This window comes from Beta vulgaris, chromosome 8 (genome assembly GCF_026745355.1).
Source record: "Beta vulgaris subsp. vulgaris cultivar EL10 chromosome 8, EL10.2, whole genome shotgun sequence".
Taxonomy (NCBI): domain Eukaryota; kingdom Viridiplantae; phylum Streptophyta; class Magnoliopsida; order Caryophyllales; family Amaranthaceae; genus Beta; species Beta vulgaris.
Window position 1 is genome coordinate 46,179,740 of NC_079209.1, and position 71,401 is coordinate 46,251,140.

Below are 71,401 nucleotides of genomic sequence, written 5' to 3' on the forward strand. Positions count from 1 at the left end.
CACTAAAAAGTAGTAGATGATAGAATATTCCTCCCCCAAGCTAAAATTTGCAGTGTCCTCACTGCAAGAAATGAAATTAGAAAAGGAACATAATCAAACCACATCGACCACCAAATCAACAAACATACCCACAGACACACCAAACCACCACTATTGTCGCACACAAATGCAAACAACCAAAAAAAAAAAAGAGAAATCAATGGCGTCATAAAAACGCAACAAGTATAGCGATACAAATAGGATCCAAGCAGAAACTGAACGAAAAATTCAGAATATCAACAAGATAGACTAAAGAAGCTTACTACCCAGTTTAATGGGAAAACGGTCGTATAAGCTCAAAAGTGATGTCACAATGCTTCTTGAAAACCAACTTGAACCAAGTTGTAGCCGACTTGCACGAATCCTAAAACAACCATCAATATAAAAAAAAGGAAAAAGAAACTAGGTGAAAGAAAAAAGTGAAAAAAAAAAAAAAAAAAAAAACTAACTAAAAAGGAAAAGAAAAAGAAAAAGAAAGAATAGAAAAAAAAAAAAAAATAGAAAGAAAACAAGGAAAACGGAGAGGAAAGAACAGGGGAGGGGGGATGGCGTTGTTGGTGTGTGCGGAATGGTGGACGTCAGAGCGAATCAATGCAGGGGCGGCGGAAGTCGGCGGCGGTGCGCCGGAGTTGGATGTGATGGTGATGGGGATAGTGCAGCATGCAGTGGAACGCCACAAACTCGCTGCGGATGAGGACGGTGGTGTCGCGCTGGTGGTTTGCTGACGTGGCGTGGTCGTCGGTGGTCGGCAGGTCAGGGGGTGGAGGAAAGGGATGCGGTAATGGAGGTGCGAAACTGATGGTGGAAAGAAAAAAAAACGTAGAAACAGGGGAGGGGGTTGGCATTGGTGGTTTGGTACGTCAGCGCGGTCGTCTGTCGGTGGGGTGGTGTGAAACTGAGATGGAAGCGGAATCCGGTGAGGGTGGCGCAGGTGGGAGGTGGGGAAGGGAGCGCGGCGTCATGAGCAGGACTGTAGCTGCGTCCCAATATATGGGGATGATGATGCAGTGATGATGATGAGGCAGGATGATGATGTTTAAATCCTTCTATCTCCAAAAACGCGGGTCGCGTTTCATGCCGCGAGTCGCGGTATTTGCCATGTGTCGCGGTATTTGCCACGATTCGCGGTAAGCTCTCGACGTTTTTACCGCGAGACGAGTCATTTTTCCGCGACTCGTCTTTTTGGAGATCTTCTAACAACTTCTTTTCTACGTTTTTTTTCTTTCATAAACCTATAAACACACCAAAGACACACAAAAATATCAATGTAAATAACATCACACAAAAAGGAAAAATCAAAGAAAATGAAAATGAAAAAAAAAATGTGTAAACGCGGGTTGCCTCCGAAAAGCGCTCGTTTAAAGTCAATGAGCTCGACTCCTTTAAGATCATGTGGCATTTGGTGGAAGAGATATCGCATCACCCTTGAGACTCCAGTGAGGTGAGTCAACATCTCTACCCTTCATAGGTGACACATTTACCCATTTGTCAACAACATGGATGCGATAACAAGTATCTCCCAAAGAAGGAATATGCATAGCTTTATGGAGTTCAAATTCCGTCTTGTTTTCACCCACGTTGAGGGACAACTTACCATGCTTCACATCAATCAAAGCTCCAGTAGTAGCAAGACATGGTCTACCTAGTATAATAAGAGTGTGCACATCTTCCAGCATCTCCATAATAAAGAAATCGCATGGGATAGTTAACTTGCCAACTTGGAGGGGTACATTCTCTAAAACACCCAAAGGATATCGTATAGATCGATCTGCTAGTTACAGGGAGACACGAGTAGGGCGAAGATCACCAAAATTGAGCTTTTTGAAGATAGCATTAGGCATGAGACTTACGCTGGCTCCAAGATCACAAAGTGTCCTTTGAATAGTTACATCCCCAATAGAACATGGAATAGTGAAGCTTCCAGGATCATTAAGCTTTGGAGGGAGTGTATTCAGAAGAATGGCACTACACTCTTGAGAGAGCTCCACCGTAGTAGCTTCACAAATCTTCTTCTTCTTAGACATAAGTTGCTTTAAGGATTTAGCATAGGCAGGGATTTAGCAAATGGCCTCAAGAAACGGGATTTTAAGATGAACATCTTTCAATAACTCAAGAAACTTCCCGTACTTCTTCTCTATTCTAGCCTTTGCCAATCAATAAAGGAAAGGAGCCGGCTCTACATAAACTCTAGCAGGCTTTGATGGAGCTTTCTCAACCTCTTCAATAATGTCATCTTTATCAACCTTCGATGATGTCACAATAGGCTTCATTGGTTCCTCTAAAGTCTTTCCACACCTCAAAGTGATTGCACTTACATTGTGATGATTCTTAGGATTTTGTTCTGGTTGCCCTGGAAATTGGGGAGGTGCCTTCTGAAGCTGGGTTACCTGTTGAGTCACATGTGACATTTGTTGGGCTAGCTGTGCAATCTGGGTGTCAACTATCTTGTTGTGAGCATCAAGTTTATCAAACTTCTTATTCGTTTCCTCGGAGATTGCTAAGAGTCTTTCTAGCAAGAATCAGTATATGACTTTTGAGGGGGTTGTTGAGAGGGTGGACCTTGTTGTCTCTACTGAAACCCAGGGGGGTTAGAGTTGCGTGGTGCTTGATGTTGAGTGTTGTTCCAAGAGAAGTTCCCATGATTCCTCCAACCAGGATTGAAAGTATTCGAGTAAGGATCATTTCTAGGTCTAACATCACCATACACAGCATTGACTTGCTCTTGTTCCACAATACTCATATCTGGAGACATGGAATTTGCTTTATTTCCTTGGAAAGCATTCATCTCGGCATTAGCACCAACTGATATACTCTTGATTTGTTGAGACAAAGCATCAACCTTACTAGAGAGTGAAGTTATTGCATCGACCTCATACACGCGCCTTCTTAGATGTAGATCGTTCACTAGACCAATGGTAGCTATTGGCGGCCATCTTCTCGAGCAATGCCTTGGCTTGAGCAGCTGTCTTACCCATGAGAGCACCCCCGTTTGCAGCATCAATAGAAATTCGAACATCATGAGCCAACCCATTATAGAATGTCTGGATAAGGAGCCATGTTGGAATCTCATGATGAGGACACTGCCTTTGTAAATCCTTGTACCTTTCCCAAGCTTCATAGAGTGATTCACCATCCAGTTGAGTAAAGGATGTGATGGCATTACACAGCTTGGCAGTCTTTCCTAGAGGAAAGTACTTCTGACAGAAAGTAGTGGCTAAATTATTCCAATTTGTGAACTTGTTCGCTTCATGACTCTTCAACCATTCTTTTGCTCTGTCCCGCAAGGAGTAGGGGAATAGGCAGAGGCAAAGAGCTTCATCAGAAGCCCCATTTATCTTCACAGTGTCACATTTCTCAAGAAAAGAATTGATATGTTCATTGGGGTTCTCCATAGGGCTGTCACTAAACTGATCTTGTTGAATGAAGTGGATCAGTTGGATTTTGATCTCAAAGTTGTTGGCCTCTACAGCAGGCCGGGCAATGCTAGATGTAGATGTGACATCTGGCATGTTATACTCTCGAAGAGGACGAGCCATTGGTTCTCTCCGTAAATTTTCCTGCTCCTTTCTTCTTCTCTCAGCATTGAGTCTCCTAGCTGTGGCTTCTATCTCGGGATCAAAGACCACGTGATCTACAGATCGCGATCGCCTGCGCATTCGAAAACAACAACTAGTGAAGAAATTAACAAGAAACAAAGTAAAAAGTGTAATCTATTAAATCTATAATCAAAATAATTCTAATCCGTAGCCTCCCTGGCAACGACGCCAAAAACTTGTTAGTGTTTTATTTTAATTAAGTGTACGGTGTCCTAGCACATATGGGCGAACTCAGGGAGGTGCAAGATTAATCACTACTTGATTTTGGATTATAAAATAGTTACACAATTCAGAAATGAGGAATAATCTATAAATTAAAAGCTAAACTAATGATAAAATATGACAAACTATATGAATATGATGATTAAAGCACTAAGATTAAGCATCACCAATAGTATGAGTTGATCAAACCATAACTCACATCCCAGTTAATTAATTATAGCTTAGGCGAGATTGACATTCCCTTATGACTCAGTAATAAAGCACAGCTGTGAACCGAAACTAAATACTCGGTCATTCCTCAATACCTAGAGCTCACTTTCGTGATAGCAAAAGGCCTAACTAACATGCATGTCTCCTATTTTCATGGCTTACACACATAATTAGAAGCATTAAGAACCAATATCAAATAATTCCCAATTCTAATTTTCACCTATTTTCATGGGAGAATTCAAATCAATAACAAGATTATCTAAATTAAGACCCAACTTTCGTTGATGAACTCAATTAATAAAATAACAATTAGCATCGAACAAATATTCCTAATTCCAACTCCAACTTTCGTTGATAATATAAAACTAGGGCTAAATCAAGATGCACAATTGACAATAACAACAATCTTGTCAAACCCTAAACATATAATTCAATAACATGGGAATTAGAGAAGAATTTACATGATCAATCCATACTAGGGCTCAACTCAATCTTAGATAAAAAAGACTACTCACTAATCATGGCAAAAAGAGCAATAAACATAATGAAAAACATAAATAAAATAATAATAAGAAGAGATGAGAGAATAAAACTTGATTGAATTGAAGAAGAATATGAAAGCTTGAATCTTGAATCTTCAAAGTAGCAATAGGAAATAAACTACGGCATAAAACTAGAGAGAAAACTAGAGAGGAAAATAACGTGATATTGAAAAGTGAGTAATTAGATGTCCTGTTCTAATTAGAAAACCTCTAATATATTGTTCTAACTTCTAAAACTAGTGGGGAACCAAATTACAAGATAAGGAAGCCAAATAAATCATTAAATGGCCGAAATCATTAAAATCGCGTGCGCGTAAGAAGTTTCTAGCAGACTGGGCCAACTATCGAAGCCCATATCTCTCAAAATACAACTCGCCTTGGGTCGTGCGACCTATCGTTGGAAAACTCTTCAACCCTACTTTCCAACGCCACTGGAATCAGACCAATATCAGCATCAAGTCAGAAGTTATAGATAAAAGAGTGAGCATGACTCGATTTCCACAATTCTATCAATGAATCTCAACTCCAACTTAGCTCCAATTTGCATTCAAATCATCCAAAATGATCCTTATCAATGTAGCTTGCTTCCAATTGCTCCTAAGTGCTCAAGCTTCTCCAATAATACTCCAATTATGTTCTCGATACCTGAAATTCATCAAAGAATACCAAAAACGCACAAGAGGAGTAATATTTCGCATATTAAGTAAAAGCACGCAATTATGAACTACAATGCACCTAAATGCTCTTAGAATGCAACCTAAATGCAACTAAAACCTATATAAAAATACGACACATCAGATATACATATCAGAATTATGGAGACATGCCAGAATTCGAGCAAGAAAATAGGACAGCAATTAGTGGATCAACGTGCACAAACTATTATGTGCAACCTGGTCGAATTAATGATATTGGAAAGGAATGATATATGGAAAGGCGGGTTGCTGCATGGGATAGAAATGTTCACAACGCCTTACAACGATACTTGGCTCAACATATTTGGCAAATTAATTACCAGTCTACCAATGACGATTGAAGATCTAAATTATTTCAATATTTTATTTAAAATTAATTGTATGGTACTTTGTTCAATTTCATCTATGTTTTTTAAATGAATTTATGGTTTTTTTGCATATTTATTGGTCGTTATTATTAACAATTAGTGTAATTGTCGAACTAAACAGCAAAGGAAAAATGGGTCAACTAGTGTAATTAAAAATAACGCTTTTTTGTTAACATAATATAATTAATGATTTAATCCGATTAATTAGAAGGTAATTATTCAATTATATTACTATGTTTTGATTTCATTAATATTATCTAAAATTAACGTGATGAATCAAACTATTTTATTGATATTGGTGGGGTATGGAAAGTAGAAGAGAGAAAAGGAGGTGGGGTATGGAAAAGTAGGAGAGAGAAGGTAAATGGCGAGGTTAATGAATGTAGGTATGGAATTGTGAAATGGAGAGGGTGGGTGATAAAGTTAGTGGAAAGTGATGTGGACGAATGAGGTGAGGAGAGAGAAATAAGGGGATGTTGATGAATGTGGATGCTCTTAAGGGCTCCTGGCAAAGAAGGCATAAGTTTGGTGGCAACCGCGTCGAAAGTAAGCTCTTCCAACACACTATTGAAGCTAGAGTACGCCATACTGTTTGACATTGTCAACGCTATACTTGACTCTGTTGAGAACTTGGAGGCCATAGACCTCGTAATATTTAATTCGGACAATGTCCCCCAACATTTACATTCCTAGATATTGGCGATCTCGCACCATTAAATAAGGGACTTAAATGTTTTATTTCTTGGATGGTAAGTCAATCGAAAAGGGCTGACATAGTTAGCAACAAGCATTTGGTGGACATTTGCTCCCCTATTGCTCTTCCTACATGCAGTCAACTCATTACGATGAAGGGGTATAACCACACCTTATTGTTGTGTAGTTTCTTGAACGAGCTAAAAATTATACGCATTCTAATTACGCTACACGAACCAAGTGTGCATGTAGTAGCAACTTGTGCACAAACAACTGAAGACATGCGAGATGGTAGATCATTGTCTATGGACATCACAATCCCACAGCGTACAATACATTGTAAAAGGAGGAAACTATCAACACAACATGCTCCATAGCAGTTTTCAACTGATGTGGTATATGCCGCAAGTCCTTTCCACAAAGGCTACATCATGTATTACAATGTTGTACGCCAAAAGTTGTTGTACTCGCGGAATGCAAAGAAACAAATGGTGATGGCTACAATTACTTTGAGGAAATTCAAATTGGGGTATTTTGTGATGGCACCACCTATTGACTATGGAGGAGCAATCGTAGTGTTGACAAGGAACAATGAAATGAAATTCCAACCTCTAAATACTTTACCCAATAGATTGGTTGGTGTAGCAATACATAATCCAAAACATTAAAGTTTTCGTATGATTTTGGGCTATGTGTTAAGTATGGTGTAGTAACGCATGTATTTTGGGATTTTTTTTTTTACTTGTTTTAGCACCTACAGGAAGTCCAAATATTGTTTTGTTGAATTTGGCAGGCCTAAATGTTGCTTTGCTGAATTGGCAGGCCCAAATGTTGTTTTGTTGAATTGGCAGGCCCAAATGTCATTTTGATTGTCATTTTTTAAATTTTCGGACCATTTATTAAAGTGTTGTCCATTTAGCATGCTTAAGCATTGTTTGCATGAATGATTTTGGTGGTAATTAGTGGGCCAACTGTTAGTCATGCATTGTGTAAGATCCAATTAACTGACACTATCCATATATCAGACTTGATTTGCTTTGCTTCTAATTTTGTTAACAAAATAACTATTTATAAGTTATTAAATTTAGCACATATTTACAAGTTGCAAAATTTTAGCCCACATACTTACATACCACTTGGGCCAATATTACATACCTCCAAAATAATTACATAACACCAAAACTTGTACATGTATTTATTATTTCAACCACTTTACTCAACTAACTTAAACCTCTATGTTTTTTCCTCTTACCTTGTAACAAAAATAAGTTTAATAATGACGTCTCGTGCTTCATGTTCTACACACATAAATCCTCACAAAGAAGACGCTCCCGCTCCTTGTGCATGGTTTCCTTGTATAGACACATAAACACCATGTCACGCTCCAAATTATGAGCAAAATAATGTCATACGTTAACATAACGTGTGTGACAATTTTCATTTTTCAAGATGTAATTGGTTTGGATTTGGTTTATTCTGGTAAAATACTTCATCCGTCTTTCTTTACTTGTTACATTTTTCATTAATGGTTATCTCTTTTACTACTTGCTATATTTTTTATATGGTAACCTTGAGCAAACCAATGGCATACGTTAACATAACGTGTGTGACTAGGAACATACCATAAATACCTCCTCGACGAAATGGCCAACACATGCCTTAATTGCAAACAACATATAGACTCTGGAACTCATTTTGATTTATTAATCCAAGTAATTAGTTTGCAATCAAAAGGTATAATTAATAAAAACCAACAAAACCAAAAGGTATATTTACATGTCTTCCAGCATATTCATATTCAATGCAACTGTTGTCCAATCATGGATTCGTCCTACTTCCCATGACGCATCCACGTACGTAAAAACTAAATCCATCACATAGGCCTGGTAGACTATTGGTGGGCATGGATGATGGATGCATAAAATAATACATTTCTTAAAAGAACGTTCATATCTCAACATTAATACTCACCAATTTCAAAAAACTCAAGTGATGAGAGTCAAAAGCTTGCTTTAAGTCCGACTCCATTGAATCTATGACTAGTACCTCATCCCTATTAGGTGAATACGATGCACACCACCAATGTTGGTGTTCAAGAACAGGCACAAACACCTTGTATTATGGAACATTTTCAATGGTAAACCGTTTTTCATTTGAGTTTCAAAAATAATCATATAATAGTAATATTATATAACTGTGACATTAATGATGGTTAAACCGTTAATTTATCCGTTAATATTATATAACCCCAACCTCCAAGCACCACCCAGCCCACTGACATCCCACCCAACCACCATTGTCCCACCCCTCCACATGAACCCCATTGCACCACCACTGTCCCACCCCTCCATCTGAACCCCACCCCACCACCAATGTCCCACCCCCTGAAACCAAATACTCATTGAAATCCCAACCTAGATAGCCTTGAAGAAACCACCCATCAATCCAAAGCCCACTCCAGCCACCAAAAACACCATTTTAACTACTTGAAACCACCATATCAACAAGATAGAGGAAAAGATAATCAGGGGCGGAGCGAAACAGGCAGAAGAGGAAGGAAAACTCGAGCAAGAGACAAAGGGGGGTAGCACCAACATCGATAAGCCACGAGCAACACAACAACAACAACAACAACAACAACAACAACGTGAAGGGGGAGAGAACAGAGTGACGGTGAAGATCTGGGGAGGCAGCAGCAGCATCAACGTGAAGGGGAGAGAACAGAGTGACGGTGAAGATTTGGGGAGGTAGCAGCGAAATAGAAAAAGAGATGAGAAGAGAAGCCACATGGAGGGAGAGAGTGACGAGGAGAAATATAAAGTCGTCGGAAAGGAGAAAGTTTCAGGAGTATAGTGTTCTCAGTGGAAGGGTGGTGGTGGGTTGGAATTTAGTGGGCTAGGTAGTAGTTTGGGGTTAACTTGGGTTAGGATAGTAACTAGGATTAACGATCCAAGTAACGGTTTAACCATCTTTAATGTCACGGTTGTATAATATTACTAAGAATAAGGTTATTTTTAAACTTAAAAGAAAAACGGTATATTATTGCAAATGTTCCACAGTACAGCATTACCAGCGGGAATTTCCCTAAGTTAAGTTCCCATTATTACTATCATATCAAAAATAATTGAATCTTTTATGAACTTTTAAAATAATACAAATACACTTAAATGGAAGATCCTTTTGCAACTATATCCACCCATGTGTTTGGAATATGCTGAGATTACATGTTCCATCGACGCAACCGCTACAACATCTTCCTATAGTAGTTGTATCTGGACAAATGAAAATATTTTTATCGCAACGAACACTAAGAAAATTTATAACAAAATAGGATAAAATTCATCACCTTGCTGCAAATGTGGGATCCATCATGGATCTCCTACTACTACCCTGGAATCGGTAACTGAAACTTCCTTCTCATGGACAAGTTCCTCTACATGGACAAATAGGAACAACTTATGGGCCTACTAGAATGCCAAAAACCCAATGTACTTGTGTCTTATTCAGAGGAAACCCATTACCAACAACACTCTGTTTTTAACATCAACTCTAATGCATAGCCAACAACTTAAGGTCGTAGGCAATCCTTTGCCTTCTAGAAACAACAATCCCTCAAAACCCATTTCCTTCACAAGCGTACGCTTCCACGCATCCAACTCAAAGTCATTACAACCTTACCAAATGTCTCCACTCGACATCATACATTAATTTCCTACATCCAATTCAAAGTCAATTACTACTTAAATAAAATAGGTTAACGTAAAGCAGATTAAATAGGTTACTGAAGGAGTTCATTACATCTTTTCTTATGCACATCCCTTAGTGTCGCAACAACTTGTTCATATTCCTTCAATCTACCCTCAGTGCTTATGTCATTTTCCAATTCACATAACCTTCATAATTATTCCATTGGCTATCTAACATAAAGTAAACATGGATTCAATATAAAAATAATGTTTTTGCTTACCCTATAAACTCTTGGATCAATTTCAGGAAACTTAGCAGACTTCACGTTTGACTTGCTCAACTATAAAATAACATATTCAACTGTTATATACTTGTTAATTGATAATTCACTTCATAATTCAACTGTTACACAACGATTTTCAACACATAATTGATAATTCAAGCTTACAAGCGCTTCATCATCGTATTCTTCATCATCACAATTACTTGTTTCTTCAAAAATATCATCAACATCCAATTCACGCACCTCCAGTTATTCAAATAACTTCATTATTAAAATATTAAGGAATAACCTTAACTACACACAATGAATAAACCATATATTTCTTACCTTCTTCGTCTTTTTTCCCTGATTACTTCCACCCCTACCACCATCCATTTTGTAACCAACTTACTGAAAAAAAAAACGAATGAATAACTATGTTATAACATTTTGTATTTAAAGTCAAATAATTACACATGCACTTACTTTCACTTAATTTTAATGGTCAATATATACTTTTTAGTGTTAACCAACATAATTCAAGATCAAATTTTTTGACATCATTCATATAAAATATAAAATATCATATACCCAACTATGATTTGAAGCGTAACCGAGTTACTTACTCAATTCATTTACAATTTAACAAACAAGTTATGCTTTCAATTCCATAAAAATTAAGATGCACTTATTGATTCCAAACTATCCAATTCTACTTCAAGATTCATGTTTTTAGAGCTGCATTGTGGATGTTCTATAGTTCTTCTACCGCACTAGAGGTTATCACCAACACCTACTACCAGAGAGAAAAATTTGAACAGCTAAAATGCAAAAAAAAATATCCAAATTGTTTATCTTTGAGTAAAAGGGATTTCGCTTTTCGCTAAGAAATTTCGCTCAAACTCCCCTCTTTTCAGTTTCACTTTACTCAAGTACACTCTTCCATTTTTACAAAAAACAAACTTCAAACTTACTTTTGTGTGACTTGGCAAGACATATGCTTTATTCATTTTCTTTATTATTCATGACCCCCCAAGTATGTGTTATATTTGCAAGATGGTCCTTGCTAGTGGCCAATTTACCTCTAGTTGTTGGTGTTTTATCACCACACATGTCTTGGTGCAGGTTAGTGTCATTATGAGTGTATTCCTGTTGTTTAGCTATCAATGATGCTTGTTGCGCACATGTGGTAGGCTGACCTGGATGAAGCCTCAGTGATTAAATATATGACTATTATTGAATCGTGATATAAGCGTTTATTCTTACTTCACAAGAATTGACTCAAAATATGGAGTAGACTTTGTTACGTAGTGCAAAACTAGTAATTAAATATCACAACTCCCAAAAATAGGTTCTAAAACTGGAGACTTGTGCAACAACGATTGGCTCGGATCCCGGTGCAAACTTCTGACCAGCAACCTGCAAAAAAGGGGCCCACCCTGGAGGTTTGGGTGGTATTTCCCCCTCCGATGCTTAAGTCAGATATCAGGGATGTGAAGGAACTTTTAGAGAGAGAAAGTAGAGAGAGAGAGAATAATTTATGGCAGAATAACAGTACTCTGCTCTGAAAAACGTACCTTTCCCCTGATTCCAAGGACTATTTATACTGTTTGAAATGACTGTTGTACCTTGATGTCACCCTAATTTGGGAGCATCTGATTGGCTAAGCAATAATATCAGGACACGTGGCAAGCGCTGATTGGTCAGTACATTTTACCCTTTAGCTGAATCAGGCTTTACTTCATTGGGCCTAAGTACAATTCTAGGGTCATAAGGGAGCTTTTCAGTATACCTTTTCCTCAGAAAAGTGTACTTTAGCCCACAGAACCTGCAGGCCTTTGTACCTTCCTTGACCTAAACAGATGCCACATGTAGGGCTGAGATAGTGCCACATGCCATAAGGGTAGCCGTTGATTTTTAGGCTACAACATTTGCCCCTTAAAAGAGGGAGTTACCTTTTAGGCGCCAAGACGGTTGCTCTTCCTCTTTTAACCGACTAGGAACTGCCATCTTCTTTTTCAAAAAACAAGCGCCATTTTGCCAGTCTCCGCAGGTCAACCCCTACTAGTGAAGGGCTGCGCTTTTTTTAAAATGCGCAGCCCTTCTTCTTAGTAGGGCTGCGCTTTTTTAAATAAGCGCAGCCCTTCACTAGTAGGGCTGCGCTTTTACGAAAAGCACAGCCCTTCCTGCGCAGCCCTTTATGTTTTTTCCCCTAGTGTCGTCATAACCTACTTCGTCTGAACCAATAGCTCTTTTCTGGACGAGTAGAAGTTAGGACGTGCAAGAACTTGTGAGTATAAAAACCCTCTAAGTTAATAACTAGCTCGGCCTGAATCTGAATAATCATTCGTCATTGGACAAAGACTTAGTCATCTTTAGATTATGCCCCTATATGCCCCCTTCTTGGACGAGGAGGTTTTTGACAACCTTCCTTTGTTCAAGAAGGAGAAAAGGTCATAATTTTAAAATAACTTGGACGTTTTCATGCGGGTGATTGCAACCCGTCCATCTTTGTGAAAATATGAATTAACTTGTTCCTTTACTAAGGTTGTTATTTCTAATTTTTTTGCCTTTTGGACGGAAGGTAGAATACCTTTACTAAGGCGTTCTACTTCCAGCCGACCTTGTTTAGGAGATGTTTAACTCTTTAAGTAAACAAACGGCCAATTCTATGTAATTATTCCTTTTAGGATGATAACATGTTCAGCCAATCTCCTAATGAACGGTGCGTTATCTTGCTGCTCTGTTATATTAGTTAGCTTTGGACAATAGTATATAACTTAAGCAAATAAATCAAACAGAGAGTCATAGAGAAGTAGAGCTGTATTATATGAATTTTGCTTGACGGATAGTCAAGGTACAATGTATACATTCTACTTTTTCATTGTAATGCATTAAGAGAAGATTACAATTTGTCAAGATGCCCTAAACAAAGTATTTCTTCAAAGTATCAGAATTCCACGTCCTAGGAATAGAACGTCCGTCCATGCCTTCCAGACGAAAGGTGCCATTCTGAACTACTTCGATTATTTTGTAGGGTCCTTCCCAGTTAGGGGTGAGCTTCCCTAGCTCTTGGCTCGGCCGACCGTTTCCATTTTTCTCAAGATGAGATCTCCAAGCTTCAATGGACGCCTTGCAACTCTTTTGTTAAACTCCCTTGCCATTCTCAACTTGTATAACTGCATTCTCAACAATGCATTTCCCCTGACTTCGGGAACTAAGTCCAAAGCCGTCCGAAGAGCTGCTCAGTTAGCATCTTCTGAGTACATCATCACCCTCAAAGTTGGTTCTTCAATCTCAATAGGAAGGACGGCCTCAGAGCCATATACCAGCATGAATGGAGTTTCTCCCGTGGAGTTCTTGGCCGTTGTCCTTATTGACCATAAGACCAGCTGCAATTCTTCTACCCAAAGTCCCTTGCATTATCTAACTTCTTTTTGATCCCAGCCGACAAAATCTTGTTAAAAGCCTCAACTTGCCCATTGGCCTGCGGATGAGCCACTGCAGCAAAGTGAGCTTTGATTCCTTGATCAGCCAACCATTGACGAAGCTTGGGTGTTTCGAACTGCGGCCCATTGTCAAAGACAATCGACTGGGGCATACTAAACCTTGTAATGCGGTTCTTCCAGATGAACCCTTTGACGTCATTGGTGGTAATGCCTCTTAATGCTTCAGCTTCAACCCACTTTGTAAAGTAGTCAACAGCTACTATTACGAACTTTTTCTGGCCGGCAGCAATAGGAAAAGGGCCAAGAATATCCATTCCCCATTTGGCAAAGGGAAGAGGGAAGAGGATTGGAGTTAAGTAGTTGGAAGGCTTCTGATAGATGTTGTCATGCTTCTGGCAACTATCACATTTCTTGGCATAGAGCAAGGCGTCCTCTTTCAAGGTCGGCCAAAAGTAGCCAGTCCTGAGAGCCTTTTCTCCTAACGCTCTCCCTCCAATGTGGGAAGCACAAGCTCCCTCATGCAGTTCCTTTAAAACGTCCAATCCCTCTTTTCTGCTAATGCACTTAAGGAGAGGCCGGTTGTAGGATTTTTTGTATAGAGTCTCATTCCACAACTCAAACCACTTGTCCCTAGCTTTCACATACTTAGCTTCTACAGGATCAAGGGTAACCGGCCAGTCTTCTTGAATTCAATGATGGGGCTCATCCACTCATTTTCTCGGCTGAGAATCAGAACTTCCTCGGCCTCAATGCTCTTGGCCGCCTTGACCTCCCAGAAGACTGTTCTAGGGACATCCCTTCAGCCGAACTGGCCAGCTTAGAAAGAGCATCAGCCTGATGATTTTCAGATCTAGGCACTTGATCTAGGACGAACCTCTTCAAAGACTTGACTCCTCTTTGACCAAGTTCATATATTTACTCATGGACGCTTCTTTGCACTCAAAGTCTCCGTTTACTTGACTGACCACCAGCAGAGAGTCAGTTTTAGCCTCAATCTCCAAGGCTCCAGCCGCTTTGCACATTTTTATGCCGGCTAAGAGAGATTCATACTCTGCCTCATTGTTTGAAGCCTGGAATTTGAACTTCATTGCATACTCAAATTTATCCCCTTCTGGTGATTGGAAAATGATCTCTGCCCCACATCCGTTCGCAATTGAGGATCCGTCCACCATTAGGGTACAATGCCGCTTTCCCTCTGCTGGGTCTTGGACGCTTTTATGTAGGCCGGGTAAGCTCTACAATGAAATCAGCAAAGCTTGCCCTTTGATTGCCTTTCGAGGCTCGAATGTTAAGTCAAACATATTGAGCTCAATGGTCCATTTCAACATCCGGCCAGATGCATCCATCTTATGCAACACTTGCCTCAGTGGCTGATCTGTATAAACAAGAATGCTATGGGCTAGAAAGTAAGGCCTTAACTTCCGGCTGGCCATCAACAGAGCCAGGCCGAACTTCTCAATGGACGAATACCTGCTCTCCGCGTCTTTCAATACATGGCTTACAAAATAGACGGGTATTTGTACTGAGTCTCTCTCAGCCAAGAGAACAGCACTTACCGCGAATGGAGACACGGCAAGGTAAACGTACAATTTTTCTCCCTCGGTCGGACTGATCAATCTAGGCAGCTGCCGAAGATGATCTTTAACTTGCTGAAGCGCCACCTCAGCCTCTTCCGTCCATTCAAACTTGGCATTCTTTTTAATAGTTGCAAAGAAATGGTGACATTTGTCCCCTGATTTCGAAAGAAACCGTCCAAGAGCAGCCAAACAGCCCGTCAGACGCTGAACTTCTTTGACTTTAGACGGCGAAGTCATATTCATGATGGCTTGAATTTTGTCGGGATTGGCCTCAATCCCTCTCTGATCAACCAAAAACCCCAGAAACTTCCCTGCTACTACGCCGAATACGCATTTCTGCGGATTGAGCTTTAACTTGTACTTCCTCAAAGTGAGAAAAGTTTCCCTTAAATCGTCCAGATGATCCTTTTCTTCTCTACTCTTGACGATCATATCGTCGATATAAGCTTCCATATTTCTCCCAAGCTGCGGCTGAAACACTGTGTTGATAAGCCTTTGAAAAGTGGCCAGCGCATTTCTCAGGCCGAAGGGCATCCGGAGCCACCCATACAGCCCTTTCTCTGTAATGAAGGAGGTTTTATCTTGGTCGTCTGGCCACATGGGAATCTGGTGGAAGCCTGAGTAAGCGTCCATGAAACTCAGCAATGCATGACCTGCTGTAGAATCAACCAGACGATCGATCTTGGGCAACGGAAAGCTGTCCTTAGGACAAGCCTTGTTTAAATCCGTGTAATCAACGCACATCCTCCATGTGCCATTCGGCTTCGGAACCATCACAACATTTGCTACCCAATCTGGATAATAAGTTTCACGGATAATAGATTTGATGAGTAGCTTTTGAACTTCTTCATCAACGGCCTGATTTTGGCCGGCCCTAGATGCCTCTTCTTCTGCCGAATAGGCTTCTGCCCGGCTCAATGCTTAGCCTATGCACCGCCACCTCAGGATCTATCCCAGGCATTTCCTCTACGGTATAGGCAAAGACATCCTCAAATTCTCTCAACAGCTTGATCAAGGCGTCCTTGACTTCAGAATTCAGGATGGACCCAATCTTTAATGTTCTCTCTAGACGATCTGGTTTTAAACAAATTTCTACCGGACTTTCTACCGGTTCCGGACGTTCTAGTCCCATGCTCATTATTGCCATCACCTCCTCAGATGAATTCTTTTCTTCTTTAATAGCCATGCACTTTCTCTTCTTGCTGGGCAAGAGCATTGACGGCTTGCTCTCATGAAGAGGTAGCATTTGAACCTTCTCTACTTCTTGCTTTAGCTCACCAATCTGACCCTTTATCTTCTCGGCCAAGTCATCCTCCCGGACCTTTGGATGTTCTGCCTTTTCCTTCCATGATGATGGTTTGAGAGTGGTAAGGTAACATTCTCTAGCAGCTTGCTGATCTCCATAGAGAGATCCAATCTTCCCCCCATCACACTCAAACTTCATTAGCATTAAGTGGGTCACAATAACAGCCTTGATGTGATTTAAGGTAGGTCGTCCGAGAATGACATTATAAGCAGTCAAGTCTCGTACTACCAAAAATTTCACAAAAAGTGTCCTGGCATCATCTTTCTCCCCAACCCTGACGGGTAGAGTGACGGTCCCCATCGGATGGATGATCCCTCCGCCAAAACCGATTATAGGGTGATTTACAGGAACCAAGTCATTTTTATCAAACTTCAGCCGAGACAAACAATCAGCACTGATTATATCAGTAGAGCTTCCGGTATCAATCAGAATTCGCCTAACCTTGAGGTTGGCAATCTTCATTTCCACAACTAGGGGATCATCATGCGGTGTTATTATCTTTCCTCGGTCCAGCTCGCTGACCACTATTTTAGGGAAAGGATCAGATTCGGTCTGGTTCGTGAGCATAACCTGACTGAGTTCCCGCAAATAGTTTTTGTGGCCACGATTTGTTGGACCTCCGACCGCAAATCCTCCTGAGATGACCATTACAACATCCTCATCCGTGCTATCACCATCCATCTTCCTTCCTTGACGGTTATCTCTTTTCTGAAATTTCCTTCTTGACGAAGGTAGATAATTGTTTGATATTATGGTTTTGTATAGAGTTTTCTCCCCTATTTATGTGCTAAAAGTTGTGGTTATGGTGCTCTTAGGAGCCATTTGGTACTAACTCTCTCCATCTAGTTGTGGTTTGCTATTTTGTATTGAATTGTAGGTTTTGGAAGCTATTACCTACTTTACATGATTGCACATTGGATTAGAGAGGTTAGATGCCGAGTTTCTAGCTCCCGAGGATGATTTCCGAGACTTTGAGCAAAGAAGAACAAGAAACGAGATAAAACTGATCGGCCCGATAGCATCGGGCGGCCCAGCCCGATCGGGCGAAGAAGCGCGTTCAATGTTTCTGTTGCGGCCCGATCGGGCGTCAGACGCCCAGTCGTATTTCGGTGTTTCGCCCGACGTCGGGCGCCCTGCCAGCTACTTTTGCCTCCCATGTCATTAGACAGCCCGACGGCATCGGGCGGGTCAGCCTATCTCATCGGGCATCTGATGGTTTTTGGGAATTTCCTTTGCTTTGGAGCCCGATGTCATCGGGCGACTTTGGCCTGATCGGGCGACTGACGAGACGCGGTTTTTTAATGATTACGGGCCCTTCTTTCGAGATTTTCTTCTATTGTTTTAGGGCTTGTATAAATAGAAAAATCAGAATTATTAGCTCCTATCTAGTTTTTATTATTAGTTTTCTCTAGAGAGTGTTTCAAGAACCTTAATTTAGTGCTTTGTGATTTCAATTCAAGATCAAACCTTTTGCTTATTCATAGTTCAATATAATTCGGTATTATCATCTTGTAACTTTTGGGCTATAGATTAATAAAGCTGTAAAAATGAAAAAGCCAAAAATTAAAAAAAATTATATATTTTTTACTTTAAACGGGTGACGAAATGGGTGGTAAACGGATGATGGGTCGGGTGATGGATGAAAAAATATCACCCGAACCCGACCCGCATCCATCACCCGATTATCCGTCACCCGACTATCATCCGTTTAAACCGGGTTTTTCACCCACTTAATAAACCGGGTGGAGCGGATGGTCGGGTGATCCACTGGATATTGCCATCTCTAGGTGGGGCTGCTGGTGGGGGAGGGGGAGGGTGGGGGCTACTGGTGGGTGGTTGTGGGTCTATGGCAATGGCGATTGTGGTGGCAGGAAGTGGATGGTGGTGGAGTGAGGTGAGTGGTGGTAGGGGTGGTGGTTTAGGGAAAAATAAAAAAAGATTATAAATGTAATTTCAATTTTTTTTTGAAGCTATCTTAAGTACTTTTGGAGCGATGAATAGAAATTCAAATTGCGAAAATATAATATTTTACTATTATCTATAAAAATTTGAGCCATTTTTCCGAACCAACAACTAGTTTCATAAACCCTTTACCCTTGCTGCATCTACATTTTACACTGAGCTGCTTCTTGCAAGTGCTAGATTCAGAGCGAGCGAGCGAGCAAGATAGAGAAAATGGCGTACATAAGCATGGGGGAAGCTCACAGAAGAATTATGGATTACCTGAATACCTTCTCCGACGCCATTGCTACACAAGACGGAGCTTTACTTCGCCGCCTACTTTCTCTCTCTTCCAACAATCCCAAACTCCTCTCTGTTGCCGACGCCCTTAATGTTTTCCAGGTCTCTCTCTTAATTCTAGGGTTTATGCCAACATCGAAATATTATCATTTCTGAACTCAATTTGAGAATTTTCTCTATTAATTCTTACAGGATGTTAGTAGATTGATCAGACAATCAAGTGAAACTTTGTCTCCTTTACTTCGATCTTTACAATGTTATAAGCTGGATCAATTGGTTGATGCTTATAATTCCTATGAGAAATTTGCCAAGTACTATTTCTATTCTGTTATTTTAATTTTGTCAAATTTAGTTCAAGATTGAATTTTTACTCTTCTTTGAAATTTTATTTTGGGGGTTATAATTTTGGAATTGGTGATTGTTTAGTGCCTTCATACAGGAATTTCGGAATTGGGAATCGGCATGGGCGTTGGAAGCTCTGTATGTTGTTGCTTATGAGATTAGGATTATTGCTGAGAGGGTAAAGTGGCATATACTTAACTGTAGATGTTAGTGTGTATTGTGGTGGGATTTGTTATTGGTTGTGACATATCTTTGAATTGTTTCATGCGTTCTGATTGTAGGCTGACCGAGAGTTGGCATCAAATGGCAAAACTCCTGACAAATTGAAGGCAGCTGGTTCGTTTCTTATGAAAGTGTTTGGGGTCCTTGCTGTATGTCTCTCTAGTTTCCTTTATCGACATTTTGCTTTTGCTTTGTTTCAATGTAAATGACGCTGATTTTCTGAATTTTAGGGTTTTTTAAAAAAAATTATGACTACACGCTTACCTATATATCTTGATTGGTGAAATGGATTTGTTTGGTAATTACGATAATGTAGTTTGAATATCTCTAAGCTGTGTTTTAAATGATATAGGCACAATACAATGGTAAGGGTCCTTCAATAATAGCAAAAAGTTTGGGGTAAACGTTTGTGGTCATACTAAAAATCCAACTTACATTACATATTATAAGTAAATTGTAATTTTTTCTTAGAAGTTTGTAATGATGATGCATCATAATACAATATACCAGTATATTTTATTTCGAGGGAATATACTATGTCATATTTTTAGATCAATGAGAAATTAGAAATAAAGAATTCTTGATTCCTTTTATTTAATTGTGTCAAATGTTACTGACGCAATTCGAGGTTTTTATGCGTGATAATGCTAGCATGTTGAGCACTTCTTGATTATACCTCAGTCAATCACCTCTCTTAGAGACATAAAGAAAATTATCCCTTGCACTGACGTATGCCTCTTAGATTGATTGATGAAGTATACTGGAAAGAAAATCATGTCCAGAATCTTGAATTGGAGACCATGACTAATTGAAAGGAATATATGATGGTAACAGCCTTTAGGCAGAGCTAGGGGTGTGATAATGAGCTGATAGCTCAAGCTTTGGGGTAGCTTGGTTCAGCTCATAACACATCCGTTCCACCTCGTTGAGCTTTACTTTTTTGAACTTGAAAATTTCAAGTTCAACTTAGTTTAATACTATAGTCATGGCGAAATGCTGCAAAAATAAATACTAAGTTAGGTCCTAGCTTTTCTGTCTAAGATTTTTTGCCAACTTTTTGAGATCTCCAATTCCCCCATAAGTCATAAGTGTAAAGTTTTCACTATTGATTGTAAGTCAAAGAGTTATAATTTGTAAAGATACAATGTTAGAGATGAGCTTGTTCGTGAGTCTCTTAGATCGAGCTTATGTAGCAGATATGCAGAATCAACTCATCAACCAAGGCCTTGGATAAGGTTTTATTTACTATAAGCGGGATAAAGTGGGCAATACATATTAATTTTATTATGAGGTCCTGAAGTGTGCGTGGTATGTATCTCAAGAGAGGGCATATTTGAGTAGGTTAGTTTTAGAGAGAGAAAGAAGTGAGATGAAATGATAAATGTATAAAACAAAGGAATGCGAAATTGAGGATCACTCAGAAAAGATATTTCTTCATTGTAATAGTGGGAGTAAGTTTGTCCACTCGAATAGCCTTACATTTTGTTACCCAGAAAGTTAATATGATACAACATTATCTCACTTAATCTTCATTTATTTTCTCTGGTTCTCTCTGTCATTTCCATATGCAGTGCTGGCTGCGCAAACCATAACAGCTTAGTATGGTTCTCTCTGTCATTTCCATATGCAGTGCTGGCTGCGCAAACCATAACAGCGTAGAAGCTCATTAGATTGTCAAGTTGTTTTCTAGTAGCTCATGAGTCAACTAGGCTCATACCCCTGTGTATATACCTGATTCGTGAGCTTTCCAGTAACTCAATCTTTGTCAGTGAATACTTTAGAGTAGACGAAAACTAGAAATGAAAGATAACTGGCGGATGGTATACCCAGAATGTGGCAAGTAGCATTAAGGTCTCAAGAATCTTACAGCAGTTATAGTTTCATGGTTCTCAGTTCCCACTTGCATTATAGTATGTCTAGAATCAAGATGATATAGTGGAAATGTGGAAGTGGAGAGAGTGGTAGTTGGGGAGAGAACGGGGGGATTCGATCTAGATATTTCTGGAAATTAATGATGAAGGGTTTTGTTTGTCTAGTTCAATCTGGAAAAAAAATATATCTGTTTGTAAAGAATTCTGTTACACAGAAAACAAACGTGATATATAGAGATGATGGAGGATCTATGACTTGCCAGAATTGAAGTACTGAGGTTATACTTGTGACCTCCTTACAGTTTGGAGTTGCAATACGTTCCATGAACAACCATAGCACTGTAGCAGTCACATGCTATATGCAATTATGCATACTATTCTGTATCAACATCATATATGGACAAATAAATGGATTTTCTTTTTTGTCCAAAGGGCAAATATGGCCTTTTATCTGGACTGCTGGTAATGCCTTTTCTTACTTTGTTTTTATTTTAAACATGTTCTGCTTCCATTCCCGGGTACGAAATATAGGTTGGATATGTCACTTTGCACTCGGATATGACTAGATCTGGGAGGAGGGCAACTATTGAAGAGTGAGAAGACTGGTTACCATATCCGGAATCCTAGATCTGATAATTGAACGAGAAATATACGATTATATCTCTTGGGGTATTGGGGCTTTTACTCGGGATGTTGAGTCGTTGGCAATAGTCGGAATTTCATTATCATAATTCATCTTCCTGGACACTTGTTCGGCAGTGGTAGAGGAGAGAGAGGTGAAAGGTGCTAGGAAACGGAAAGTCGAAATCTCTGGCTTTCTTTTTATTTTTACTTCCAATATCTTTTTTATATCAAAATCTAATAATTTAATGTGGGATGGGAAGGGGAGTGTAAAGAATCCACGTGAACCAAGTAAAGCACTACAAGTGTACAACTCTAGAATACCCCTTTTTCTCCCTCTCTCTCAGTGTATCACACAAGTGTACAATAAACCAAGTTTTTATTTATTGCTTTGTTTATTATTATTATTTTGAAGTTTTTTTTATCTACTAATAGTAGAATTTTTGAACTTAAAACTATAAATAATACTCAACCTGTTTTCAAATAGATGCTCCATTTTGACTTACAAACTTAGCATTTAGCAAGCATAACTTTGACTATTAATATATCTAATTATTTATTACTAAAAAATTATGAAAAGTTGATATCTTGAAAATATACATCGAGAAAATTTAACTACGTCTAGTTTGCTAAAATTGAGTTTTATACATATGAGAAAACTATGGTCAAAGTAGAGTCCATAAATAGTGCAAAAGTCAAGAGCATCTATTAGAAAAACAGAGTGAGTGTTTTTAATACTTAATGTGTTATCCTCGTACCCATGTCCAAATTTAGGACGGTGTCCCCGAATCCAAAAGCTTCAAAACTAGTGTGTCAGACACTCAAATCTGCACCCGTATTTGATACTTTTACCCCTGTTCATGTAACATAGTCTACATAGATGTTGGCATCCTGATGGTATAAATTTTAAATGAGACAAATATTACATTCCTGGTCAAAATATAGATGTACAACTTGTTACCCCTGCTCTCACTTCTTTCAATGATGATTTATCGTAAGATGTGGGTTAATTTTGCAAGTTATACTCTTGGTACATGTAAATTGTAATGGCTTTTTGGTCTTGGTTTCTTACAAATGCATTCTGTCTTTTGCTCATATACAATCATGTATATGCATAATCCCAGTGTCTCTTTGAGTTATTATGCTTAAATGCATATAAGAGAGCTCTTGCGAGTGCTATGCTTAGACACATTTATTTTGATGGAATGTTAATACAAGTTGTCTTGTTTGGCAGGGAAAAGGGCCAAAACGTGTTGGAGCCTTGCATGTGACCTGCCAGTTGTTCAAAGTCTATTTTAAGGTGCACATCGGTTGTTGCTTTGCTGTTCTTTGTTTCGATGTTTTCTTTCTCCTTAAGTCACATCTCTTTTTGTCCATCTTATGTTTGTAGATTATAAGCTGAAATCATAGTTGCATCATCCCTTCATAGATGTCCCACTATGTGACAATGTCCTTAATTCAGACTTATAATTACATATTAAAGCAATTTATCTACTGTTTTGAAAATAAAATGGTTGTTAACTTGCTAACAGCTTGGGACAGTCCATCTCTGTCGTAGTGTAATACGAAGCATTGAGACTGCTCGCATATTTGATTTTGAGGAGTTTCCGACCAGAGATAAGGTACTTTTGATTGCTTTTCCCAAATGTTATGGTTTCTTGTGAATAAATATTCAAATATATGTATTCTTATGTTTAGGAGATGTTGGACTCCTATGTTATGGCAGGTGACTTACATGTATTATACGGGCAGACTTGAAGTTTTCAATGAAAATTTTCCAGCTGTAAGTTGTTTTCGGTTTTTGTATATGATATTTTAACTTGTAATTATCTTACATTCCAAAGTTTAGACTGATATATGATCGAGGATCTGTAATAATTGATAGTATGTGAGAAAGTACGCAGTATAACAATATGCCCTAAGTGTCAATGTTGTAGGCTCTTTGGAGTTTAGCTCGAAACAAATTCACTGCTCGTATACCTCAAATTGTACAAGATTACATTACCTTTTCTTGTTCAGAGTTCAGACTGTAAAATCGGTAATCAATGACCTTTTACTTTTCAGACTAGCAACCCAAACTCTTATGCTGAGATGGGCATTTGCAGCTCTTAAATGCTCATATGATATTGGAACTCATTCTATTGGAGTAAAGCTCACACCAAATGCATTATGCAAGTTAAATTTGTACGTTTCCATTCAATTATGTATCCCTTATCTGAGGCATAGATGATCATTTTTCTGATGCAAGCCAATCTCTAGCCAATCTCTCTCCAAGAGATTTTGTCACCTGCAAAACGTGTCTATGGTTGCTGCACTGTTTCACAAGCGAGATACTTTTGTTTTTGTTTAAAATCTAGAATACTTGATACCTGTGATTCCTATGTTCTTCATATATCAATCCAAAATAAAGGAAAAGGGTCTTTTGGCTACCTCAGTATGATCCATTGAAGAGGCAAATTAGTAGAGTTTGGCTCCATCGGGCATGTGGACTGAAGGTTATTCCGGTTCTTCTACTTTACAAGACAGCAAAATCCTAGGAGGACCAGTTTCTCATGTGCTTGCACTTAACAGTACTAGAAATCATCCAACAACCATGCAACCATATTCAGTAGCTGTTATCCACACTACATATATGTTTTTTACCCTTGAATATGGCTATGACTTTTACAAGGCAACAAAAACCTAGGAGGACCAGTTTCTCATGTGCTTACACTTAACAGTACCATAAATCATCCAACAATCATGCAGCCATATTCAATTGCTGTAACCGACACTATATATATGTCTTTTACCCTCGAATATGACATGAACTGTACCAATTGAAATATTCTGCTTAAATATCAACGATGACTGATTTATTTTGTGCATCCATGCCCACGAGCCTCCTATCAAGTTTACTTATGCAAGAAGGCAGAAAAAATGGTATGAAGGTCATTGCTAGTGAAGTTGGCTAGAATATGCTCTGAGGCTCTGACATGAGGCAGGGAACAATCAAGGAATTATCAGAAGCAGTGTAGAGTGAAAGCCAACAGTAGAGAGAGTAAATGAAATGGCAGTAAATAAATAAAGGAGCGTGTGGAATTGTTAGTCCTTCAGAAATTGAGAGAACTGTATTATTGTAAGGTAGAATCCAGCCTCTTGAAAGCTCTAGAAATTGTGCTTATTACAAGTTACCATTATAACCATCCTTAAATATGCTCTTCTATTGCGTAATCCCTTCTTATTATTCTTCTTATAATCATGTGCTCTTGATTGAATCATTGTTATTACTATGTGTTGAGGCTCCTTGCTTGGAAACCCTTCATCTAGTCAATAACAACTTGGTATTAAAACTTATATTTCTTCTGAAGCTATGGCTAGTGGTACGGTGTCATCACGAGTAAAAGTGGTGGGAGTGGAACTCGTCGAAATTCGGAAAACCTTGAGTAAAATTGCAGGAGTGCTAAGATGTGGAAACTGCCTTCAGGACAAGCTCGGTAGGATCACGGAGCAGTTGGCCAAAATAGCGGCACAACAAGCAAGGAAGGCTGTGGTGGGAACCATTTTTAAAACTCAAGTTTTCTAGTGGTTTTCGACAAGGTGGTTCCAATGAAGGAGACAAAAATTGGAGACTTAAAAGGCCGGATATGCCCACCTTTGAGGGGTTCGACCCCGATGGGTGGATCTTGAGGGTGGAAAGGTACGCTAAGTTTTACCAGTTAATAGAGGAGGAAAAGACAGAGGTTGCAGTGCTGGCGCTAGAGGGAGAATCCCTATTATAATACCAGTAGGAAAATTGGAGGAAATTTATTTGAACATGGGAGGGGATGAAGTCCCTTCTTTAGCAGTTGAAATCAACTCAAACCCGCACCCTTTGTGTGCAATGGCTGGTTGTGGAGCAAGAGGTTTTGATGTTGAAGTTTCGATGGAGATTCATCGAATTTCTTACCCCTTAGGTGTAAAGAAAGATATTATTATGGACCGATTCATGATTGGCCTCAAGGCCTAAATACTTGCTGAAGTGAGGTTATTAGGGCAAAGGAATTTGGAATAGGCCATGGACTTTGGTATTAAGGTCGAAGAAGAATTGAAACACACCCAACCTACATGTGTAGGTAGTGAGCCTATGAATCAAAAAGCTGAGTCTCACCTTACCCAATACTCTCCTAAAACCCATATCCTCTTTACCACATTCCTCCAGATATTCCATCCTCTCTTTATTTACTCCCTCGGACCAAATGCTTCGTCTTCCATTTGTTCGTCCATCAACGACAAGTTGATTTAAGGGAAAGGCTCGTCGGTTAACTGAAAATGAGATACAATAATGCATCAACAAAGGGAGAATGTGTTTTGTTATCGATGTGACGAGAAATGGCATGCTGAGGATGGTAAAAGCGTGAACTCATCATGCTTCTCCCGGAAAACAGCGAGGCAGTTGTTGGAGATAAGACCATCTTCGACGACCTCACCCACCACCCGAAGTAAACCCGATTGAGATATCTCTCAATTCAATGACAGGCTTGACTAATCTTAAAACTATAGAAACGTTCGGTCAAGTTGCAGGTCATGAGGTGGTAGTTATGATAGGTCCGGGAGCCACACACGATTTTTTTTCTTATGGCCGTGAAAAGAAGTGGGTCTTTACCCTATGAAATCATGAGGTTTTAACCTCTGGTACTTTGACGGTTGTTAAAGGTAGTGGTGAATGTCAGGGGATGGTGCTAGAACTTCAAGTTCTCATGACCGTGGAGGCATAGTTCGAAAATGCGGTTTTTGTCACGATCGCAGCAATGGTCACGGTGATGCGGGAACGGGGATGATGCGGTTGTCGTACCATCAAATATCGGCTCAGACCATGAGATATCTCTGAACCAGCCTAAAATGCGGATTTTTTAGTATCGGTTTGGTAGATTTGAAAAAGTGTACGACACATGCGATATGTTACGATGCACTCTTGTTTTGACACCATGCGTGGAGGATATTTTGACCTTAAACTTTGATGTGATACTCGAGTTAGTTGGCTGGAGAAACTTTGTTCAGTAAACAAATTGGGAATTGCAGATTATGAAATTTCAATTAATTTTTTTTTGGGGGGGGGGGGTGGGGGTGGGGAACTGTGACACTCGGGGGAGACCCTCCATTGGAGAGTTCAACATTTTCATTAGAGGCCATGCCGAGAGTGATGAGAAAGGAAGGATGTGAAGATGTGGTCTGCTAATAGAAATGAAATACCTGGAAAAACAATCCCTAGCTCAATTTACCCCTTTCCCTGCAGTCATCAGTGACATTGTGGACTCCTATGAAATTATATTCAACATTCCAGCTGGTTTACCACTCTCTGGAGGGAGCACTACATAATCCCAAGGAGGGAAGCAACCCAGTTGGTGGGAAGCCATTGCTACCCGCAGGCTCAGAAAGACAAAATTGAAATCTGATTTGTGATTTGATGGCAGCAGGCATAATACGAACCTCCATCAGCCTGTTCTCTAGCCCTGTTTTCTTGGTCAAAATAAAGGATGGCTCTTGGCTTATTGCGTCGAATGCCAGGCCCTTAACATGGAAACAGTTCTGAACAAATATCTATTTTGGTGATCGACTAGCTGCTTGACGAGCTCCAGGAGGCAGCCATCTTCTCTAAACTCGACTTGCAATCGAGTTACCATCAGATCGGATGCGCAAAGAGGACATTCCCAAGACCGCCTTCTGCACCCATGAAGAGCATTATGGATTCCTTGTTATGCCCTTCAAATGCTCCAGCAACATTCCAGTCCTTGATGAATGACATGTTTAGGCCTTATCTTCGGAAATTTGTACTTTTCAGCAGTTAAAACATTATAGCTTTGGTTGGAGTTCAGCAGCATCAAGTGCTTTTGAGCAGCTTGAAAGTGCGATGACCATGGCCCCAGTACTGCATATGCTATACTGTTAGCAACCGTTTGTAGTGGAAGCCGATGCCTCAGATCTCAGGCTTGGGGGCAGTTCTGATACAGGAGTGAAGGCCCAAATCTTTCTTCAGCAAGGTAAGCCATTTCAAGCCCATCTACAAGAGGGGGCTTATGGCTATTGCGTTGGCTGTTCTCAAATGGAGGCATAATCTTCCGGGACAAAGCTTCATTATTTGCACCGATCAAAAAAGCCTTAATTACCTCATGGAGCAAGGAGAAGTTGTGCCTGAGTTTCAATGTTGTGTTCAGAGAATAATGGGGTTTGACTTCACCATTTAGGTCAAACCAGGAGCTTTAGAGAATAATGAAGCGCTTGTTACTTCTAGTGTGCTGATTTGGACACTATCAAGTAGAAAATTTGTGCTGACCCCTTCTTACTGTAGTTGACAGAGACATTGAAAATGGACAAACATGTGGGCCAATCCTTGTAGCAGGCAAGCTTCTCTACAAAGGCGGGGTAGTCATTCCTTCCAATTTACGTCTGGTGTCTTATTGAAGATTTATCATGATTCATTGATGGGTAGCCACCTGGGAGATCTAAAGACCTATCTGCTAATTGCATCAGAATGGTTGTGGCCCAGGATGCGCAACACCATAGCTCTGTATGTTCAGGCTTGCAGCTTACCCTGTATGTCTGCAGCACAAATTCTCCTCTCTTGCAGCCCAGTGGGACTCTTGAAATCCTTCACAGTTCCGTCTCAAGTGTGGGAAGATATCTCGATGGACATCGGAAGATTACCCTGTCCACATGGGGTGGATTCCATGCTTGTAGTTGTGGATCTCTTCATCAGATATGCACATTTTGTGGGCCTCAATCCCCCCTATACAGTCCCCACAGTAGCTAAAATTTTTATGAGGAGAGTCAGATTACATACATGGCATGCTTGCATCAATAGTCAGTGACAGGGATAAGGTGCTCATGAGTGTTTTTTGGCGTGAGGGCTTTCGTTTGCAAGGTACATATGTTTGGAGTTGGAGGATTGCCTAATACCATCCCCAAACCGACTGCCAAACTGAATTTGTTAACCAGGCTCTAGGAATTTATGCTGCCGAATCAATGGGCAGTCTAAAAATTGGGCTGACTGGTTGCATTAGGGGACCACTCTTTTACTTGAACCACCCCCTTCAAGGCTCTATACAGGTGTAATCCCCCTCCATTGATAAGTTTTGGGCATGACCACACAAAGGTTGAATCAGTAAAGGCTACTGCTAATTCCAAAACGAGAGAAAGAATTTGCAGTTGAAATTCCGCCTTCCTGCTAAAACCTCATGATACACTCTCTGCACACTTCCATGGGCCATATGATATCATTTAAAGGGTGCCTCAGTTTGCGTACAAGCTGGATCCCCCCCCCCCCCAAATGTCTGATACCTCAAAAAGGCTGTGAGCCATTCCAACAACATCTACTATTCCTGACCAAGTCAATGAAGATCTGGATTTTGTAGTTAAAGCAGAAGCTGTGTTGGATGTTCGACATGTAAGAGTCAGTGCAGGGGGAAACTTGGAAGTCCTGATTATGTGGGCAAGACTGGAGCCAAGTTATGCTACTTAGGAGGACTTTTCTAGCGTCCTGCATTGCTTCCCCAATTTCGAGCTTTAGAACAAGGTCCTTGTCCTCACGGGGGGTACTGTTGTGCACCCACTCCCACTTAAGCCTCCTATCAAATTTTCTAATGCAAGAAAGCAACAAAAGGGTAACAAGGTCATTGCTAGTGAAGCTGATTAGAATATGCTTTGAAATCAGGCATGGAATAATCAATGAATCATCAGAAGCAGCAGTAGAGAGAGAAAATGAACTGGAGCATATGGAATTGTTAGTCATTCAGAAATTGAGAGAAATCTTATTATTGTAAGGGAGAGTCCCAGCCTCTCGAGAGCTGTAGAAATTTTGCTTATTACAAGTTATCAAGATAAACATCCTTAAATCTATTCTCCTTTTCTCTTGCTTAATCTCTTTGTGTTCTTTTTCTTGTAATCATATTTTCTTGATCGACTTACTGTTATTGCTGTGCTGAGGCTTCCTTGCTTGGAAATCCTTTACCTGCATCTGGTTCATAACAGTTTATTTGTCAATGAATATGAAATACTCTACAAAATAAAAATAAAAAATTCAAGTGTTACTCTGGCTTTAAAAACTCTTGGATGGAGGTATGAGTCAAAAGATCAGATGCTGTGCATTGCTCTTGCACATGTGTGATAGATTGCCATGTTAGTATAGTTGATAAGTCCCACAATTAGCTGGGGAAGATCTAACGAAGTATTTGATAAGTTAACCTAGGACAAAATGTGTGATAGTTTGCCATTGCATTGCTTAGCTTTAGTCAAGTGGTCTTGTTCACATTTAAGACAAATGTTCTTATCTAAAAGCAGTTTCTTTTAAATGCAGGCCGATCAGAAATTGTCATATGCCCTTGCTCATTGCCATCCTGACCATGAAGCGAATATAAGGTCTAGTTTCCTTTCCCTTCTGCAATGTTTTTGTTGATGATATTTTGCGTTGTTCATATCATACATAAGTTCAAGCGATATCTTGCAAGCAGAAGACAGACATTACGTGATGTGATAGAATTTTTTTTTTTTTGCACGTAAAGATCAAAGAAGTGTTGGTGAAATCTGCATTTTGGTACTTACGTTGTTGAAAAACTTTTTTTTTGTCGAGTAGTCTTTCTTTACGCAATTTTTTTGTCCACATAACCTTGGCAATGAGGCAGTAGGTTGTAACTTGTATTTATATTATTATGATATCTTGCCGGAAGAGCTCCTGCTATTTTATATTCCAGAATAGAGTAGAATTATTGAGAATTGAGTTCCCTGTTTCATAGAAAGAATCCTCCTAACTCTCTACTCCTATCAGCAGTCTGTACAAATCCATGTTTTTGTTCCATTTTTATTTATACGTATGAGATTGAAGCAGAAATGGTTGGTTTCGTTGTGGTTTCTCTAACCAGCAGATAGATTATTAGTTAGTATGTCTAAACTCTGCTAGTTCTCGTAGGTTGAAGAGTTAACATTATTTATCTATTGATTTTTGCTTTTCCTTTCGCGTCTATATATGCTGCTTTTTTTCTCCTTTTAAATGTATATTGGTGTCCTGGATATATAGGATGATCCTGAAGTACTTGATACCCGTAAAGCTTTCAATAGGTATCCTGCCTGGAGATCTACTTTTGGAGAGAAACAATCTTCTTGAGGTGAAATAAGTTATTTGGCTTTTTTCCTCATCTTTCGTTTGCCTACTTTGAAGCTTCAAATGTTCTTTATACTCTAGGACGCAATCTAGCAAAGAATATGACTTCATCATATCTACATTTCATCAAAAACTTGTAATAGTGTACAAGTTTCAGAACAGAAAAATTCATACTTGATTACACTGAATCATAACATAGTTTTCCCTCAAATATGCTTGCAATTAGCAATCTATTGGATTTTATTGATTGTTTGACTTTGACCCACGTCACTTGCATCTTGTTACTCCTAAATACTATATTCTTATGCGGCATTTGCGACATATGCAGTACAGGGATGTTGTCCTAGCTCTTAGAAGGGGTGACATCCGACTATTACGGTGTGCTCTCCAACAGCATGAAGATAGGTATGTCTTGTTTCTAATGTTTAGCTCCTCAAATGTGACGAGCGAGGACACTGATTTCTTTTTTCCCCTTTCTGGCTAGGTTCTTGAGATCAGGTGTCTACCTCGTATTAGAAAAACTTGAGCTGCAGGTTTACAGAAGATTACTAAAAAAAATGTAAAGCACATATTTTCTTCATTTATTGGTTTCATTCATGCTAGTTGGTTATTTATGTATCCTTTCTCATTTGTAGCTACATCATCCAAAAACACAAAGATCCAAGTAAAGCGCATCAGGTGAAATTGGACATAATAGTCAAAGCGCTAAAGTGGCTTCAGATAGACATGGATGTTGATGAGGTGATTACTGCTTTATTTATTAGTTCTGCTCTTGTCCTGTTGCAATGTGGCTTAATCTTTATTCCTAATGCCTTGATCCAGGTGGAATGTATAGTGGCCATTCTAATATACAAAAACCTTATCAAAGGGTATTTTGCACACAAGAGTAAAGTTGTAGTTCTGAGCAAACAAGACCCATTCCCCAAATTAAATGGCAAGCCGGTGGGTTTGTAATACTCGGAAGGGGATAATATCTTTCAAATTGACATGCTGCTGGTCAAGGCCTCAAACTGGTTGATGCAAAACAAGTTGATCTCTGCATTTCTTCCTGACTGCTCGCTCTGAACAATTGATATTTGCTAAGGATGAAATCAACCCGGCCATGTCCATGACGCAGATATGCCGATTGTACATTGTGAGATAGCGATGTTGAATTTTTATAGTGGTGTTGGAGTTAGGTTTTCCAAAACAGTTTGTGTAATGGGTTATGGTATATGTGTCCATTGTTTCTCCTCCTTTTTTAGTTGATGAGGTACCGAATGTTTTGCAGCGATAAAGGGAGCGAGGCATCTCATTAACATCCTATCTGTAGTGGGTATGGACTATTTGACGACAAGAACAATTTTACTTTTATGTTTGTAGATGATCTGTTTTTAGCCAGCGACAAAAATCTGGAGAGAAAAAAGAAGACGGAGGAAAACTCGAAATTGAAAAATATTATAAGCTTTCCGCGCCGAGTTGTATCACTGTTTGGATATTTGGTTCAGTGGTTCGACGGGCCGCAAATCAACAAACCTTTGTTGAACAGACGCACATTCGACTCCGGCAGAAGGGCTTTTTACCAATTTAGTATTTCTGTTTTTTTGGTCTGCAACTCCACTTTTTTGTTTCTTTCATTTACTATTTTTGTAAGTTTACTTTTTTGTTTTTTCTGAATTCAGATACAGCTACTTTTCAATTTTATTTTGGTTTAAAGTTTTGTAGGCCATTTCTCTTCATTTCTCTTTTGAGAAAATTCACGGCAAACAATCCAATTTTTATCCATCTTCCTATAATAATCTCAGTTTTTTGCTTGTTTTGGAAAAACCTGAGTTTGAGTACTATTTTTATCAAAATAATATGAACTCTTTGATTTTCTATATAAAATAAACAAGAACATTAGTGGTTCTATGATTGAAGAAAAGATAAGAGTTTGCATGATTATGAAAACCAAGCCAAAATTTGAAAATAAAAGTAGATTATTCTTCAATTTTCCTTTCTTAATTGTTTTATCTAGATACCAAAAATTGAGGTTTTACTTGTTCTTTTGCATATCTATATCTTAATATTCAAATAAGTCTTATATAATTGCTAATGCATAACGAATTTTTAGTTTTTGAAGTTTTTTCAAAATACCCCGAACCCACGTGGATCAGATCTTGGATCAGCCACTGATTCTTAGCAGATGTAATTTATATAAAGTTTATTTTCAGTTGTTATTTATATAAAGTTTCAGTTGATCGTGGCCGGCGATTTGCTAAACATGTTTCCTCACACAGAGTTATTTTCACTTGAAGAGAGTGGCTATTCAAGACATTTCATGGGCTTTTAGATTGATAAGTGAAAGAGTAAACATCGAAGGCCATTTGTCGATTGGAAATGTTGGTTAGCTCTTTAATCTTCTTAAACTATGTTTTTTATTTTAGCACAAGTTTAGTTTTATTGAGTCCGAGTTTTCTTTGAGTTTTTTTGTCTTTGGTTGTTTCCCAATTTCGAGGATATATGAGGAATCTGTTTAACCATGTGATTCTAGGTGTTGTTCAATGTACTCCTAGGGATTTTGCTTCTCATATTAGTCTGTTCTCGAATATTATGTGGGAAACCGTTAAGAGTATTGTTGATTTGTGTATAAAGTTGGGCGAGGGCGAGTACGTGCTGGTTAAGGACCCCTCGAAACCTCAAGTAAGGATCTAAGGTATTATTGATTTTGATCTTCTATTATAGGGATTGCGAGTTTCTAAAGTCAAACACATGTTTAAGAATACGAGATAATAATTTGACTAAAAAGATCTTAGGATTAGGTTATTGAGGGATGAATTAAAGACATACAATTCACTCGAAGTTCATGTGATGGTTTTAATAGTCATCACGTTTCCAAAAAGCATCTTACGGGAGGCTTCCCAATTTGATTTTACGCAAGTTTTAACCTCCACAAATTTTTGGGTTTTGTTCTTTTGAGGAGGAACTTAAGATACTGTGTGCAGGATATAAAGTCACAAAAAAAGTAACTTCATCTGTAATTCAATATGTATGATTCCATGAAGATTTTTCATTTGATGGGGCTTGGGATTTATCGTCTTCGGTACATATATGATTCTTCAAGTTGAGATATGGTAATCCATCTTTGAGGTCGTTTTAGCAAGCCGGACAATTCAGGCGCACTAAAACTCACCCAAGAAGAATTTTGTTAGCGAACTTCATACTATCCTCAAAGCAGATCTTTGGACAAGTAACATACCAATTTGATTTACAGCCTCTTGTTGGTTCTACTAGTTATTGTATGTAAGAGTTAGTATATATTTTAATTTCGTGTTAGTTTATTTTCTGCTTATCATTTGCATGTCATATCTTAGTTTGTAATTCTGATTTTAATTAATACAAAATATACCTATGTCGATATATATATAATAAAGCTTCTTTTGAATTTTCTTAGAATTTTGGTTTGAAGTTAACCTTTATTTATCTGACGTGCAATACCGTGCTACATTTTATTTTAGTGATTGATAATAAACCCTAATTTCCCAAAGAAACCATTGATTAACAAGTATTTACAACATTTCTATATACTACAGTTTTCCACTAGATACCATTAACTTTTGTTTGTATATTCCCTTTTCCGGTTGTCTTGCTATCTAGAAATTTTACAAGTATGCTAGTTGCGAAGCATAAAAGAATGGACCAAATGTTTAGTTGCTCAATTACTATAATTTGCCAACCGCTCATCAAAACTTGTTCTACAATTAATTCAAATCAGGTCCATTTTAGTTCAAGTTCCATCTATTTTAGATCCTAAACCATTTCAATTGTTGAATATAGTAAGAATTAAATCAGATTGAATTGGATCAAATGGCATTTCGGGTCAATAAGATCTTCATGTTTACCATGTTGAGAAACACATTTAAGTTGAGCTACTTATGTGTAATATACTCCGATCGCATCTTATTTATATCACACTTAAAATTTAGTTAGAAATAACCCCAAAAAAAAATCTTAATGTATAATTCAAATTTCTGAACTAAAGTCACTTAACCAACAACAATAATTACACAACAGAGAACCAAAAAATAGTAACCATAACTATTTGATAAACATATAATATCTAGAAGCACACGAAAATTGCATGACATTTGAAACCCGATATCATTTTAACAGCCGCCATAACGCCGTTTTCCGACACGACATTCAATGATGCATGGGAATAATGATGCGAGATCCATGGTGTCAAGCACCATTAGCTGGAAGGTTGTTTTCTATGTTGTGAGGCATTAAGATGTTGAAACCATCAGAAGCAGTTGATATAATCATTCCTGGAATCTGGGCATGCCAATGAAGCTCCTTCAAGTCCTTTTGACCCTGAAAAAGTTTGCACGAAAAAGAGGGTTAATGTCCTATAATTAAACTGTCATTTTCATATCGTAATTCACCCATCTACAATAGGTGGGTAGCTCTTCAAATTGAATTTGAATCATATCGTAACTCAATAATGTTTAAGCAAATCTATGGTGGAATTTGGTATCTTTTGACCATTGAACTAAAAAGGTGGCCTATTATATAGGAACGTAGGGACTGGCTATATCATGGAACTAATTATAGTGTCAGCAATATGACCTGATGGACGAATAAAAGTTGCGGAGGCAAATCCTCAGGAGCATTCACTTGGTCTTCTGTTTGAGCTTTAAATTCAGCCTCCTCTTCTGTATCTTTTTCTAGTGTCAGGTCCCAAATTCTGCAAACAGAAAGTAAAAAGTATGAGTTCAATCAAATATATCCCTATTTTTGTGCAGATCTATATTGCACCTGAAGCTATCACAAGTTATCAAAATTATTCTTACGTGAGCTGATGATCGGCAGAAGTGACTGCCAGTGTAGATTGCTCATGCGGACTCCATTGGATGGATGTGATTGGGTGTTTATGGTAAGTAAAATGTGCAACCACAGCATTTCCATCCTGCCAAGCGAAGGATTAAATGTAAGTGGCAGATCAGCAAGCCGCACAGAATACTATTATGCTAAATTACTTATTTGGAGGAGAAAAGAAGATTCAGGACAAAATCAATCATGAAAGACGATTTTGTTCTTCGCTAGAAAATATATTCCAATACATTCAAGTAGAAGCCTACCAATGTGAAATGACATTGGTACAACCTACGCTATTTGGACTCTCCATCTCACTTTGAGTTGTGACAGAACCTTGACAACTCCAACACGAGCATTAGCACTTAATGCTTCGTACAAAATAGTCAACTCGGGCACTTCGACTCGTAACCATGACAAGACAAGTATTCTAACTCCGAGTAACATATGCTATAGTCATATAACTTAATGTTAAAACTCGAATTCCCACAATTTACAACCCTATGAGTGGCTCTCATTTGACAAGGCATGCAATTGGTTAGATATCAACCAGTTCTGGTACAGTTTAAATCCCCATCCTGTTTGTAATAATAAAATGAATTACACAAGCCCTCAACAATGTCAACCATAGAGAGCGCTCCATAGAGAACGCTGCTCCAATGGGCAATGAGAAACAAATTAAGGTCAATGAACAAAACCTTGCCACATCACTGTGGAACCCGTCAGCTACAAATAGTAGTGTGCTCCCACTCAGGTCAAACCCTCATCTAAAAATGATTTGGGCCTTTCAAAACCAAGGGATTGAGCATCTGACAAGCAGAGCTTCTATAATTCCCAATAGTCAGGCCACGCATTTCCTAATTCCAGTCTCCAGAGACATTTCCAACTAGATGGAGGCATTTTTGAAGCTTTGCATTACACTTCTCGGCAGTTCCGAGCAAATCCCACTTTTGAACTTGAAACACTACTTATCCAAATGCCTCACAAAAGTCGGCCCACACATTTCCAAATGCCTAACTGAGAGGCATTATAAAACTTTTCAGCACACTTGGCATTTCCAAGCACATCCTGTTTCCGATCTTAAAACGCAACCCAAATAAACACCTCACAAGAGTAAGCCCACGTGTTTCCAAACGAGACATTTCCAGACGGGGAGGAGGATTTTTGAAGCTTTTCATCGTCAATTCGGCATTTCTAAGCGCGGCTTCCGACTTTGAAACGCTACACATTCAAATGCCTCAGAGTAGTCATCAAGGCAATTCCAGCTTGGAGGGCGGGGGGGTATTTTTATAACTTCTAAACATTCTTCTAGGCATTTCTGAGCAGATCTCACTTCCAACTTTGAAGCATGACCTGTTCAAACGCCTCACAAAATTCAGCACGCGTTTCAAAGTGCATGAGATATTTCCAATTAGGGGAGACAATTTTGTAACATTTCAGCACTTCTTGGCATTGCTGAGCAAATCCCATTCCCAACCTTGAAACCCATCAATCATTTCCATATTTCCTAAAATGGTATTAGCTTTACCAGCTTGTATGCTACTATCTTTAACCATTCATAAAGATGTTTGGTACAATAAGTTGTTGGATGTTAGCAAAACAAAAAAGCTTTCCGAAATTCAAACCATATTTTTCATTTAACCGAAAGCTTTCAGAAGCTATATACCAATATGTTTTTTCTAAAATTGACCACATCAACATACTCAAAGCGAAAAACAAACAAAGATGTTGCTAAAAGCTACTCCGTCTACCCCGAAAAGATCACCCCATTATCCGTTCTAGTTTGTCCCCCAAAAGATTGCCCCATTTCTTGTCCTCGCAATCACTCTACTTTATCCCATCCCAACATGCTAAAGGACAAATCTACCTACTACCCTAATACAACTCTTAATAAAGTGAAAGAAGAGAAGAGGGGGGCAGTCTTTTAGGGACGGAGGGAGTATATGTTAAACAAGCCCATATTGTTTGTCCCCACGCCTAGATGAACCTAGAGCGACTGTTTTTGGCTCATTTGCTCATCTGGAAATCGAAATGGATTGATTAGCTGAACGGGAGAGTCCCAAGAAAATAGCCATGGGTAGGTGTACCTAGAGCTAGGTACACCCGACTAGAGTATAGTGGAGGTAGAACCATAGAAGTGGCGCTGAAATCAGCCAGGCAATGACCACCTCAAGGTTCGGTACCGTGAGGCACTAAAGCCTTCCCATCTTAATGCAGCCCAAAAATAGTGTACAGCTTCGCAAAAGGCACACCTTAACCTGCTTTTTGATACTCAAAAAAGCCCAAATAATCATATCTCAAAAATTCCAGCAAACAGCGCCCCAAACCTGTTCATAACTTAACTTTCTAAAATGTTGAATCATACCCTTGAAAGTTGGCAACTGTTTTACCTAATTGCTGATCCAGTGACAGCACTCCCATGGGCCATCCCCCTTGTCCCCCCACCCAACAACAAATTGAAATCTGAAACATATAAATTGGTATGTGTGAATTGATACGAAGACACGCATTCTTGGAAGTGTAACAAAACTAGGTAGCAAGTTTTATCCTGTACCCAAAGCGTACCCCGGATGAGGTAACATTGGTTTGCAAAGGTTCATTGCTACATTCGATGCTTTTGTTATTTGCATCATACGGCAAAGCAAGACATATATAACTAAGCATCACCAGATGTGTGAGCTTTATCACTTCTATAGTCGTACAGAAATGATTTTCAAGCCTCAACCCTAGACAAATAAGAAAAACAAGGCAATTCAACTGTAGTAAAAAGGAAGAACAAAAAATAAATTTATCTTCTAGTTATGTATGCATCAGATGTTCACAAAGAAGGTTTTTAGGTCAGAGTAGCGTATCAAATACAAGACCAGGTGTACCTTGAGCATTCTTAGATCACGAATGGAAAATGACCCATCATCGCTACCTGATGCCAACATACAGCTAGCTAACCTGAAGCCAAGCAAGTGTCATATCAATCAGAACATGTGGGAGTGGCTACAATAATAATCTAAATAACAGAGAGGATAGAGGATTGGTTAACCTGTTCCATGAGATTACATTAACATCTGCATCATGGGCCTTGAAGGATGTTGCAGCAGATTTCCCCAAACGAGTATCCCATATTGCAATGGTCTTATCCACAGAGGCAGAAGCAAATACACTGGCTTCTGTAGGACTCCACTGAAAGGAAACACATTATAACAGGTTAAGAGCACAATAACATACTCAACAGAAAATCCACCATTCTCATTTCATCTCCATCCAAACTTACAAAAGAATCATACTTAACAGCTGAAGGATACAAAGGTGTACCTGCAGATCTTCCACACTAGCAGCATGCCCAACAAATGGACTTGTATCAACATTCCATTTTGTCTCAGATGCAGGTTCCCACAGATAAATAGAACTTTGGCAATCACCTTCTCATACAAATCAATACCATATGTAAATTTTTTTAGTCTATATAGTACCAAATCATCCAGGATCCATCAAACAAACAGTTAGCTGCACATAAACATTACAAATTTGTGATGAATGTCATCTTACCTGATACTAGCCTTCCAGGAACAAGGGGACTCCAATCTATAGCATAGCCTTCATCTTTGTGTCTGAACATACTTAGTGGGGCCTGATTGAAAACAAAAGATTCACCTCGACTGCTGTCTGGTTCTGAATCAGCTAAGAAATTCAGATGAGCACTTAAGTCCCAGACCTGTAGAAAAGTTCTCAAATCTTAATACAAAGACTCAAGTAAAAAAGCACGCCAATGGGTGTACATCTCAGTACACCAGCATAAAAGTCAACACCTATGCAGTGTGTGGAGGTTTTGAATGACCAAGTTATGAAAATAACGCTAAATTCAATAATTTATAAGTAAGATCAAATCTTAGTTGAATTCGCTAAATACTAACCTGCACATAACTTGTATCTCCCCAAGTTGCACAGATATGAGGTTTTTGTGGCATAGAACGGATTCGATTAATGCATCCGAGATGAGCCACCTTGCGCAGCTGCAACATATATAAAACACTTACCTTTAATGGATTTATAAATGCAAAAAATTTGGCATACAACTCCTTGATAACAATGTGATCACCAGCGCTATTACCATAAAAATTCACGAAGAGAAGACCTAGAACATAAAAAAGAAACATAAGTGAAGACTTGCCTGCAATATAGGTGCTCCTGATCCATGCTCATCCTCGTCACTATCTTCATCACTATCACTGTCCATGTCTGAGCCATCACCCTCCCTTTTAGGTACTAATTCTCGCCTTTTCCCAGATATGTTTGATACCTTGATTATTTCAATAGAATTCGACGAAGGTTTGTCTGCCTGCAAGAAAAAGCATAAGAATAACACCCATATCATAGAAAATAGATGGTCTGCAAGCTTGCATATGAAAAACATAATTGAACTAGAATGGCAGCAAGTTTATAGTAGACCTTTGCTGAATCAGTTTTTGTATATATCCTATGATACAAAGACAACAGTAGCGTGCACCACGCTAGCATCATGCATCAACACTACAGGTTAAAGATTATGCAGCAAAGTTGCAAAACAGAATTTTTTTAACTATTGAAAGGCAGAGATTAGATCAGAAGCCAAGAGATCATTAAGCTCTAGCAACCTATTGTTGGTCCACCCCTTGTCTGGCAGCATATCAGCTTGGTTTTAATCAGTTTTGATATGTGGAACTTGGTTTCAATCAATAGAAATCACTTTAATCAACAAAAATCTGTTTTAATCAGTAATTATAACTTTTGAGATTTAAAATCAAATTATAATCAGTCCATATAAAGTTTAGATCATTATAAAAAGTGAAAACAACAGGGTCTAGATGTTGAAATTTTAATCAATCAAAACCAATGCCAACTCTATGTAAACAGAGTGTCACTTTTAGCCTCTGCTCGTGAGGCCACAGGTGTACGACTCTTCTCCGAAGCAAAGAAAACTGCCTTTGCTTCCGCATGTACTGTGATTCACTTAAAACAAACACCAGTACCACAAGCTTTATTCTCCATTATCCCCTTAGTGTATGACCCCTTATATCATCCCAAGCTCCAGCAACCACCAATAAAAGGGCTTCATTGTGTAGTTTCAATAAAATGTAAACTGAATGAGTCTGTCCTTCAATCTTTACTTTCTCATCCTTATCGTCTTCCTAAATCTTCCAGCAAAAGAACCTTTTGCATCTCAAAAGGCTTTCAGGTTCACTACAAATACCATAATGTTACAAGCATTCCAAGATATGTCCACTTCTTATAACCCAAGTCTTTTCTAGAGATGCACAAGACTAAATTAGAGGGAACCAAAAGCTTCTCCAACTTCAAAACCATAAATAATATCAAGTAAACAAATATCCCTCTTCTTCAAACAATATTCCTTTCTGTTATTTAAGAAGTAAATGTATGTCTCTCATCCTCTCAATAAAATCATGCAAAAAGTCAAGTGGAACTAAGGTTCACTTTCTTATTTCGTGGAAGCCATAAGATAGAATATAACTAAAAAAAAAAAACCAAACTCCCAATTCAAAGTTGCAACTCAAGGTCAATGGTCAATGAAAGAAGGGGGTGGCCACAACCAGAAGAGGTCCATCAGTGTACCATTCAAGTTAGGATAAAATTTCTGCTAGAACACTAGGTATCTGATAACAATTAATGAAATATTTAAGGGAACTCACCTGAGTACCGGAGACAACAAAAACAGTATGAGGAAACTCGGATCGAACCAACCCTAAAGAATCACGAACAATATCGAAACTGCAAAATTAATCACATACAGAATTAACAAAAGCCTTAGACAAAAAAAAACCTAATCTCCCCTACTCCTCCTTCATCAGTTAGGGGCTGCCATGGATGATTTCATCTATGGTAACCCCCCTTTTCCCTTTTACTTTTAGTTTTTAGAGTATTTTCTTGCTTTGTTGAATAAATTAGTATCTCTTCATGAGATTTCTTCAAACCCTATTATGGGGTTTTTAGTCTCTCGAGATCTCTTTTTTCCTTATGGGAGTTGTGAGTGTGGTTTTTTTGTTTTTAGGTATGATAAATTATTCTTATTGGTTGAAGTTCAAGACTCAACATGAAGGTATTAGAATCTCGAATGCGGTTAACATGGCTCAATCAAGAATGTTCTTCCCAAATTATGTCAGAATGATAGACTTCCTCATCAATAGTTGTTTGATTCAGCAAATACAAGGGGGCTACGTTGTACTGCTCGATCTGCTTCATTATAGTTTCTTTGAAGACGAATTTGAATTTACCTTATTAATTATATCTTGTTTTTCTTTAATATATATTGTAAATGACGTTTGACCTTCAATTAATGAAATTTCTCTTTCAAAAAAAAAGCCTTGACAAAAAAAATTTCAGAGCAAAGACCCAAAAAAAAGCTGTAATAATGAAGTTAAAAACATATACAATGAAAAGATTTCAGCTCCCAAATCTGTTAAATGAAGTTGCACAATATATGCTCCCTCCGTACCATAATACACTTCCCGTTTATTTATCCGAAATCAAACTTTGTAAACTTTAACCACAAACTCTCAATCAATACACAATACAAAATATACTAATGCCTAATTTTTTTCACAGTTGAAAATATAAACAATATAAACAATCAAAAGAATAATTTAAAAACCGTGCAAAAAGCACATGGGAAGTCTATCAAGGACGACAGAGGGCTAAATTAACCTAGACAACACAATGGCTTGTTTGGGATTCATTTGAAAATCTGAAATTGACCGGAATGAGGTGTTTGGGAAATTACAGGATTTGCATTTGGAATTAACCCAATTCCATGTACTCCCTCCGGCCCCCGAAGGATTTCCCATGTGCAATCTTGGCACTATTCATGAGTAAAGAGAATCTTCTAAATTTTTTCCGGTATATAAGAAAAAACATAGTCGTGAGGGGTCTTGTTTGATTAGTCTCATCTCAACTAGTAGATTACAAAAATCAAACTTTTATAACTTTTACTAATATGTAATTGAAGATATTAATGATACAAAATGTGCATCTACAAACGTGAAAAGCAGAAATGGAAGATCCTTTGGAGGATGGAAGGAGTGTATAATAAAAAGAAGTCCAAAACAATAATTCGAAATGCACTATAAAACTCTGTCATTTCCTATTCCCTAGTTTCTTTACTCTCTTGAGTTTCCCTTCTCAGCCTCTACGATAATATCAATTTATCATCTCCCCCACAAGATTCTCTCTATTGATGCTCAGAGCTCACCTTTCCAATTCTTCTCTTCATCTATTTGGATAATTTTTTCCTTATTGTATCTCCTTATCTCCAAGATCCAAAGATGAAGATAAACACACTATGAGTCCCGCCAATTATTTTAAATCTCAATTTACTCATGGAAAAGCCTACTCTTGTAGTAAAAATCCATTCTTTGTTTTGAAGAGTTTATGTTTGTTATTTGCATGGGAAATTGAGGAAGGCCGATCAATATGGTGTAAAAAGATTTTTTTTTTCTTTTTTAAACTTTTTGGAGCAAGATTTAGTCTTTGTAATCTAATTCCTCATCATAAGCATCAAATCACAAAAGATTGTTCACTTCAATTATTTGATTAAATTCTCCTTTTCAAATTAGTGTTTGATCTTGTTGAATACATTATCCCTTTCTCCCTTTGTTTAAGGTCAGTAGAAATTCTCTCAAATTTTAGCTTACAATTCTAAATACATCCCAAACAAGTAGAATTAAAATACGAAATTTTCGAACTTTTAGTATATACCAAACACTAGCTTTAAAATGAAATACAAGTTTCCTAACACTACCTAACAGGTTAAACAGATTCCCTAATGACGAACACGAAAATAGAGAAAAATTACAAATCACCATTCATTCTGATATCATAAACATTCAATATTCAACTTTCCCCACTCTCTTTCATCACCAAGTTCAACAATCATGATCCCAGTAAAATAAAAAAAAATAAAAAAATAAAAACAGGGACAAAAGGATTACCTCAAACAAGGCCAACCCACATGGAAGGCATGATAAGAATTGTAAGCAGAAGGGTCACACTGAAGCTCTTCATCTTCTGCTAAAGAATCAACACCTGGTTGCCATACTCGTGCCGGCTGCAAAAGCGGAGGGGCTGATGATGACGCATCGCCATTTTTGGGGACCTGAAAAAATGCACAACAAACATCTTCAATCACATAAACCCAAATTGAGCGATGAAGAGGGAAGAGAGAAGAGGTAAAAAATGTTACCTTGGTCTTCTTTCTCTTTGGGTTTTTGGGTTTTTTTATGCTTCGAACCATTTTTGTTTTAGGTGGTTTAAGGTTTAACAATGGTGTGCTTGCTGCCGCGGAGGAAGAGAGGAAGAGGGGGGTTGTCTGCAAATTGTAAGTGTGAAGAGCGTCTTGGGGTTTAGGCCTTAGGGTTTATGGCTTAATAGAATAAACCCAACTTTGTGATTTTAGTTTTTTAAAAAGGATTATATACCACACTTCCTCAGTAATTCAATACTCGCGATTAGGGGGTGATAATGAGTCTGGTTAGTTCGAGAATAGTTTGAGTTTGGCTCGTGGTGGTCGGGTCATATTCGGACTTGGTTCGAGACTTTAACGAGCCGAGTTGAATTAGGCTAAGTTCGGCTCGAAAGCTCGTGAACATGTCAATTGTACTTTTATATAGAAAAATAATATATTTATATATTTACATGAAAATATTAACTTAAATATCACACAATAATAGCTTAATAGTTTCATTGTCTAAAAGAAAATTTATAAATCTTAAATATTAAAAAGGAAAAATAAAGAAAACATGTAAAATTAAGGGTGATAAAAGAGCCAAGTATGTTCGTAAACAGTTTGAGTTCGACTCGTTTAAATTTGTTCAAAACTCAGCTCGAACAAAGTTCGGCTTGTTAAGCTTCAAGCTCGAATAAACGTAAACGACACAAGCCGAGCAGAAAGGCAATGGTCATCTGGTCTAAGAATTGAGTGGGAGTTATGGTCATACAAGAGTGGATAAGTCCTCCTATTTAATAGGAATGGTGTCTGGGCCTCATGATGAGCGAGAACTGGAAAATTGTATGGTCATACGAAATATGATTAAAGATTTAATCCTTATTTGAGCAGTTCGAACTCAATGATCAAGTAACATAAATTTGAGAATAACATTGTGTTATCAAATTTGACATTAAGTGACTTAAGGAATTTAACATTGCACTCTTGTCTTCGGACAAGTGGGAGATTGAAGGAGTATGTCCCACTAGTAGAAAAAGGACGATTTGCGTCCCCTCAATTGCGTCGCACAGAAACGGAAACGACGCACAGTTGGGATTTGCATCGCATGTGGGAAGCTGTGCGACGCAAATCACAAAAATCTCTCCAGCAGGTGCGCGGTATATGTGTCGCACCCTCCTCTCATGCGACGCAAATTAACAATGTGCGTCACATGTGAGGAGAGTGTGACGCATATACCGCGCTCCTGCTGAGAGATTTTTGGACCAATGTGTGTCGCACCTACGGAGCATGCGACGCACATTGCTAATGTGCATCGCACCTACTGAGCATGCGACGCACATCACAATGTTTTCAGCATATAACTAGCGCGTTTGCTTTAAAATGTCTCAAACCCTAAAATTTCTCTCTCCCTCATCCTCACCCTCTCTCTCACCCTCACCCTCACCCTCTTCTCAAACTAGCGTCTCTTTCTCTCTCACTTTGTCTCCCTCAAACCCTAAAATTTATCTCTCAGTTTCATCATCCCTCTCTCTCTCTCACCTTCACCCTCTCTCTCACCCTCACCCACCTTCAATTCTCTCTCAACTCTCTGAACTCTCTCTTAACTCTCATATCTCATATCAACTCTCTCTCAACTCTCATCAACTGAATTCTCCTCGATTTTCCGGTGACACAAAGGAGGAGACGCGTGCAATTTTCCGTTGAAAGGAACACCAATAACCGAATTCTCAGCGATTTTCCGGTGACACAAAGGAGGAGACACGTGCAATTTTCCGGTGAATAACGATTTTCTTCTCTCATTCTCTCTCCTCCAACTCCGGTAATTCTCTTCGTTTTTTTGCCATTTTTCAAGATCTGATCCAAAATCGACAATGTCGACAAGAAGATTGAAGAACTCATCGGAATCTCTCTCGTCGGTGAAGATTGAAGGCGTGGACATGAATTTTTAGGGTTCGTGTTAGATCTAATTTTTATTTCTGGGTTCAATTTTTTTTCATTTCGTTTTATTTGTATTTTGAGTCTAGGTTCTTTTTGTATTTCGTTTATTGTATATCGTCGCACCTTCGGATATGTGCGACGCAAATTCTCCTTCTTTGTTGGGCTGGGAAAGCCATCTGCGTCGCACCGTATACAACGTGCGACGCAAATAGCTAAACGATATGCGTCGTTTTCGCATACGACGCAGATCAATTATAGGTAATTTGCGTCGAGACCTATGCAGTCGGACCCATGTCTGACGCAAATAGGGGTCCCAGGTCCGACGCAAATCGACCTTTTTCTACTAGTGTCCTTAAACATCCCAACAATTACTAAATATTAATAGGAGTATATTATGAAGATAATAAAGTTAATTATTTTAGTAATCGTATTTTCTTGCTATAGAATAAATATGATTAATAGGATAATATGGATTGGGCCTATAACTAAAATAGATTAATCCTATGAGGTCACGCATTGTAGCACAAGTTGGATAAAGCAATCCAAATCCATTTAGGATTAGGATTGGGCCGGTCCAAAGGGGAATAGGAGGAGAAGTAGTTCTCCTAACTAACCTATGACTCTTCTATTATATATATGATATAATATTAGGGTTTAGGTAATCAATCCATGAATTAGTTTCTTTTCACTAGAGAGAGAAAGTGAAACCCTAAACTATTCCATCTAAACTAGCTCCTATACCATCAAAAGCAAGAGAAATTATACTATTCCATTCTAGCAAACATTGGTGTTCAATTGGTGCTCGTGGACTACTTAGAGGAGCAACACTTTGGGCTCTTGGATCTTCAAAGCTTGCATACAACAGGAAAATCACGCTACAAAGGTTTGATATTTAATCCCTGTTGAATGATTCATGTGTTTGATTATGTTTGCGATCCTATGATAGATGTTAGGAAATTGTTTCCTGAAATTCCGGTATATGCATCTATATATTCCTACTGAAGGGATGGGAGAAAATGGATACGGAGCAAAATCAAAGGCCTGTGTGTTTTAGCATGGTTTATATGGCATTGAAGGAACCAAGCTACTTTTGCGGATAATCGTATTGCAAAGAAGGTTGTTGTTGATAGAGCGAGTAAGCTGGCGACAGATTATGGAGTATATAACACGAGCATATATATGGAGCTACTGCCACCCCGCAAACCAGTAGCTTGAGATGGTGGATGCCACCTGAGGGTGTGATTGAAGTAAAAGCTGATGCGACTGTGGGTGAAGATGGATGGGTGAGTCCGGACTCCAGAGGCTATTGCGATGGACTTCTTAGGGAAGATTTTGTGGTCAGCTACCCGCCAATGTCGTGCTTGGTGGCCACTTGAAGTGTCGGAAGGAAAGACCGCGCTGTTTGCAGCAAAATTAGCTCACAATCACAAAACTTCTTGGGTGATGATTAAAACTGATTGTCAAAGCTTGGTATATATGCTCTCAAGGGAGCTATCATGTCTTGTTAGTATGTAAAAACTTTTTGTCTGCGGTTTGGTCTCATGTGCATAGGAATAGCAATTGTGTGGTATATCACCTCGCAAGAGTTATTCCTTTTGGTATTGAGCAACGGTGTGAGTGGTTCCCCCAAGTTGCGTCTTACATGCTTATGGACGTTTTGTCCCTCTCTTAAGTTATGCACAACACCTTTCCTCTCAAAGAAACTCATTAATAAAACTACTCGTATTAGTATCAAATTTTAAGAACAGTCATTTCATGAACCTTCAATCTTGAGTACATGATGGACAGTGAAGTTTCTATTACATGGACATTGACATGGAATTTTCTTATAAAATTTCTCATAATTATTTTACGATTATCACAATTTATTACCAGTCTATAGTCATTTGTACGGGGCTTTGACGCATTCTTGATGTTACTGTGCTTTTTATCTGAATGGATTTAGTCTAGTTGGAAGTACTGCTTTGGTTCACCTCAATAATCCACTGAAATTTGTCAATGGCTATGTTCTTCCTTTCTCACTCGAGTATTGTGTATCAAGTAGGTTTTTTTTATCATTCTTTTTCTCTAATACTATTATCTTACTTCTTGCCGAAAGAACAAAAAAAAAAGAATAAACACAAAAATGGATTTACATTAGCACAAAGCAGTTTGATATATGTTTACAGACACGTAAATGGTATGTTTCTGTATAGAAATTAATCCTACGCTGGCCCCAAAATCAGCATTGGCTGTATATTTTTGGTGAACTACATTGGCTGTATGATCTGCATAATATGAGATTGTAAGAATCAATATTCATCCCAGTTCGTAGAACTAATTACAGAACAAAGAAAAACTCGAAATGAAAGGAATAGAAAGGAATACATCAATGCATTACTTACTTCGTAAAAGACCAGAAAACTAGAAAATGCAAATATAAGTACCTTCAGTTTCTCTGTCTGGTAAGTAATACAAGGACGCCAAAGCCTACCATGACTGCAATCTTCATTACCTGCAAAAATTTGGAGAATTTAAATACTCTTTACGTGTTCCAAGTACAGTTTTGTGTAATAAACTGATGGAGATTGAAGTCGAAACAGAACCTGCCCGGCTGGTCCAGGAATAGATATATCGTTATGTCTTCTGCTGGACTCTGGTTTTTTACTTTGTGTATGATCACCAGTATCCGGGAGCTGAAATCGTAATGAGGAAACATATTAGAGAATTTCCTAAAAAAAAGAGTAAATAATTTTGAGGAGATAACACATAGCTAAATGAAAAATTTTATATATGGGGAAGCTCTAATTTTTCCTACTAGTAATTCTGAAACAGCATATCACACAGCAATAAGCATGTAAACTGACATTTGCACTTGTTGCTTCAACCAACTCGACTAACTCATTTCAATCAATACTAATGCAAGTTCTTTTGAAAAAGGTGCTAAGTTTGATTATTAGAATTTCTGCCAAATCATCAAAATATTTTATGCATATGATCAATGAGTGTTTTAGATCTTATTCAGATGAAAGAGGAAGCAAATACTAGTATAAGCTTTTCTTGTACTGGTCATCTAGCTGCAGACTGACCTTTTCTTGATCATTATCTTGACTGCAATTGGAACGACAACCTCCAAGTACATCAACAAATGGCCTATCATCACTTAAAACACATGAGTGTATCATTTCATCCAAAAACATCCACCCACGATAGTTATCAATCGAGTAACGCTTGTTCTCATAAGATATTTTAGATTTTACTCTACGTTGAGAAGATTTCCATTGTTTGCTTCTCCATTTCTTCTCAATGACAAGAGGATCGTTGGAAGTAAAACCATACTTCTTACTGAACATATCAGTTGAAAACTTCTTTCGTCTAGGTAAAGCTGCAAGAAGTGTCTTCAAAGAAAATATACTTTTTTCAGAGACGGGTGATGTATGCAACTTTTCCATACAGTTTTTCTCCTGTTCATTCTCTTCTTCTGTAGGTTGTGTTTTGGATATATTATTCTCATCAGAAGTCTCTTGAGGAACAGCTCCATAGTCATTGTCTTTCCCTCTTCCTTTCTGTGTCTCTTCTGGTGCAGAAATAGCTGATGCTGTTTCTGAATATGCATCAACTATCTTTTTTAAGATTACTTTGGATGAAGCATCGACATTACTATTACTCGTTGCCCAAGTCGTTTCCTTAGTTTTGTTATTCGGCAATGATTCCCCTTTCTCTTTCCCTAATTCCTGTGAAGTTGAAGAAGCTGGTGCCTTTTCTAAGTTGGACAAAACTGATTTATTGTTGACAATAATGGTTTTCTTTAAGATAGACATGTAGGGTGGGGTATCCACTGCAGCATTATGGCTTAATTGAGTTGGTTCATTAGTAGCAGATAACTGTTTCCCTATTTCATTCTCAGTTTTCTGTGGAGTTGAAGGAGCTGATGCTGTTTCTAAGTTGGACAAAGCTGGTTTAGTACTGATAGTAAAAGTCTTCTTTACGATTGGCACTTTGAAAGGCGTATCCACACTAGTTATACTGCTCAACTGAGTTGTTTCCTTTGTTTTACTAATAGTAGGTAAGAATTTCCCGCTTTCTTTCCCTATTTCCTCTGGAGTTGAAGGAGTTGGTGCCGTTTCTAAGTTGGACACAGCTGGTTTATTGTTGGCAGCAACCTTCTTCTTCAAGCTTGGCACTTTCAATTGAGTAGTCACTGTAGTCATATGGCTCAATTGGGCTGTTTCCTTCGTTTCAATAGTAGCAGGTAACAGTTTCCCTCTTTCTTCCCCTATTTCCTCTGGAATTGAAGGAGCTCGCACTGTTTCTATTTTGGACAAAATTGGTTTAGTACCGATAGTAACAGTCTTCTTTATGTTTGGAACTTTAGGAGGAGTATCCACTCCACCAATACTGCTTATTAAATATGTTTCTCTTGGTTTATCAATAGCCGGTAATAGTTTCCCTCTTTCTTTCTCTATTTCCTGAGGAATTGAAAAGGCCAGTTTTGTTTCTAAGCCAGACAAAATCAGTTGATTATTGACAGGGATCGTCTTCTTTAGGCTTGGCACTTTGGCAGGAACATCCACCATGGTACTACTGCTTAATTGAGGTGTTTCCCTTGTTTTATTTGTAGCAGGTGACTCTTCCTGATTGTACAGAAGATTTTTTTGGGAATTTAAGGTTTTCTTTGCAGTAAAATACAGTAACAAGCATAATTGTCAGAAAACAGATACCTTCACTGGACTGCTTTCAAAGGCAAGAATCATTTTCCTTATATTGCTCGGGGATTTATCCGACTGATCACTCTGTTGCTCCGCATCTTGCCCTTGTAATCTTTCCTTCAGGTGCTGATAAGCTGGCAGCTTATCCAAAGCCCCGGTTGATTTGGAGGTGGAGAATGCCTGTTCCCAATAAGTGTCATTGAAACATAGTTTTATGTGATCAATGAAGTTACATTGAGGTTTTATTAAACATGAGAAGGATTACTTGTTTCTTCTGACCAAGTTGAGCTTTCTTCAGAAAATTATTCTTATTATAAAATTCAGCAGATATCTTATGAGCTTGGCTGTCAGATGGATCCACACTTTTCTCCTGAGCCGCGATCTGAGATCTGATTGAATCTTGTGGAGAAGCAGAGCTGATATAAATTTTAGTTCACATGCAAAAAGGGAGAATTGTCAAGAAGTTTCCTTTGTACTTCATGTTTAATGCACAAGATTTATATCGTACAAAGTTGAGGAATAACGATGATGCGGACCTACCAACAGAAGCGTGTGCTAATGCTGAGCTACTATGTCTCCTCTTCAGGAGATCCTCCTGTTTTCTCCGAGCTGCAGATTCTCTCTGCAAGTCAAGAAAACATCTACAGATTATATAAAAGTATGAAGGCAGAATTGTGTTGAAAATTTGAAGAACTTGTAGAGACTCAAAAGAAATACTATGTATTAACAAATTTTCATTTTTGTCATTTTACATGCACATAGACTCAAAATAATATGCAATAGTCGGACCAAGGGTGCATTATCTTCAGCTAGTCTTAGCTTATGCGAACTTATTACTCCTGAACTCTTGTTAGACATGAACTGAACTTATCTTATCTAATTAGATCATCCTGTATTTGTGAATTGAACATAGGTAGCTTTATTCGCCTCCAACATAACTTATCTGAACTAGTTTTTCTCAAAAAATGAATACAAGGTGAGGATAACATAAACTGATTCCACAAAAATCATCCAAAATCTGACATAGATAATTACCATAATACGAATTCGATTCTGCTCATCTTCAGTAAGAAGAAAATGCAGTCTCAAACGGATGTTGCCCCCACCTTTAAGAGGAAATAAATCATCCCATATAACTTTTTCAACAATTGATCTAGTTTCAACATCTGCAAAGCAACTTCACTTCCATCACTGGTCATCATTCGGCCAACATATAGATGCTTAAAATGAGCTCAAATATGTGTGCATATCACACTTTACAAACCTGTATGTGCTATTTCATTCCCTTCAAAATCATGAACTGACACATTCAAAATGTCCCGAAGCGATGCTAATGGGCTTAAGGATTCAAAACAACTCAAAAATGTATCATTAGATCTAAGCAAAAGTAGCACTAAATCTAGTATAGTGAAAAAAGAAGTTAAAGTGACATTACAGAGAAGTTTCTTCCTTGTCCCGCATTTCATGTGCTTTCTTTCCCATAGAAACTGCATTGTCCCATCACTATGTATTAAGATACAACACAATCTAGAGATTTCATAGTTATGTTACTCGCACTCTTCATCCCGCCTTAAACATTGGTGTCATTTTTTGACACTCAAGACATGAGAATACACACTTAATTTACACCAAAATTTGGTGACCAAATATATAGAACTTTTTTGATGGGACCAAATATATAAAACTTTACTAAAAGCTATTCAGTCCGATACTTGGACACGTACCATGTCATGTCCGAAATGAGTATACGAGTCTAGCAACATCCTACAAAAGATATTTAAACAAAATAAAGCACTTTCCGCACCTTTAACACCCATTGATGAAGACTGTGGTGGAGATGGAAGTCCCACCAATTCTAGTACTGGTTAAAACAGAAAGTTAATATCAGTTATAACCTGTATGTCACTTTTCTTGATACACAAACTAGAAAATAAGGAAAAAAAACCTTGAAGAACTACTACTTACCTGAAACATGGATAGTCCCCGGCATTGAAAATGAAGGACTATAATCAGCAAAAAATGTGAAGGGTCAAATTAAATGCAGATTATTACAAGGTAAATAACGAGAAAATGTATTGGAATTTTTTTGGTAGGTTTTGGAGATAGGATGGTACTAAGGATTAGATGTGGATGAACCTCAGAGATGGAGTCTAAGAAGGGGACCCACCAAAATTCATAGAATTGCATTAGTGACCTCAAACTTCTACATGGCTAAAAGCCTATATGAAGTACAAAATTTGTCTCTTTTAGAAAACTTCAAAACAAAACAAAATAATGTTTCTGCTACGAATTTTGATCGACCATCGATGGTGAATAATTTGTGTTTCAAAAATATCTCGATTTGTGCATTATTTTGTAAGCCGAAAAAAATAGCATAGTCAAGGTTTTCGGGGTCAATTTGGCCCTTTATGTGTCAAATTTGAGGTCGAAATTTGCAAAAAAGATTAAATACCCCTCAATTTGCATTCCACAAACATTTCGATATGCGTTTATTGCTTTAACGGTTAGATATAAAGGAAATTTAATGGAAAAAGTCACGTTTGGAAATTCAACAAGAGTACAAGGTCATTTTTGGGAATTTGAAAACACAGGGTTACCATTAGGAAATCGAAAAACTACAAGGTTACCAATGAGAGTTTTCCTATAATTAACCCTAATGAATGTTTTTTTGGATTATTTAATATATTCTCTCTCTACGTTTCCTTCTCTTCTCTTCTAATTCCTCCATGGCAACAACCTTGCTTACTATCGCAACCACCACCATGTCCACCAACACTACCTTGTGCCCTGTTTGCAAATGTCATCGAAAATTTGCCACCAACACCACAACCTTGCTCTTTCTCTCTCGCGCCATTCTCAATCGACTATATTCCTCCTAGAGGTGATCATGGGCCGGGCCGGACCGCGGCCAAAAAATTTTGCCCATTGGTCGGGCCGGGCCTAAATTCGGGCCGAATTTTTGTGTCCAAAGCCCACTATTTCGGGCCGAAATTAGCGGGCTTTTGCGGGCAAAACGGGTCGGGCCAAAAAATAGACTAAAAAGTCATTTTAGGCTTGCCCAAAACCCGCCCAAAACCCAAAAAATACGGCCCGGTCGGGACGGGACGCGCGGGTCGAAAAATTCTGCCCCAAACCCGGGACCAAAATGATCACCTCTAATTCCTCCCTCTTCGTCCTTTTTTCTTTCTCAAATTCGGAGTGGGGGTTCTTTCTGCTCTCTCTCTCTTGCTTCCCTCCATAAACCTCACTTAAAGCAACATCGACATCGAATTCGATAAAAAAAATTCTTGAATTGGAAGAGTTTGAGGAAAGTAAGCCATGTGAAAAGAGCAATTGGTTGAGTAAATAAAACTCTTGAAGTTTTCTCCATTAACATATATGGTATGGAGGAGAGAGAGTGCGAGATTAGGTTCCAAAGGGGCTGGATTGTTCTCTATCTTCTTCTTTCATTGTTGGTAGAAGTTGGAGGGTGTGATTTGAATACAATCGAAAGGAGTATAATATATATTCTTCCTTTGGCCAAGCACAGCACTAACTGCATAATCAATAGATTACACATAATCTCGAAAGCAACACTCTAATCGGGAGGTTGTATGATAGGGGCAATGATCAACGCTTCCTTAATCCTGTAAAAAGACTCCACACAAGCATCAGTAAAATCAAAAGTGTTGAGCAACAATAATTGAGTAAGGGGTTCCGCAATTTCTGAAAAATCTTTTATAAATATGTGATAGAACTCCGCATGACCTAGAAAACTCCACACTCTGTTGACATTCACAGGAGGAGGAAGTTTCTCAATCACCTTAATTTTTTCTCTGTCCACCTGGATGCCATTTTCAGATATGAGGTGTCCAAGTACCACTCCTTCATTCACCATGAAGTAGAGGTGATCATGGGCCGGGCCGGGTTCGGGCCGGGGCCAAAAAAATTTGCCCAATGGCCGGGCCGGGCCTAAATTCGGGCCGAATTTATGTGTCCAAAGCCCGCTATTTCGGGCCTAAATTAGCGGACTTTTGCGGGCCAAAACGGGCCGGGCCAAAAAATAGACTAAAAAGTCGTTTTTGGCTTTCCCAAAGCCCGCCCAAAGACAAAAAAAACCCGAGCGGGCCGGGCCCGGCCCGGCCCGCGGGCCCAAAAATTCTGCCCAAAACCCGGCCAAAAAGCGGGTCGGGCCGGGCTCGCGGGTCGGGCCGGGCTCGCGGGTCGGGCCGGGCTCGCGGGCCGGGCCAAAATGATCACCTCTACCATGAAGTGACACTTTTCCCAATTAAGAAAGATCATGCAAACACACATCAAAGGCAAAACCATAAACGCTAAAATCATGCATAAATACCTCCATGATATTCTCGGTGAAATCAGAAAAAATAGTCATCATACATCTCTGAAATGTAGCAGGGGTGTTGCACAAGCCAAATGACATTCTACGATATATATGCAAAAGTATCATAGGACAGGTGAATGTCGTCTTCTCCTGATCTTCTGGGCGAATGGGAATCTGAAAGAAACCTGAATATCCATCCAAATAACAGATGTTAATCTTTCTAACACCTGATCAATAAAAGGGATGGGGGAAGTAATCTTTTAAAGTGGCTATGTTTAATCTGCGATAGTCAATACACATTCGACAATCTGTAACAATACAAGTATGAATTAGTTCAACCCTATCATTCTTAATAACAATAGTCCCCCCTTTTTTAGGAACAACTTGAACCAGGCTTACCTACTTAGAATCTGAGATGGGGCAGATGATGCTCGCGTCAAGTAGTTTCATTATTTCCTTCTTCAATACCTCTTGCATATTAGGATTCAAACATCTTTGGGGTTGTATGCAAGGGCGGTGATTCTCTTCCAAATTTATCTATGCATACAAAAATCAGGACTAATACCCTTTAGATCATCAATACTATACTCAATAGCCTTTTTATGCATGTGAAGCACTGTAAGAAGCTGTGAAAGTTGGCTATCTATGAGTTTAGTACTAACAGTCACAGGGCATTCCTCATTATCATCAAGAAATGCATATTTGAGGTGAGAAGGTAAAGGCTCAAGTTCTAACTTCTTTACCTGTGACTCGAAATTAGATCAAATAGTCTCCATTACCTTACAGTCTACTACCTTATCAATGTCAAGGTCATCCAGATCAAGAGTTGTCTCAAATAAATCATCTGACAGAAATTGTTGAAAACCACCATCAGAAATCTCATCTAGTACATCAGTCTTGCAACATGTGTGCTCAAGCATAGGAGACTTAATAGCATTACTTAGCTTAAAAGTAATAATATCATCACCAACACTTAAAGTTAAAGAGTAAGATTTTACATCAATAACAGCACCTGCAACACATAAGAAAGCTATACCCAAGATAATGCAAATCTGAATATCTTCTTCCATATCAAGTACTACAAAATCCACATGAATGTAGAATTTTCTAGCCCTGACAAGTACATCCTTTAAAATACTCAAAGGATATTTTATAGAACGATCATCCATCTACAAAATAATCTACGTGCACTTTAAAACTGCCAAGTTCAATTTATTACAGATAGATAAAGGCATAACAGATACACTAACACCTAGGTCACATAAAGCCTTATCTATAAACAATGCACCCACATGACAGGGGATGGAAAAACTACCAAGGTCTTTTAGTTTTGGGGGAATTTTATTTTGCAGAACATCACTGCATTCTTCAATTAGAGCAACTCTATCTATGCCACCAAAAACTTTCTTCTTAGTAATCATATCTTTCAAAAACTTGGCATACACAGGTACTTGAGAAATTAAATCAGTGAAAGGAACTATTACCTCAAGATTCTTGACCATAGACATGAACTTACCAAGTTGTTGATCAACCTTTGATTTTTGCATCCTGTGGGGAAAGTTAGTGGTGGTGTAGAAGAATCAGTAACCTTCTCCTTGTGCTTCTCTGCTTTACTTACTTTCCCGTGCTCAATTTCAGTTTTTGAGCTATCCTCACCTTCATTTTCATCCACTACATCATTCTGAAGTGGAGGTGGCAAATTATCATTAGGGATAGGTGGAGCATCACATTGTGTACCGCTTCGAAGAGTGACGGCATCAGTAGTTCCTTTGGGAATTGGTTACCCCGGTAGATGACTTAGTTGCCTCTGTGCATTATTTTCGGCCACCTGAGAAAGTTGAGTCTCCAAATATTTGGTAGTGTTCTTCAACTCCTTGATGCTCTCACTAGTGGAAAAAACTGCATGCGCTACTTGTCAAGTGCTTCGGTTGAATAATCAACCCAAGCACTTGTGAATATTTTAATATTAAAAATTCACAAGTGCTTGGGTTGACTAGTCCACCGGAGCACTTGATGTCAAGTGCTCAGTTTGACAAGTCAACCCAAGCACTTGCACTTGCACATAAGTCATAACCCTCAAGAACTCATAACTCCTCCTTCGCTTCCGTCGTGTTACTGCACTCAAACTCCTCCCTCAAGAAAACAACTCGTCGTGCTACTGCGGTCGTCTGTCCACCGAACCTTCTCATCCTCCTCTTTCGCTTCCGTCATGCTACTCGCTTCTCCGTCGAACCTTCTCGTCCTCCTCCGTCGCTTGGGTCAAGGCTGCACAATCTTAGCGCTTCTCCGCCAAACCTTCTCGTCCTCCTCCGTCGCACTCGCTTCTGAGCGCTTCCATCTGGTTAGTATTTTCAATTTTTCATTATTTTTGATCTAATTTCAGTAATTTCAGTTTCAAGATTACGCTATTTTCGAAACAACGCAAATTCGCCAAACAAATTTACCTATAATTAGAAACAGTGGATTGAAATTTCTTACCCTGTTAATGGTGGATTTTTGCTATGTTAATGGTGGAGAACTACAAAAATTGACCCATTAAAACTAGGTTTTTTTTAACTAAAAATCAGATTCCAATGCTGAAATTTATTGCTAATCACATAACCAATCAAGTTGAAATCCAAAAATAGTGAATGATTCTACAACACAATAAGTTTCAGATTACACTTAACAACTAACTAGTATTATCTGATTACTTCATCATAAAGACCCCAGGAGCTTCCGTCCATAGCAAAGTGCTAGTAACAATAAAAGTTTGATTGAAATGTAACCGTATTTACCACCATTATCATAGAAACACTGTAAACAGCTAACATGTCTGCTATGTAACACCTTGTGAACTGACAAAATTTTCCATAATGTAAGTAAAATGCAGATTGATGTGGCCATGTGTGGTAAGGAAATAGAGAGATAAAACTCACATTTTGACTATTTCACTAGGTGTTAGACGACAAACAAGTTAGCGAAGATACAAGGCAGATTAATGGGCCAAAAAAATACTTTAGTCACTGTAAAGACGAGTGTAGAAATTGAGCATCAGAAGAAGAAATAGCTCAGTAAACATTTTACCTTAGCAATAGGAGCCATTTCAACAACTATATGAACAATATGCATTGGGGGCTTTTTGGCTATCCCACCAAAGACGGGTACATGGTAATCGATACCATTTTTATTGTCAAAAATTCCACCATCTTCCAACTCCGAGAAAACTAAATCCATCATTATCGTTTGGGGATAAGAATAGTTATTCCCGGTATACACTTTGCTTTCTTAAACCTATTTTGGTAAATACTTTCAGTCTCCGACTCCACAAACCTAATCCAACTTCAATCTGCTCTCAGAGTATCTAAAGAAAACTAGTAGAATTAGTGCCAATTCCATGAAGATCAGTGAGAATAAGAGGTGAATCATGGTCGATTACTTAAAATTTTGGACCCGAGAGGAGAGAGAATAGTGAGATAGAGAAAGGCTGGAGGGTATATTTTATAGAGTTAGGGTTGTAATTTTTGCAAGCGGAACATTGAGAGCTTGTGTTTAGTTTAGTAGTTGTAGTTGGTGTTTGTTTCTTTTGTTAGGCTGATCACGACGACTTAAATTTTCTATGGGAGACTAGTTAATCAACTTCCCCTAATTTTGGATTTCCGGGTGGATACGAAGTTGTTGCGTGAAACCATACTTGGAAAATTTGAATAATTCTCTCTTAGTTTTTGAGCCTTTTGTTTTTACAATGTATGAGGGTTGATATTAGATTTTGTTTATCTCAATGAAAAAGAAGTTCGAATCATTGCAATAGTATGTGTTAGTTTTTGATATCGTTGCTATAGGTGAAAATTCCTTAATTTGTGCACATAACCTGAAAAGACATTTGTTATCAAATGGAGGTACTAATTATTTGTAGATGCTGAGAAATCTTTTTGACATCAAATTTGAAACGAAAATGGCATGGTTAGATATGTTTTGACTTTTAAACAAGTATTATGTATACCGGGTAAAGCAATTATGGAGGAAATTTCAAAGTGGTTAATTCTAGTATGGTTTCGAACCACCAATATGATCGACCTTTTTATAGTTTTGTAAACACTTTAGTTGGTTATTTATATGTGGCATTCTCTTCAAAACCAACAATTCTTGGTTTTCGAAGTCATTAATAAGTACCTCTCTTTTTTGCTACAATGCTCAGGGTGCCTACATATCTTTACACCTCGTCTCTGTGTACTCTTTCCCCCTCTCTCGGTCTCCCACAGGTTAGTTGCACTTTCTCTTGCTCTTATGTAAAATTTGTTTCACATTTTTGTTCAAATGATTTGGTCATATTTCAATTTTGAATCATTAAGAATGCTTTAAGAATAAAGGATTGAATTTTATTCAAAATTTTGTTTTTGTTTCCATGGAAATCACGACTACTAATTTCCCTAATATGTTCTCTGGGTATATATGTAGATAAGTAACTACCTACATTGTATACTTGGAGAACTGTAGGGAAATGCTGCCGAAATTTCCATAGATCAAGAAGCTGACATACATTTATTAGTGGTATTAGACGTCCAAGGATGGGTTAGGTTGGAGTGATAAGGACCTTTGGAAGACATGCATATATTCATGCTATAATTTTTTTTTTTGAATTTGTATGTTTAATGCTTAAATGGTTGACAATGTGTTATTGTATGTGATTAATTAGTCGTTAGAGGTCTGTTTGGATGGCAAGAGATCGTTCGTGGATGTATGATAACGTTGATTCGTCAGAATTTGCGGATGGGGTACTGGAATTTTGTGATTTTGCCTTAGAACATCAAGCTAGGGAGGGAGAATTAGGATTTTATTGTCCTTGTGTCAAGTGTGGCAATATGTTCAAAGTCAGTGATATTGATTTGCTTAGGGAGCATGTACTTCGTCATGGGTTTAGGTCGGAATACCATGTATGGATTTGGCATGGTGAGGAGGGAGTATATGAAGGGAATTTCGTGCAAATGATGTCCATGAACAAGAAGACGTGACTCGTGTATTTGAGGAAATGGAGAATGATAATAAGCACGAGGATGATGAGGATCATGTGGATGAGATGATGGAGGGTGTCGAGGATGAGTTATTGAAACATTCTCGTGTTTTTGAGTCTTTGACAGAGGCGGCTCAAAAGCCATTGTATCCTGGTTGTAAAAAGTTCACCAAACTGTCTACCGTGTTGACACTTTTCAACATTAAATCCAAGGGAAATTGGACTGACATTAGTTTCACTTCCCTGTTAGAAGTGTTAAGTGAGATGTTTCCCGATGGTAACGAACTTCCAAAGTCGACCTATTACGCTAGAAAGCTCATGTGTCCCTTTGCCTTAGAGTACAAGAAGATCCATGCTTGTCCGAATGACTGCGTGCTATATAGGAATGAATATGACAATTTGGATAAGTGTCCACGGTGCGAGATGTCACGATATAAGCGTGAAGGAGATGGAGATAAGAAAGGGCCCCCAGCTAAGGTATTGTGGTATCTTCCAATAATTCCTAGATTCAAGCGCTTATTTTCCATAAAGAAATATGCAAAAAAATTGAGATGGCATGCAGACAAAAGGAAGAAAGATGGTTTGTTGAAACATCCGACGGATTCTCCTGAGTGGAAGAGTATTAATAGTGTTATTTCCCTAGGAACACTACAAGAGGGGGGGTGAATTGTAGGTGTAGAAATAAACGTAACTTTTTGCGGAAATTAAAACTTAAACGAATAAACAAGCTAATGGAACACAAGGGATTTTTACGAGGAAAAACTTCTTGGGCCCAACAAGAAAAAACAACCTCGACCACTAGGAATTTTAAACTCAACACTTTCACTAATTAGGCCAAACAACTCTGTTACAACCTAATTCTAACTCGAGCCACACCTTGAGTTCCTAAACTTAAGTTCCTGAGCCACTGTTCCCTTAACAGCAGTTCCTCTCAACTTCACTCGAAGTTTTCTCACACATACAAGCTTCACTCAAAGCCTCTCTCTTACAGAACTTCACTCAAAGTTCCCTTACCCCAAAAACCAAAATACAATTTATCGAAATAAGCTTAGTGGAATTAGAGTAAGAAGGCAAAGAACAAATGGCTATTATGAGAGAATGAAGGCACTGACACTTAATAAGTTAAACTCACTTAATTACTTAGTCAGACACAATTTGGAACTTATCTAGACTTCTATATTTATAGTGTTAATCATGAAGAACGTGGGATTAATGTTAGAGTACATGTTTAGTCCATTAACCCATGATGTTCCTTCCCCTAAGGAATACGTTTTACATCATGTCCCATGATCCCATGAACTATAAATGAACGTGGATAAATTTGCAGCCATTACTCCTAAGTAATAGGAGTTCCTTGAGCATTATCCGAAAATCAGTTTTTATAAACTCTTTTTATCTTTAAATCTGAATTTCTAATCTTTAAGAAAATAATATCTTTGAATTAAAATCTTTCTAACAACCGGATATTTATTTTCTTATTTTCCGAAAAATAAAATCTTTTTCCAAAACAGATTTTCTTTTTAAAACTGATTTATCATTTGAAATTAGATATAACTAATTTCCTATATTTTAGGCATGACTAACTCCATTATCATTTTAACCTTTACAATAACTACACGCCTAAGTCTAGTTCCTTTTATTAACTCAGTTCCTTTAACATATTCGCTAAGTGCCACTTAGTTTGTTCCTTACAAAGGAACAAACGCTCATTCTCAAATAGCTGCCACAGTTCCTTACCATTCTTTCTTTGTTCCTTTACATTGGAACTAGAAAATAAAACGCCTAGCTTCTATTATTCTTGATCCAATGCTTGCTCCAGTATCAACATAGAAACTTCTTTACTTAGCCTTTGAAATCCTCTCTTGACTTCTTCATTGACTTCGTATTCTCCCAGTTCCTTGTATTGATACCTTAAACACCATACACTTAAATAATTCATTAGTTCACTACTTAGTTTGTTCCTTTGTTTCTTTGTCATTATCAAAACTAGGGTTCAACAGGTTAGAAGCTTTAATGTACTATTTTAATGATGAATCTATGATTATATAAATTATGTTTTGAAAGAATAAAAATTCAGATTTGATTATTATGTTTAAATTGGAATTTTAATTATCAAAACATGGATTTTTAGGGTGTTAAAGATTGGAAAAATCATAGTAGCATGTTATAAACTATGAAATTGGTTTAACTTATGAATTTAAGCACGTTTGAAGGGATTTTTAATAATTTATAAGTTGCTGGAATTCTAGAAAGTTTGTTATTAATGGGGTTTTATGGATTTTCATGACTAGTATAGTAGTACTATGCTAGGGAATATGAGTAATTGAAGTTTTAATAATAAAAATAACTTTTAAATATTTTAAAGGGAATTTAAAGTATTCTAAAGTTGCTGGAATTTATTTAGAGTATTGATTATAAATTCTATTGGTTATTTTAGGTGAAGATTTCTCTGTACACGACTTCTAAAGTTGTTAAAAGTGGCCTATCAATTTGTCTACACAAGGTACGTACATACCTATATGTTGTTTGATGCAGTATCATGATTTTAGGAAGGAAAAGTTATGTAGTATCATGTATAGGAACTATGTGAGTTCATATATGATTGCTATTATAATTGGATTTTACATGTTTTATGTCTGCATGCGAATATGTTAAGTATGAGATCTAATTATGAGATTAATATCATGTTTGTATGGAATATTGATGCAAGCATGTTGGTTGGGAACTTTATTTATTAATTCACATGGGGGAATTAGTATATTTATTAAGTTGAATCATGATTGAATCATGTGTTCCCTTATACCATTATTTTCACTACTCTACGAGGATTGTGGGCCTTATTTGGTAAGTTGATAATTTCTACCTTTGAAAGGTAAGTTGGTTGTTGGCTAGGTTCAACAAATAAAAAGGGTTGGAATAAAGTAGAAATTAATCTTGGGTTATAAGTTGTATGATCACTTACTTAATCCTAAGATAACAAGGAATAAAGTTGTGAATGTTTGATTATGTATTATCTGTATTGCGTGTGTGTCATAACAAGTAATAATTGGTAAATCACGTAAAGTGAAACTTGGATTGTAATAAACTTTAGACTGGTGCACATCTGAAGTTGGACAATCAGGATTTGGGGTACATGGTGGTCATGCCATGTCTTTTAATGGGAGTTGGATTGATCACGGTTCCTATTTTTATTAAAAAGGTTTCTCGACATCGCAGGTCATTATGGAATACGGAGTCGTGCCCGTATTTCGTCTTCCTAGGTGAAGGTTGGTTTTTAGATGAGACAACTCGGTCCAATGACTATTCCATTAAATTAATAAAAAGATTGTTAAAGTTTAGTTCAGTAAAAGTTATCTGCAGATTGTTAGATTGTTATGTTGTTATTTATCCATGCTTATATTTATTAGTATCATGTTAGGAATATGTATTTATTATTATGTAGTACTCAGCTTTGCTGACTACGTGCTTGTTTGTATGTGTTGATCATGGCTTTGCCTTATTGATTTTGTGATGACCCATTCTTGGTGAGCAGATTCTTTAGTGCATTGACATCTACATGTGTGCAGATGATGCATCATGGGGTTTGGAAATGGAGAGCTTGTGTAGCAGATTGCTATATTTATTGTGTTAGTGGATACAATTATACTTAAGTTTGGTTTGAAAGTAAAGCTAACAATGTTGTTTGGTTTTAAAGTTATTTCGTTATTAATTATATTTCAATTCTAAAGTCCAATTATATGTTTATGCTGCAAAATTCTGAATAAGCCGATACGTTATCACACGGGCAAGAATGCTTTGATGATTGTCTGAGTTTTATATTGAAAAAGGTATTTTGGAAAAAAGAGAATTATCGAGGGGTTACAATTTTTGGGTCCATATATGTTTCCCAGTGGTTCAGTGCTTTGAAGATGTATGGCAATTCTACGCTATGATGATGCAGTGGGTCTTGTAGTGAGTCTTATATTTTTGCAGTGGGCTAGTGGTGGTAGTGTTAAGGGGTGTTGTGAGCCATGACAATGGATCCTAAACACCTCCCGGATATGTGAATTCATATTAGAATTCCAAATTCTTAACCGATAGATACGGGTCGGATCTAGATCCCAGGGCTAAAATACGAATTTGATTTCGATTCCAGGACCTGACCCGGACTCGTACATTCATTATAAAAAAAATCATTTTCAATATTTAAAATTAAATACAATATACTTGAATAAGCACTGAAGTAAATGAAACCCTAACTCACTTGCAATTCCCATCTTCTCATCCATCCAACACCGCCAGCGCACTGCTCCCTACGACCACCATCCCGCCACCAACTGCCCTTCTCTCACATTTGCTCCCCTTCTCTCATGCTCATTCTCCTCCCTCGTCAGCCATGACTAGGGATGGCAATGGGTCCAGGACCCGACCCGACCCGCCAGGACCCGACCCATTTATATGGGTCTGGGTCTAGAAATTTTAGATCCAATGGGTCCGGGTCGGGTCTGGGTCCCGAAGATGTGGGTCGGGTCTGGGTCCGGGTCCGCATATGCTAGACCCAGACCCTCCCCGCGGACCCATTTACATATTAGAAATTTTTTTTTACCTAAACTCTAAAATTTTATGAGCGACAGTAACTTTATAAGTTGTAACATTTTAATATTTTATCAGTTAATTCTTAAAATTTTATTTAGAGAATTCTTTAACCATGGATACAAGAACCTATATATATTAGGGGGAAAATTTTTAATTACAAATATTTAAAAATGTGATGAAAACTTAAAACTAAGAAGGACCCATTTAAGACCCAGTAAGGACCCATGGACCCGCTAGACCCAGCGGGTCTGGGTCTGAAAAATCTAGACCCAACGGGTCTGTGAAAAATAAACGGGTTTGGGTCTGGGTCCAGGTGGACCCGACCCAGACCCGCCCCATTACCATTCCTAGCCATGACCAGCAACCACTAGCCGTAGCACCAAACACCACCTATTCCCTTCTCTTTTTCGTTAGCACGATCCCACCGTGACTGTTGAACTCTCTCTTGACCCCACTCCCTCTCTCACCTTCTTTGGATTTGGATTCCTCGTGCTTCACACTAGCGCACCACTAGATGCATCGTTGGCCACCACCTCCCCTACTCTCATCCTTCTCGCTCATTCTCTCTTGGGTCGACTTTCGCGCTCTCGTTCGCACCGCTACCCATACTGCCACAAGGAGAATCATTTTTTATTATGTTTTTCTAATTTGATTTGGGAACATTCTAGACGAATCCTTTGGACGCAGATTTGCGGGATCCTCAATATATGGACTTGGGGCTTCCTTTTTCAGACCCGTCGACTTCGGGTTGGATCTAGATCCAACCTTGAAAGCGGATATGGATCTGAGTCCATAAAGATATGGTCCGTATCGTCTCATTGCCATCCGTGTGATTGTGAGGAAAGAGGAGGGTGGTAGGACTATATGACGGAATAAAAAAGTATGGCAAGTGAAAAAATATTGTATAGACTTTCAAATGATATGAGCGATACTCTAAGAACCATTGACGTATACATCCTCAAAATAAGGGGGCATTATCTTCATTTGAACTTATGAAACTGCACCTAAAAACTCATGACACATTTTTTTTCTTGGAAAATATGGTAAAAACATACCTTTTTTAATGCTTCATTTTGTAAAAGCCTTTTAATTTTTTTTAGCCAAGACCTAAAAAAAAAATTGTTTGTAAAAAGTAACAACACGCCCACTTTATAAGTTAAGTTAACCAAACATCATCCTACTTTACACAATAATTTTTCAAGTGTTATCCCTTTCTCTCTCCTCTGTTCTTCTTCAACCTCTTCTCTCCTTCCATTAACAAGAAAAAAAATCCTTTCTTGAAAAAGGTGAATTACAATCAAAAGAATATTTTGAAAAAAAAAATTAATATGAAGATAACACAACGTAGAGCTAATCAATTTTAACCTGACTGAAACTCAATAATCGGATCAGATCTACATTTTTATTTGTTTTTGGAACGTATTTTGGACAATCCAAATATAACTTTACAGTCTAAAATCGACATGACCCTATTTTAACCTGAAAGCCCGCTATCTTTGACTCAAAAAGACGGACTATGGATATAAAATTAGGCCCAAAATTATGCTTGACTAAGGCTATGTTCAGTTCATCTTATTTTTGCTTATTTCAGATCTAATCAGATCAGATCAGAAAAAATTAGTTCAGATCAGATCATATCATATCATATCAGATTTAAAAATCATTATTACTATTAAAAATCTGTACTCATTGAGACAAATCAAACAAGACCCCACATGACTATAATTTTTCTTATATATTGAGACTAATCTAAAAGATAAGATCTTGTAATCAGATCAGATCAGATCAGTTCAGATCAGATCAGATCAGTTCAGATCATATTAGATCAGATCAGAAAAAATAAATTCAGATCAAATCAAATAAGTTCAGAACAGAAAATTTCAAATGAAATAAACATAGCCTAAATCTGTCCCGATATATAAGCTAATTTTTTTACTACGGCCCAACCCGAACCCGACCTGTCATTTACTCACATCTAAAGACAACGTAAATGTTATCGCAAGAAAATTAGAAGGTGGACTATTTTTTTGTTTTTGTTTCCCGGTCAGCACTTGAACATCATTGCGAGGTTGCAACTCGCGCCTCCTTTGATTGGCCGAACAGCGTGGCAAAGACTCAAAGAGGCAACTCTTTGTCTCTAATTTTCAAATAATAAACGCCTCGCCTCCTACCTTCCTTTTATAGGAGTAATTTTGACTCTATCTCTCCTCATGTCTTGCCAGTTGCCACACCTGAAGTGCAGTTGCAGGATTCTCTTTTCCTTTCTCTCTCCGCCATCAACTGCTACTGCTCGTTACGTTTCCTTCTCGTGGTAAGTTCCTCTGCACCTTAATTCTACTAAAAATACGATTGTTCAATATCATCATCGATTTCCTCGCAATTTGTAGTTAGCTGCACTTTTCGATCTTTATTCTTCTTCAAACCCTAACAAATTATTATTATTTTTTTTTTCTTAGAGAAATTCTCGCCAAATTTCGTATATTTGATTGTTTAAGTTGGCAAAGATGGCATCATTCGAGATGGATGATAGAAAAAGTAAGTATTAATCTTCCTTTGCTTTTTGTAATTTTACGATTGTTGTTAAGATTATTACATTTTGTAAGTTTCTTTTTGCTATGTTGATTTGTGGTGACTGAGGAATTTTAAGAGTAGCATGGTAATTGCTGTTAATTGAGTTATTCACTGTTGTATTGGAGTGAATTATATTCTTATGATGCTGAGAATGTGGATTCCACAACGCTGTTGTCAGTGCCTTGTGGATCGTTGAGCTCAATTGTGTTTGAATTTCTTGGATTATAGCTATAAATTGTAACCATTGATGGAGAATTGTGGATATAGGCATATCATAGTTCGGTTTCCTCAAGTCAGATGCGATCATTTTGGATTTGGATGAGCTCATAACGGCCTTAGTTGTTGGGAAATAAGCAACAAATACGTGAAATATCAGGAAGAAGAATATAGTACAAGATGACACACAATATTTTTACATGGAAAACCCTCTTTTAACAATAGGGAGAAACCAATGTCCCAATCTCTAGGGATGAGACTTCAATATTATTTGGGAGTATAATTAACTACTATAACTAAAATATTAGCTATATTGTATTTTAGAATAGATCACTCTTAAACCCTCAACAATAGTACTTAACACTAATTCTAAAACACTCTCACTACTAATAAGTGTTTATTTCCCTCACTCTTGTATATTTGTGCAATACCTTCTTCTATAATGCACTTACGCACCTTCTTCTTTGCTGTGCTCATGAACTCTCATGGTAATGCTCATATATATAAGCACAAATCTTGCCATAAATTCAAGCTTTACATTAATGCACTTTAAGGAGACACACAAGTGCTATGACTATTGCCAACGAAGTCAAATTAACTCTTCCAAAGATCTATTGCAAAGATCTTAGCTTTAGGACTTTGATGACTATCACTCTCTTATAGTCAACATGAGGAAACTTCCTCATTACTACCACCATCTGCTTCTCTCACCTTTTTTTTCTTTTTTAATTTTAAAATTAATTTTAATGGTATGAATTATTTGGGATTTGGGGAGATTATCCCAATATTAGTAAATAGAGTTGCTGATATCTAGGTTTATTCAATACAATATTGTGTTAATATGGAATGCGTTGGCACCTGATTTTGATTTTCCGTACACTTCCGTTTGCAAATGAGTCTCACCTTTATTCTCGATGTCGAACTTTTTCTCCATGAAAATCACACGATGATTCTTGTTATGACATGTATTGGTGTCTATGCATTATGAATGGTTTTACAAATTGAATTTTGTATAGTCTTCATAAATGTACTGTAAGATAAATTTCAAGTATTCAATTTAGAAATCCATAAGTGACACTTTATTGTGGCCAGAGGGATTAGATAGGTTAATATCCTTGTAGCTCAAGGGTAGAGTTGTGGAGCTCACTGGTTTGGCTTATCAGGAGAGTGTTTATCGTATATCCTTACCTTCCCTGAGTAGCTACCCCCCAAAATTTCCTATTTTTGAGTGGCATCAAATATATGCGACATTGCGTCATTACCCCACCATCTTGGTTGAACTTCTTGATTTGGACTTTGAAGCCTTCTGGTATCTATCCAACGTGTCGAGATTGTTTATAGCTTGCATGGATAGAAGGATTTGCTTTTCCTTAATTTTTTTGTCGCTGTGGAGGAATTTTTCCTGCTGGAGCATTCCCCTGCTCTTAGTGTTGGTTAGAGGCCTTAAAAACAGAACCCTTAGATCATAATTACTACATTTTCTAAACCTGTTCATTCTTCTTCCTCTTAATACTGAACTTATTTTGGATAAATGAGGAGATGCTGGAGATGCTGAATTCTTTTATAATCTTTCATGTGAATAAAACAGAGATTGGACTGGGTTTGACTGGATTTGGCTTTTGCTTCACCTGTCTGGGGGTCATTTTCTTGTTTGACAAGGGGTTGCTTGCCATGGGAAACGTAAGTTTTGAGCTCGTACAGCTAGTCTTTCTTTTGTTCTATTGTCTGATCACCATGTTAACTCCCTTTTATCTCTGATGTGTTCATTATGTGCTTTCAGTCTCTCTTTTGTCTGGTGTGCATTAACTATTGGGCTGAAATCTACTCTTGGATTTTTCACGAAACCTCAAAATTTTAAGGTTCTGGTGGCAACTTGTCCCCTTGTCTTTTCATGTCTCTCTGAGGTCTCAGCATCTAACTACATGCTATTGAATGATGGTTACTCAGGGAACAGTATCATTTGGCGCTGGTTTCTTCTTCGTTATTATTGGTTGGCCAATCATTGGCATGATTTTGGAATTGTATGGGTTCATTGTACTTTTCAGGTGGGTTAATGCAATTTCTTTGTGTAACTTCATAGCTGTCTAGTGCTTCAATAATAGCTGACTGGTTGTTCTTTTCTGCAGTGGCTTCTGGCCTACTCTTGCAGTTTTTCTGCAGAGGATACCTATTCTTGGTTGGGTTTTGCAACATCCAATCTTTAGATCGGTAAGTGATCTGACTATATCGTTGTATGTCAGTTTTGATGCTTGGGCATGATCCACTCATTTTAAGACATGTCATACTCAAGATATTTGTTGTGCTCTATGTATCTTACAATCGAGAATGATGTTGGTGAAGTTGACTGCTGCTCGGAAACTGTGAAGCCACTAATCTTTTTATAGCATCTGGACACCAGAGCAAGACTTTAGTTTCGTCAGTGAGATTTAGATCCAAGTAAATTTTAGGAAAGTTTGGTCAATAGGATGGTTGTGCTATTGTAGATCTGAATCATCTGATTGTTTTTTTATTAGTACTGTGGTCACTGATAATACTTATTTCGAAAAATTTCCAAAATGATGAAAGAAGCCCAAGTTTTCAGGATGCGGGCATGGTGTTTGATGAAAGCGAGAGGAAACTAGGAAAATGATTGCTCAGTGAATATCTTTTAATATTGGTCTACAGAGGCTTTGTGATTAGGTAGTTACTTTGGTATGTGCATTGCATAGAAAGGTTTTAGGACATTAAGAATTGCATGCTTCATTGATTGCCAAATTTTATCCAAATCTCAAACAAGCACTCTTTGTTACCTCTTGATAGACCAAGTTTCAGCATGGTCTTAATGGGGTCCTTTTCCACTTTTAACCATCTATTAGATACAAGAATTGGGTGTCCAGTTATACTTGTGAGGATGTACATGCCTGCAGTGAAAGCAACAGGAGGAGTAGCTGTCCACTCGTTTAAATTCTTGCTACTATTAGGAGGCTCCTTAGTTTATATCTTCCTTATGGTTCATGTCGCTTTTTATTACTTATTCTTATTTCGGGGGGTGGGTGGGGTGGTGGTGGTGGTGTGTGTGTTCTGTTGGGCCTGGGTTAGGCTAGTGCGCACTGCTGGTGAGTTGGATGAGTTGTTCCACAAATCGTCGCAAACCAGGCTACTGGGAGTTATTTGTTTGTGTCCTGTCAAAAAGAAAATTTAGGCAACCACCATTAATGGGAAATTTTGTTGGGATTTAAGAGGGTGGATGGCTACTTTTAGTTATCCAGGCTTTGAAGATCTAGATAATAAATAAATTTTGTCCATGACTAGCCATTTTGACTTGTTGTTTACCTCACGGATGCAGCCTTGAGTTTACCATGCATAAATTCTCAACTTATGTATGAGGGAAGTAGATTCAACTTTTAGAAATATAAAAGAGTAAAATTTATCAGAATGCAGAAGTTTGATGCAACCACCAGACTTCTGGTTTTTACTTGGGTCTCTTGCAACAATATGTGATTATGTGCATTTACTCTAGAGCTCTTCATTGATAATATCTCAGAAATTTGGGATAAGGCTGATACATCAGGTTTATAGTCTTATTGTTTGATAAATTTATATACTGTATAGTACTTGTTTCCACTCTTTTGCATATCAAGTAATCGATAGCATATAAAAAATGGATGCCTGCTAGTTGACTAGTTCTCCTGTCTTCCTGTTATATGTAACCCTTGTTGGAAACTGGGAATCCTTGAACCACTTGCTCGTAATTTTTCTACTTGGCTAGTTCATAAATTTATCATAGATACATGTCAGACTTATGTTGCCTGTTTCTGCGATTTGCAGTTGATAGACAGATATCGCGGGAAACGGGTACCAGTATAAAGCTACGGATGACTGGAAAATAGTGAAGAAGTTGATTCAAATGTGTAGTTTTTCTTTTTTATAGTTTTCTTTAGGGATGTGTGTATCTTCATTACTCTACCTCAGTGATTCATGTTTTTGCCCACTTTCATGGGAGCTGATAATTCTACATTTCCTTGT

General features: G+C 38.1%; 4 protein-coding genes, 1 long non-coding RNA gene and 1 other non-coding gene across 8 annotated transcripts in view; 4 read left to right on the forward strand and 2 right to left on the reverse strand.

Moving 5' to 3' along the window:
* The first annotated feature begins 3,102 nt into the window (after positions 1-3,102).
* LOC125492987 (small nucleolar RNA R71) lies at positions 3,103-3,208 on the forward strand. The gene has a single exon (XR_007269372.1). It is a non-coding gene; the product is annotated as a small nucleolar RNA R71 (small nucleolar RNA).
* A 15,507-nt stretch (positions 3,209-18,715) lies between these two features.
* Positions 18,716-32,763, forward strand: LOC104884342 (enhanced ethylene response protein 5). Of its 2 annotated transcripts, XM_010668979.4 has the most exons (13): positions 18,716-18,989; positions 19,080-19,198; positions 19,314-19,407; positions 19,511-19,600; positions 23,178-23,243; positions 23,476-23,565; positions 23,670-23,726; positions 30,255-30,316; positions 30,972-31,059; positions 31,384-31,460; positions 31,540-31,614; positions 31,691-31,796; positions 31,878-32,763. In XM_010668979.4, exons 1-13 carry the CDS (start codon positions 18,822-18,824, stop codon positions 32,007-32,009), a joined length of 1,224 nt encoding a protein of 407 aa, XP_010667281.1. In that variant the 5' UTR covers positions 18,716-18,821; the 3' UTR covers positions 32,010-32,763. The 2 variants fall into 2 exon arrangements, with proteins under 2 accessions (XP_010667281.1, XP_019103120.1); XM_019247575.3 differs by lacking the exon at positions 31,540-31,614.
* A 2,183-nt stretch (positions 32,764-34,946) lies between these two features.
* On the reverse strand, positions 34,947-44,325 carry LOC104884343 (protein HEAT STRESS TOLERANT DWD 1). Its single transcript, XM_010668980.4, has 12 exons — positions 44,116-44,325; positions 43,865-44,028; positions 41,570-41,648; positions 40,054-40,221; positions 39,797-39,895; positions 39,432-39,597; positions 39,198-39,304; positions 38,926-39,065; positions 38,762-38,834; positions 35,867-35,982; positions 35,643-35,760; positions 34,947-35,387 (listed from the first exon to the last, which is right to left on the reverse strand). The coding sequence occupies exons 1-12, from the start codon at positions 44,164-44,166 to the stop codon at positions 35,256-35,258; spliced, it is 1,413 nt and encodes a 470-aa protein (XP_010667282.1). The 5' UTR covers positions 44,167-44,325; the 3' UTR covers positions 34,947-35,255.
* Positions 44,326-46,713: 2,388 nt separating this feature from the next.
* On the forward strand, positions 46,714-49,409 carry LOC125492282 (uncharacterized). Its single transcript, XR_007268779.2, has 2 exons — positions 46,714-46,918; positions 47,040-49,409. It is a non-coding gene; the product is annotated as an uncharacterized LOC125492282 (long non-coding RNA).
* Positions 48,150-53,039, reverse strand: LOC104884344 (uncharacterized). 2 transcript variants are annotated; one of them, XM_010668981.4, is made up of 12 exons: positions 52,689-53,039; positions 52,528-52,584; positions 52,159-52,210; positions 51,988-52,061; positions 51,759-51,889; positions 51,260-51,345; positions 50,989-51,139; positions 50,736-50,903; positions 49,104-50,648; positions 48,621-48,710; positions 48,462-48,529; positions 48,150-48,302 (listed from the first exon to the last, which is right to left on the reverse strand). In XM_010668981.4, the coding sequence occupies exons 1-11, from the start codon at positions 52,711-52,713 to the stop codon at positions 48,464-48,466; spliced, it is 2,445 nt and encodes an 814-aa protein (XP_010667283.1). In that variant the 5' UTR covers positions 52,714-53,039; the 3' UTR covers positions 48,150-48,302; positions 48,462-48,463. The 2 variants fall into 2 exon arrangements, with proteins under 2 accessions (XP_010667283.1, XP_010667284.1); XM_010668982.3 differs by lacking the exons at positions 52,159-52,210; positions 52,528-52,584; positions 52,689-53,039 and having other exon boundaries at positions 51,759-51,900; positions 51,988-52,122.
* A 13,594-nt stretch (positions 53,040-66,633) lies between these two features.
* The window catches only part of LOC125492549 (vesicle transport protein GOT1-like), a 4,818-nt gene continuing 50 nt past the window's right edge, over positions 66,634-71,401 (forward strand). The window contains exons 1-7 of the mRNA XM_048635165.2: positions 66,634-66,920; positions 67,068-67,144; positions 68,985-69,111; positions 69,177-69,255; positions 69,344-69,441; positions 69,523-69,604; positions 71,204-71,401. The exon at positions 71,204-71,401 is cut by the window's right edge and continues 50 nt beyond it. Of these exons, the coding sequence (XP_048491122.1) occupies positions 67,114-67,144; positions 68,985-69,111; positions 69,177-69,255; positions 69,344-69,441; positions 69,523-69,604; positions 71,204-71,242 (456 nt within the window). The 5' untranslated portion in view covers positions 66,634-66,920; positions 67,068-67,113 and the 3' untranslated portion in view covers positions 71,243-71,401. The remainder of the gene's footprint in view (positions 66,921-67,067; positions 67,145-68,984; positions 69,112-69,176; positions 69,256-69,343; positions 69,442-69,522; positions 69,605-71,203) is intronic.

Excerpts from the sequence above, each read along its gene's own strand:
- LOC104884342 (XM_010668979.4), top strand. The coding sequence starts at position 18,822 with ATGGCGTACATAAGCATGGGGGAAGCTCACAGAAGAATTATGGATTAC. Across the intron at positions 19,199-19,313 it reads TCCTATGAGAAATTTGCCAA|TGCCTTCATACAGGAATTTC; the intron begins GTACTATTTCTA and ends GTGATTGTTTAG. Across the intron at positions 23,566-23,669 it reads AGTTTCCGACCAGAGATAAG|GTGACTTACATGTATTATAC; the intron begins GTACTTTTGATT and ends ATGTTATGGCAG.
- LOC104884343 (XM_010668980.4), bottom strand. The coding sequence starts at position 44,166 with ATGGTTCGAAGCATAAAAAAACCCAAAAACCCAAAGAGAAAGAAGACC. Across the intron at positions 39,066-39,197 it reads CTAGTGTGGAAGATCTGCAG|TGGAGTCCTACAGAAGCCAG; the intron begins GTACACCTTTGT and ends GTTTCCTTTCAG. Across the intron at positions 35,761-35,866 it reads TCTGCCGATCATCAGCTCAC|AATTTGGGACCTGACACTAG; the intron begins GTAAGAATAATT and ends TTCTGTTTGCAG.
- LOC104884344 (XM_010668981.4), bottom strand. The coding sequence starts at position 52,713 with ATGCCGGGGACTATCCATGTTTCAG. Across the intron at positions 51,140-51,259 it reads GCACACGCTTCTGTTGGTAG|CTCTGCTTCTCCACAAGATT; the intron begins GTCCGCATCATC and ends AATTTATATCAG. Across the intron at positions 50,649-50,735 it reads TTGAAAGCAGTCCAGTGAAG|GAAGAGTCACCTGCTACAAA; the intron begins GTATCTGTTTTC and ends CTGTACAATCAG.